Genomic DNA, 72,089 nt, shown 5'->3' on the forward strand with positions numbered 1-72,089 from the left:
TACTAACCCCTTTGTTAATCTAAAGGAAGCTGTTAACCAAAATGTCATCACCCACCTCAACGAGGATTAGTCAAGAGCTAAGAGCACCAAACCAAACATGCCTACTGCTGACCTCAGATGTGAACTTGTTCATCCCAAAAATAACCCCATTTCCTATGCTCTCAGCTCATATGCCTACATTTATTAAAGAGCACCATTCCACCCATACATTTGGCTTTGAGCTTACTATTCAGCGAACGAAGTGACGAAAAAAGACCAAAAAAAAAAAAAGACAAAACAACTCCAGCTGAGATAGGAAAACATACTTCAGCTATACATCTTTTCCTTTCAAGGGTAAAAATTTTATTTTTGAGGAATTTCATACTGCACATTTTCAAAGAGTCACATAAGAAAGCAAAATGTTATCCTCCCCTCATCCTCAAAATAAATAAGAAGGGCATAAAATTTATTTTTAACTCATGACACTTGGAAGTTTAGCACCAGCATCCAAAATGAACAAAAAAGGAAAAAAAAGCATTTACTACATATTTTAGATTTCTTTGGTTGGGGGGGGTCTCCCCATGTGGTATTAATATTTCTTCTTTCAATTCATATTATCAAAACAGTAAAAACCAGGAAAAAATATAAACCTAGTGGCTGCTGAAACCGGGGAGGTTGCTCTCTTGTTCTGTGCAGGCATTCCCAGGATCTCAGCTGCTGGAAAAACTGGCTGACACTTGCCTTGTGTAGCTGTTTGCTTCGTAAAGAATAGTAGTGAGCATTCTAATGTCCACGTCTTGGTTATTAGTCTTCCACTTTATTGCTTGGACGTTTCTTTGGTGTTGGTTAAGGTTGCGGTCTGCTTTTTGCTTTATTTTTTGAATGGTCATTAATTCTTTAGGTCACCTGGAAAAAATTCAAATCAAACTTACGAAGAGTGACAAGATAACCAAGAGTTAAAGAATAAAAAGGCAAAAATTATGTTTTTTATGTAGTTCAAAAAATCAGTTTTCAAAAGCTCTCAACAAAATCTTACACCATCTATCTTTTATAGATTTGTAAACTGAAATATTAATTTAATGGAAAATTTTTAATAAAACATTTTTATAAACCAGAACAGTCAGTACGTAATAGTAAAAATTCTAGAAAATTCTAGAAAAGAAAATTATCATCATGAAGCCTTTTCAAATAAATGATACTATAGCATTGATAATTCTTCATAATCATTTTAGTGGCCGTACAATATCTCCCAATATGGATATGCCACAGTATTTAACCACTTCTCCAACATTAGATTGTAAATAGTAGAAATTTTTTCCCCCTATATTTTGGATTATTTCCCTAGGAACAATACCTAAAAATAATGTCACCAAGTAAAAGTTTATGGCAAAATGATTAATATATAATTCCGTCAGTTAATGCAAGCAAGTGTGAAGACGGAATTTATTCCTATAATAAACTGTCCATGCTACCCAGAGATAAAACAGAATATTCTCAGCATAGTAATTGTCTACCTAGTGAAAGGATAATTGAAATCCCAAACCTCTGCATATAAAAGCAGATGGCATTTAAAAAGTAGAAACTTAAAATGATCTCAAAATTTTACAAAATCTGAACAATTTCTGGAAAAATAACACTGCTGCTATGACCTTTATAACCTATCTTTCAACTAAAAGCAAAGTCCTTATTTATGTAATGAAAGGAGCAACAACCAAGAAATACTAAAAACTTAAACTTTCAGGACTTATTAGATGAAAAACCCAGAATGAAACCAACTATGGCTTATAAATTCTTGTAAGACTCGCTGAGCCAGTCTTTCTAGTGCATTTCCACCTGTATAAATACAATTTCCAGGATCTTTAACAAGAAGACAGAAAAAGAGCAGGAAGCAACAATGAAGAAAAACAAGCTAACTTTTTTTTTTCTTTTGGCCGCGTTGGGTCTTTGTTGCTGCACGTGGACTTTCTCTAGTTGCGGCGAGGGGGGGCTACTCTTCGTTGCGGTGCGCGGGCTCTAGGCACACGGGCTCAGTTGTTGTGGCTCGCGGGCTCTAGAGCGCAGGCTCAGTAGTTGTGGCGCACGGGCTTAGTTGCTCCGCGGCATGTGGGATCTTCCAGGACCAGGGCTCGAACACGTGTCCCCTGCATTGGCAGGCGGATTCTTAACCACGGCGCCACCAGGGAAGCCCAAAACAAGCTAACTTTTGTGGAGAGGTTATTCTTTGCCGCGTCCTGCTTAAGCACTCATATGTGTTATCTCACTAAGTCTTTGCAGCAACCCTAGTGGGGAATCTAGTCAGTATCCTCATTTTACCAGCAGCCGACAGTACCGCTGCAGAGGATAAATAAACTGCTCAAGATCATTCAAGCAAATGACTACTGGCTCCTGCACTGGATATATAAACCCACTGGCTCTCACGTACTACACATACTGCCTCAAAATAAATAATGTTGGTTATCAAAGGGAAAAGGGAAGAAAAAAAACCACATTCTTGTTTATTCTACAGATCACAGTCCTGTTATTAAAATGAGGCCTTGTCAGGCACTTTAAAATTATCAAATTGGCCACGAGGTGTCACAAAAGTCAAACTTTCTGAAGTTTTCTGAGGTGGTGATAATAGTTAACAACTGTCTATCTAGAAAAATGAATTTGACTCTCATTTACTCTGTCTGCATATTTGCGTCCCCAATGCCTAGCAAAATAAGATCAGCCTCAGAGATATTTTACCACCAAAGCTGCTCTTTCTCCAGAATCCTGATGGAGATCAGAAGGTTAGCCCAGATGAATTACAGAACTAGTTGAGACTGATCTGTGCTACTGTTGAGAAATCAGTGCTATTTAAAGAGAATATCAGCTCCTGTGCCGGCCACCCGAGCTCCTACCTGCTGATGGTGAAGGTGCCTGGGGAGCCGGATGTTACTCGACACTGCTCTGCTCGGGGGCTGGAGCAGGGTTCTCAGATGGTGCTTCACCTGCCTTGGTCTGAAACACACAACAAAACCACAAACCAGAAATTAATTGATTCATACGGCAGTGGAAGGTTCAAGACTGAAAGGTCTCACAAGCCGGGATCTGTGAAGGTAAATCACTGTGCAAAATCGTTAACTACGCTTACAGTCTGAGGAAAAAATGAGAACCACAGAAGAATGGCCTGCAAATGGCAACTAAACACCACCACTCTCCATAGCCAAAAGCCATTAAAAATATACAGTTGCTTCCAACATGTGCTGAGAAACAGGTTCCTCTCTCTAAACGCTGTCTTTTGTTTGGAAAGCTCTAAACGTTTTAGCTAGAATGTTAACTGGTTGAATTCAAATATTTGGTTTGTGATATGTGCAGGGCATTCTCTCTCTCTCTCTCTCTCTCTCTCTCTCTCTCCATATATATATTTATACACACACACACACACACACATATATAAAATGTTCTCCACAAAAATATATGATACACATTATACCTATTTTCAGTCTCAGTTTTCAGATTATAAAACCACTCTTAGAAGGGAATACTAAAGCTTGACACGATTAAGGAAGACCTGGCAGCATCCCCTCTGGCTGGTTGGACTCACCTCTGTGCCATCCTGTGCAGGAGCATTAGCAGGACGGGGGCGACGCCGATAGTTATAGGGGCGCCGGTATCCACGGCGAGCAGGTGACTGGCTTGGACCATTGGCCGCTTGTTGATTCTCTTTATCTTCAGCCTCTCCAACCGCTGGGGCAGGTCGTGGGCGAGGAGGGCCCCTAGAGCAGAGAACACAGGAGAAAAGAGAACAGATGCCCTCAAGAACATCAGGTTTTATTTATTTATTTATTTATTTATTTTTATTATTTTTGGCTGCACTGCGCAGCTTGTGGGATCTTAGTTCCCCAACCAGGGACTGAACCCGGGCCCTCAGCAGTGAGAGGGCGGAGTCCTAACCACTGGACCACCAGGGAATTCCCAGGTTTTATTTTTAAAGATTAAAAAGTCAAGGGATCAAGACTTACTGCTAGAATTATGCACAGGCAAGTGGAACAAAAGGTGTGGTAAAAAAAAACCCTATCTTTCTGTCATCTTCCCCCTTCACCTGAACACTGTGAACAAACGTATACAGAACATACACTATGATCCTACCAGGCACTTTGACAGGTGCTGAGGATGGAAAAATTAAAAAAGCAAAGCGCTCCAGTATCTGCCTCCATGGACAGCGTGCAGTGGAGTCCAAGGGGATTCGACGTGGGAAGCCAACGAACATCGCTTACTGTGCGCCAAAGCCCGTGCTGGTGTGTTTTCAGTTGATTATCTAATTTAATTTCAGGGCTAATTCTGTGAGTTTAAGATTTACAGTAAGAAAACCAAGAGGTTTAAAGAGGGTAAGTATTTGGTTGAACCATAAAGGATTGCTGCTTTCATAGGTCAAAAGAGGTCACATGCAACTTTGATCACACAGCTAGAGATGGGCAGAGCTGGGGTTCACAGACACTCCTGTCTTTTTTTCTGTTTTCCTGAAGACATTTCCATGAAGCCTCTTTTATTTCCAAAGTCCTTTGTAATGAATCATTAGAATGACTATGTCTAACTCTGAAATGAATCTTGGGAGACAAGAAGACATAGAGTGGTACAAATCCTTCCCCAAATAATATACTTACTCGCCTCTCAATAAACCCACATTGCCACGCTTCAGGGTGGTATGCACGTCATTCAGGAATGAAGCTCCTCAAGGACAGGGTAAAGGAATAGGAAGGCTTAAAAAGCTTAAAAAGAATCTTAGGGAGTCTAGCCCAATCCAGTCTTCACAAGGGATAAAGCAGAAATAAAATAACACTCCTGCACTAATCCGGTCTTCACAAGGGATAAAGCAGAAATAAAATAACACTCCTGCACTAATCTTTTTTTTTAATAAATTTATTTATTTTATGTATTTATTTTTGGCTGCATTGGGTCTTTGTTGCTGCACGGGGGTTTTCTCTAGTTGCTGAGAGCGGGGGCTACTCTTCGTTGTGTGCACAGGCTTCTCATTGCAGTGGCTTCTCCTGCTGCAGAGCACAGGCTCTAGGCACACAGGCTTCAGTAGTTGTGGCTCATGGGCTCCAGTGGCTGTGGCTCGCAGGCTTTAGAGAGTGGGCTCAGTAGTTGTGGTGCACAGGTTTAGTTGCTCCGCAGCATGTGGGATCTTCCCAGACCAGGGCTTGAACCCGTATCCCCTGCATTGGCAGGCGGATTCTTAACCACTGCGCCACTGGGGAAGTCCCTCCTTCACTAACCTTAACAATGTTGGTAGTAGTACTAATCGATTAATTTATTGAGGGCTTACTATACCAGGCATCATACTGATTACCTGAAACGCCTCAGTACATCTAACCCTATTGACAGCGGTAGAATATCCCTTACTGTCCACAGCATAAGCTGGCAACTAAGTCTAAGAGGAGTCCTGAAACTTGCTGGAGGAGATACAGATACACAGGGGCTGCTAATCGTAGGGTGGGGATTTAAACACAGACGATATGATCTGTAGGCTGATTTAACCCCCGCATTAGACCGCCCTGGTTATCAGAATATTCAGGGCTCGCTGGCAGCCAACTCTCCCTCCATTCACAGCACCACCACCGAATGAATGACCAATCAATTCATTTCCGCTTATCTCGTTAAATATAATAAAAATCCAGTATGACTTTACATCATGGGAAAATTCTCAGCAGCAAATGCTGCTCTGGTACAGGGATAACTAGAAATCCTAATCATTAAGCAGGGGGAATGCCACACAGCCGTGTGAAAACATGGATCGCAGAGCCCCTCCCACAACTTGGACACACGGTCCAAACAGCCACATCTTCTCATTACAGAATAAATCCACAAAACAGACCCGCAACGTGCTCTTCCTTCCTACTGTGGCTCACAAGTTCTGCAATCGGTCATTAGCTCTTAGAAAACGTTACCTACCTACGGTACCTTGCGCGGTAAGTCGGATTTCGATGAACTGGTCCCTGAAGTTGTGCTCCCTCTGGGACTCCATCCTTCATCTCTCCAATCTCACCCGCCTGGGAGGAGGCAAGGAGAGCCAAAGATGAGTGTCAGGCTACAGGATATGAGACACGGCACACAGTTGCCTTCAGAAATTTTTTTAAAAGGAGAAAATAAAAGGCTTCATTATGGAGCTGGGAACTCTCAATTCTAACAGTGAACTATGTACTGATTAGATCTGTGTGAATGACAGGAAAGAAAGAAAGACTCGTTCCTACTAGACAGTCTTTTGCCTTATCCCAGTACACCTAAATTTATTTTACAATATTAAAAATTTTGAAGTGTTCCATTCATCTCTTGAAAGAAAACCTCTATTACAAAAGGAATGGAATGATGTACTACACTGGCGCAAAGAGAATCTTTCCCAACTCAGACCCACTCATTCTACAAACTGGGTATCCCTTCAATACGGTAATGGTTTCTACATTCAAAGGTTCCACCACACCTTCACCTCTGATTTCTTCCTTTCACAATTTTTTCCTTTCATCTGTTTGCATTATTTATTGAAGTATAGCATTAAAAAAATAAAATATCCTTCCTTGAGAAATTTATTTTAAGCTGGGGAAATAATATATTGCAGAACTTCCAGGGGAAGAAAGAGCTAAAAACTAACACACAAAAAAGCCCACCAACAATCTCTGAAATTCTTTATAATACAGCCACATCTCAATCTTTTTTTTTTCCCCTCAAAAGTAATATCCCTTCCTTCTCCGCATTTCACTAAGAAAAGAGAAGCGATTAGAGAAGAATCTCCACATTCTTTCACCATCAAATCTACCAACCTACTGCATTTGCTTTTTCTTCTCTCATTAGACTGATTAAGTGGTCCATGCTCATAGCCAAAGCCAGCCCCTCTTTCTGGCCTGCTAGGACACTTGAACTCTCAATCCCCCACCCCCTTCTCTCCATCATTTCCTTCCAGGCATATAAACATGCTGAAATAGCACCCATCTTCCCCAACTTTTTTCTTTAAATAATCACAAACTTACAGGACAGCTGGAAGTATAGACTCTAATCCTCAGACTCCATTTGAGTTTCACCAGTTGTCCCAGTAATGTTCTTTACAGCAAAGGGACTCATTTGGAACCATGCCTTGAATCTAGTTGTTTCTTTAACTGAACAGTTCTTCAATCTTTACTTGGTTTTCACAACCTTGACACTTTTAAAGATTACAGGAGCAGTTACTTTGTAAAATATCCCTCAGTTGGGGCTGTTTGGTGTCTTCTCATGATTTAGCTTATGCACCTTTGGAAGGGAAGCCACAAAAGTGGCACTGGATTCTTCTCACTGCACCGTCAGACGGCACATGGCTTCAGTCCGTACCGTTACTGACAGTGCTCCCTCTGAGAAGCGGTATGGCTCCTCCATGGCCAGTTTACTCTATCCCCCTTTGTAACTTATGAGGATTTTGTGAAGAAGTACTTTCAAAGTCTGTAAATATTTCACTCCTTATCGAATTCAATATATTTATTTGTCTATATCTGTAAAGACTCATGGTTTTCTATGCTATTCAATGAGTTATAATCTGTTACTATCATTAGTGGCCAATGGGAACCCTTTCCAGCTGGCTCAAGGCCTACTGGACGTGTCTCCAGCATTCTTTGAGCACTTCCTTGCTTTCTGGCACAGCAAGATGTTCCAGGCTCATATTGTACTCTCTCTGGCCTGGCTCTGAAATCAGCCGTTTCTCCAGAGGGGCTTCTTTTTATTGGAGAATGGTATTTATAAATGAAAAATTGGGGGCCAGGCATGCTCAATGCTATTAACGTGTCATTGACTTCAGGCCATTTTAGTAGGCAGAAATAAGGAACACACACACACACACAAATACACAGGCACATACACACACTGTAAGTTACACATGCGTAAATGTGTGTATATCTGTGTGTGTGCGCTGTGTGTGTGGCATATTTGATCTGCCCAAGGGAAGATCTCCAAATGACTTGTGTGTTTCCACCCAAACCTGGCCTTTCTTCACAAAGGTACCCTTTACTCCTCACAGCACACGTTCACTCCATCATCAAATGTGGCCCCTTCCATGCTGAAAACATTTCCTAAACCTGACCACTCCTCACACCTCCACTGCTAGCACTCTAATCCATGCCCCCCTGATCCCCTGTCCACGGGGGAAGTATGTTAGCTGGTCTCCCTACTTCTGCTGCTGCCCCCCGTGGTGTAGCCTCCTTAAACTGTCCAGTGATTCCTCAAATACGTTTCTTCCCTATTTAGATCCCTTAACTGGCTTTTCATCACATTTGGGGTAGGTCAATAGTTCTCATCTTGGTCTACCCAGAATGCTTGATCTGCCCTAAGATAGCACCTTAATCTCACCTCACCCCTCTCTTCACTCACACCATCCCAAACACATGAGCCTCCCTTACTTCTCTGAACAAGCAAAGCTGCTGCTTCCTCAGGAACTCTGATACACACACACACGCGCACACACACACAGAAACAGCAACGAACATGTATAAAGGATAAGCCTTTACTGGAATGATAGAATGGGAAGAGACTGGACAGACAGACTGAGTTTAAACCAAGCTCTACCACTTCCTGCCCATGTAACCTTAGGTAAAAGTTGCTAATTCTTTAAACTACTCAAATCCCTTCATTTGTAACAACAACAAAAATCTGGATACCACTGCCAACTCCATAAAGCTGTAGGGAAAACTAAGAACTGATTTCAAACATCTGTCCCTTGGTGGATGCCAAACAATGTTGCTCCTTTTCCTCTGTCATATAATTCTTTTCTCACAGACTACCAACAGCTGATTTAGCTCAGTAACCAATTCGACTTATTTTTCAAATATCTAGAATTATTATCTTAAAAAAAAATGGAAGTCCTCTGGACACTGATATATCATGCTATATTATGTCCACCATACAGAAGGGAAATACTATTGGCCTGCATATTTTCATTTTTTTCTGTTGTGTCCAATAAATTTCACAGTTTTGTATATACTATAGTAGAAAATGTTGGCAAAGACTTTTCCATGTGACCTCAACAGTCTTTACCATCTCAGAGATCTCTCTATAGTTTTAAGCCATTACACGGACAACCTGGAAGTAGCCTAAACTATACAGAAGACAGTTCTACAAATTTTTGTTTGGTGCTGTTGGTTGGCTTAAGCCGACTTCTATCACTGAACATTAAACGTGGTATGTATTAGAAGGGTTCTAAGGAAAAACTGTTGAAGACTTCATGTTAGCTATTAAATGGGTAAGAATTTCAACCCAAATTAAGAGAACTAAATGTGGTTACCAGAATATGCGCATTTTCAAAATTAGTTTTCAACTTGCTCTTCTGCATCGCACCAAAGAACCCCTTTGCTCTGAACCTCCCATTCCTAAGGTGAAATATACTTTATTTCAAACGATCTAGAAAATAATCACCATATTCTCAAAAAAGTATGATACACATGTATATGCTAATACTAAGAAGGATTATTTCAGGAAGGTACTACTAATGCCCTAAAAATAAATGTGTATTACAATCTCCCTGACTCTTCCTGCCCTCATTTCCTAGAGGCCCAGGGTGCTGCCCTCTAAAGAAACCTACTATGCCTCATGTACCCAATCTCTCCATATATGTAAGGCTACTTGTTATTTTTAGCACATTTGTCAGGGACAGCTGTTAAAGAGTAGAAGGGGAAAAAAAACAAGAAGCCATGTAGAAAGAACACAGTCATGCATGATAGGAAGCGAAAAGGGCAGCAAAGAACAGACCAAACATAATGTTCAGTCAAAACACTTAGTAAAAAAACAAAAACCAAGGATACTAAGAGGAAGAAGTTGTAGCTGGTAGTAACAAAAACGATGTCCTATCCCGAGATTACCAAGTTTCCTGGGAACTGCAAAGCTGTTAAAAGGCTTATTATTAATTTCAGGCCAAGTTCATGATAGCTGTATCAATATTCTGCAGTAAAAAGGAGAACCAATCGAGAATCAACAGTCTCCACTCTGTTAGGTTTTCTTAATAATCAACACTATTTCATCTAAATTAAGGACTTTATATAGACATTCTCCATCCTGAGGCATCACACTAAGGTCTTTACCTTTGATTTAATCATCACAACCCCACGGTGAGGCAATTATCTCCATTCAGTGGATGGCCAAGTTAACCTCAAAAGCTCACAGACGGAGGCAAGATTCAAATCCAGGCCCGCCTGGCTTCAGAGTTCAGCGCTTACACGTACCAGCTGTCTCTACTTTACGTCTCTCATTCTTCCATAAACTAGAACTGTGCCCTGTCCATCCAGCGTCCCCGGTTATAGGCACGGCCCAGGTGGTCGTGCTTGTAGAGGTGTGACTAGAATGACTGCTCTGAGAAGGCCGCCTAGTCTGCTTTGGAAGCATCGGGAAGCCAAAAGCAAGGTTTGATTTCCGGCCACTGGTGCTGGAGGAGGAGGCGGAGGCGGAGGCAGGACGGAGGGGTGAGGACTGCTGAAGAGGAGCCCCCGGTGCAAGTTTACCTGCGTTCCGTTGGGTTGGGGAAAGGCCCGGGAACGGCGGTCAGAGGTCTGTCCCACGTGGTAAGGCGGGAAGCGCCGCGGGTACTGGGGGCGGTACTGGGGGCGGTACTGGGGGCGGCGCCGCTGACTCAGGGCCCCAGCGAGCTGCCCGTCAGCGGCGGAGGCGCCAAATCCTTCGCTGCCGCTCCCTTCCTCCTCCTCCCCAGCGCACTAGCGAGGCAAGGAAACAGAGATTCAGAAGACGCTTCGGCAAGATGAGAACCCAAGAGTACCATGTAGGGTGAATGTCCACGGAAGAAAACAACCTCTCCCCCAAAGGAACAATCCCCTCTATTAGACGGACAAAAATGCAATTAACCCAGATTATCAGGTGATTACCTGGGATAAACCACATTTAGATTCAAGGAGATCTGCGCACATAAAATACCAAGAAGCAGAAAGGCAAGTGCAATCAATCTCTACCGAATTTAGTTCGCATCTAGTTAGAATTGGTGAATATCAGTTGACCAGCCACCCAAAAAACATACACAAGTTTAGAATATTTAGCTCCACCAAATGTGTCTCCCCCAACATTGGCCATCCACTGGGGCAAAGGCGAGAAAAATATGTTTTGTGGTGTTATCAACAGGTTGGTCCTAAGTGGTTTGCTTTCTGGAGCAGTTCTCAAAGTAGGGATGGGGGGGGGTCTCTGAAACCCTTCCCAGAGGGTTATTGAGATCAAACTATTCTCATAATGCTGATAAGATGCTGTCTATCTTTTCCCCCCTCATTCTCTCATGAGTTTGGGGGGGGAGGGGAATCACCCAGAAACTACAGTGACACGTGGCCTCTTGGCAGCCCCAATGCAGGAGCTGTGAGAAGCCAGCTGTCTTCTATTAAACCGGAGATCAGTGATTTACAAAAAAATCACATAAAGCAACACCACTCTTCTCAGTTAAAAAATAGTTTTCATGAAAAAAATGTTATTTATGTTTACAAGTAATTAGCTTATTTTAAATAAACTAAATCTTTTAAATTTCTGCTTTACTTTCTAATACAATAAATATTAATAGGTATAAACACACGTAAACAAAAACTCTGGGATCCCATATTTAAGCATATAAATGGGTCCAAAAAACAAAAGAGAACCACTGACTTATGGCATGATTTTCTTTATATGTTTAGGAATAAAGTTTTAATTGCACTTTAATAGACAGTAGTAAGTAATAAATACAGTTTCTGAATATAATAAACCTTATTAACAAAGGGAAATACTCATTTTATATTTTTTCCTGTATTTAAACTACCATATCACATACTAATATTTTATATCAAAAAGAAAAATAGGGCTTCCGTGGTGGCGCAGTGGTTGAGAGTCCACCTGCCGATGCAGGGGACGCGGGTTCGTGCCCCGGTCCGGGAGGACCCCACATGCCGCGGAGCGGCTGGGCCTGTGAGCCATGGCCGCTGAGCCTGCGCGTCCGGAGCCTGGGCTCCGCAACGGGAGAGGCCACAGCAGTGAGAGGCCCGCGTACCGCAAAAAAAAAAAAATAATAAATAAAGAAAGAAAAATAATAAGCAAACAGCTAAACATCCCTCAAAGAATTTCTTATTTCAAATCCTACTTTACAGGGAGGTTGCTATGCCAAAGGTAGTCTTAAGGGAAGCAACTATAATTTTTAAAAATGAACAAATTTAAAATGAACAAAATAAAATGACTGACATTGGGGTTGAGGACAGTTAAGATTTAGAGCCCTCCAGAACAAAGCTCACGTGGGCAACTCAATTCCCAAAGAGGAAAAGCTTCAACTACAGCCTCAACTAGTGTAATTTCAGAAAAACCAAGCCATTCTACACTTTTTAAAGCCTGTATCAGGTACAATCCCCAATTATATAAAGACATATTAGCATAGAAAATGTTCACCAAAATAGTAAGGTTTTCTCTTTAGGTTTTCTGTATCTCTTGAGTCTCCTATAGCCAGATCTTTCGTTAAGAGTTTTACAAAGTAAGAAAAAAGGCACCACTATTGCCAAACATACTCAATAAGCTGTTAAGACTTAAAGACGTCACAACAGAAAACCCTCATTTAGGTTTACTTTCAGAATTTTGATAATTTTATTTCTAAATATCTTTCACATGCATGACTTCAGAATTTCCAGCTGAGGAGAAAAGCCTTCAAAGGAAAAGTTTTCACTAAACGTTTTCGCCCACTTTTACTTCTGAATTAACCTAGAAATCAAAATAATTACAACTAGAACTCCGTGAATCTGGTGAACTTCAAAGAGTAAATGCTATGGTAGCTCATTTCTACCACCCCCTACACAGCTTATTTTTAAAAATCACATAGGATAAGCAAAACATGGGTAAGAGGAATATAGAAACAGAAAAACAAGATGTCATAAGGAATCTGATAAAAATCAGTTTGGGCTGCGTGTGAAGATGACAGAATGAAGAGAGGAAGCATTTAGGTAAGCAGAAAGATATTAATCTATCAAAATGTAGAGATAAATCATTCTCAATCTGCAAATACTTTCTTCTGGTGAGATTTTTCAAAAGTTTTCCTTGGATGTTATACATAGCCACAATCCTGTGCTCACAAAGCATCTTGTGATGCTAAACCTTCTTCTTATCCTTGAAACAGACTTAGTGTTCGGATTTTATTCCATAGTACCAATCCCAGGTACTAACTCTAGAAACATCAAAAAATGACTCACATCTAATAGGATCCTCATGACCACAAACTGGACGGGAGTCTTTTTGGGTGCCTTGAGAATACTTTAAACTGAACCTCCTAAGAAAACTCCAGCTGGACTTGGTTGTAAGCCCTTCCACCTGGATTGGTACCAGTCTAAAGAACTAAAAATCCAGAGAATTACTTATTGCTTCTTTACTTTGAAATGATGGGAAATGCTATGCTAAATAAAATAGCTACGTAACAGAGGCAAATTACTTGATATTTCTGTGGCCAGCACTGTTCATCACTTACTCCTGAGCCGTTCCCCATTCCTCCCTTGCCAGCCAAAGGCTGACTTTCTTAGACGTTAACAAGGGAGGAACAACAGATTCAAGCCAGTCACAGGAATCCCGGTCCCCTTTCCCAGTGAATGCCGCATGACGTGGTTCTGGCTGGGTAAAAGAGCCAAAGCAAGAGAAAACCTTTTTGACAACCTTGGCACAGCGACCTTCATTAAGCCTTCTTGTTACAAGATAATTAAATGACTGTTCCTTGCAGCCAAATACATACAAATTGATACAACTGCTGAATGGCAAGTTTCCCATAAGACCAGTAGCTACAGATAAATTCTGGACATGAAAAATTTCCCATCTCCCCCCGCGCCAAAAAAAAAAAACAGTGTGTCCCCAGGAGAAGATACAGCATTTATGTGCTCGAAGTATACACACTTGAGTTTAGATGCGTGCATTTCTTCGATCACTGATTAGACAGAGAGACAACGTACGTTACGGGGCGGTCCACGGCGTCTGCCGTAGTAGCCGCGTCTGTAGCGGCGCCGATCTGCAGCATATCGGCTCCCTTCCACAGGAACGCCGTCCGGGCCAGTCACGTTGGCTGCTTCTGCACCCTGAGAAAGGGAAGAAGCAAAGACGGGCTCGGAGTTAAAAAGAAGCCAAAAGCACGGCCTTAGATAGCCAGAGGGTTGAACGCTGGCAGAACATACTAGAGATTCCTTCGGTGACCTACAAAACACACCCATGTTTTAATAAGGTGAGCAAGGTGCTTGACGTCCTGATTTACATGTATACAGCTTGACACATGAAACTAACACAACACTGCTAATCAACTATACTCTAATATAAAATAAAAAGTTAAAGAAATAATAATAATAAATGTATACAGCTTGTCTGCCTCCACAACCTTTGCCTTCTTGTTTGATTCAAGAGCAGTATATATCTGTTTAAGGAACACAAAGTGGTAAATATGATGCAACTGTAACAAAGGAATGCTAGACCAGGAGGAATATTCCTCACCGGAAAATAACTGAGATAATGTTCTCTTCCTAGAAAATGTTGAAACCTATGTTACTCTGCGAGGTACTAAGAGAATGCACTTGTGGGCTCACATGGCTCTGTCCAGCACTGAGCTACTGAGAGGGCAACTTCTCCCAGCTTGGCGGCAGCAGGAAGGAAGGGTCCTTGGCTTAGCGTCCGCATACATACACAGTGTCCACAAATGTAGTCCCTCTCTACACCTTCTTCTTATCCTTGAAACAGACTTAGCGTTCGGGTTCTCATATGGACAAATGGATAAAGTAATGCTTCTAAAGTATAAAAAGTTCGGACAAAGGAGATGCAAAAGAGCACATTTCCCACTCTACATCAATTTGTATAACTTCAAATTCTGAAAATATACAGAGGTAAAATTAACCTGGCAAAACAAAATTTTAAGAGTTGGGTGAGACATTAGAGGTCATGACAGGCCAGCATTTGCAGGTAGGTAATTTGAAACTCCGAGAGGTTTGCAAGATACCCTGGGGATCACATTGGTGAAGAAATCATTTAAATTTCTACATTAGGTGGAATAAAGTTGTTTTTCTTTCAAAACAGAAGACAGTTTGAGGGCTGCGAAGAATATGGACTATGGAATGAATGGTGTGTATGTGAAAAGAGCCCTCATTTGGGAGTGAACTAGTCACTCACTCAGCTTGTCATTCAGCTGCCACGATCAGCCTCCATGGCAGCAGAACCATATATGGCTTTAAAATGTTTTTATTCTTATCCTATATTGTTTTACTGATACCTAGCATATGCTGTGGATTAAAAACAAAGCATAAAGGACATTACGAATATTGGAATTAAGTATATAACAGCATTAAAAAAAAAATCTGTAGATGCACGTCAAGATGATCCATTAGCTTCTTGGGCTGTTCTTCATCTGAAGAGGGTTGTTATACAGTGTCTCAGGATGCCTCTGGCTTTTCAAAATCCAAGCCAAAGAGAAAACACAATGATTATATTTGATTTGAATCTTCTTTTATTGAGATTAAAACATTCTTTACTGTGTATTATTTGTGCAGAAGTGCTTACAAATCACAGCCTAAAAACTTTACTCTTAGAAAAAGATATCCTTGTTTTTTGCTTCTTGTGTTTTTTGGTTTCCTATTATGCACATGTTAACTTTTAAGAAATAAATGTTATTTTAAAAACCTTAAAAAGAGGTATCTTTTGCCCCAAAGCAGCTTTTATCTATTTTTAATACTATAAAACAGTTTAATTTTAAACTACACTTGAATATACATTTGGTACCAAAATAAAATATGTCATTTTATACCTTGAGAAATTAGCTTTTCCTTCCATGATTAAATAGGGTTAATCGTTTATTAAAATAGAAATTAAAATGTTCTTTTGTACTACATCAAACAATGTACATAATGACAAACTCATAAAGGGCTGAGAGACCATTTACTATGCAAGAGAGTTGTGCCAGCACCCTGGATACCCAGCCGCAATTCCTCTCACCTTCTCTCCTTCAACCACATCAAACTCCACAGTTTCTCCATCTCCTACACTGCGCAGATATTTCCGTGGGTTATTCTTCTTGATGGCAGTCTGTCAAGAGAACAGAAAATTTTAAATGAAGTATGTGCCAAAACTGGCCACAGATTTCATTGCTCTCAAGTTTACTGGCTATACTGAAGAAATTGTTGATCTAACATTACTTTTAAAAATTACTCTCCCAACTAACCTAGATCTCCAAAACAACAACAAAACCAAAACAAAAAACACTATAAAACTATGTCCCACATTACTGTCTTGATTCATGTTAGCCTTCAAAGTTCATCTTGGTAGGTGGGTTAAACAGAATGTGCAGTTGCAGCCTGATGACCTAGTCGTGATACTGGATAGATGAGTTCCCTCACTCTGTTAAGTGTCTTAGATTCAGACTACATCCCCATCAGTGCAGGGGGCTGGGGGGGATGCCTTCATGAAATCATATATACACACATAAACATAAAAATACGGGGACACAGATTTCTGTACACAAGAGAAACTGCTAACCTCGAAGAAAGTTTAAAAATGCCAAGGGGATAAATATTTCTGACAGAATATACGAAATTACCTCAAGAACAAAACATTGCTGATCACCTTCTCCCCTCCCATTTTACGGATGAGGAAACCAACTGGAGGCTGATAAGGGATTTATCTGAGGTTATAAAAATACAGCCCGGGGGAAGAAGGCGGGGGAAGAGGAGGGGAGATGGGGGACATTTATACCCCTTGTATTGTAACTCTATGATATTTATTCAAATTTTTCTCATCACACCATTAGTGTGTCAACTTATCCCTACACACTCCCTGCTAATACATTAAAAGTTAATGAAGATGTTATCCTGCATTGAACATTTGCACCTAAATATCTGCTTATGACTAGGCCTCTCTCCTTCAGTCAGTGGCGGGAAGAGAATAATTCCTGCAACGAATTCCCCATTTCTTTAGCTGGTATCTCTAAATAGTTAAAGGGGCTCTGAGTTTCTATGGAACTAGGTCAACCTTATTTTATAAAGCGATTAGGCATGTGTAATCCAGCCCTTCCCTTACTCTGAGTAGGAGGGAGGAAAAAAAAAAAAAAAAAAGAGCCAATAGGGCAGAGACCTCACCCAGAGAGGAAAAAGGCAGTTCAGGACAGGATATACTCGCAGGCCTTGAACCCTCAGACCGTCCAAAAACAGCCCCTCCCTGCCAGCTCGTTCCCTTTTTCCTGTTAAACTGGGCAAGCCTCAACACACCGAGGTGATTCACTGCCCAACTTCACAGGGGGCTGGAATCAGGTCAGTGAAGCTGGCCGGGGGCACAGAAACTTGTGAGGTCCTTTTACTCCAGCAGTCACCAAAGGCAGCGTTCTTACCCCAAAAGGTCTATTAACCTCTAGGTGTTATAAGCAACACTCCCCTCCGGTCTGTTATGATTTTAAAAGTCATTGTGTCTGAACCAAATAATCTACTCCAGTTACCCAGGAGCAACTGAAATATAACTGATAGAAACCACAACCAGAGAGCTTTTTCTTAGCTATCACTCTCGCCAGTCACCAAATTCCACCCCATTACGCACACGATCCTGAACAGAAGGAAACAAAAACACAGAAAACCAGATGCTTGACAAAGCCCTGGAGGTGAACGTGCTGGTATTGGTACCTGCCTCTGTACTTCTTTGTTGTTATACACTGAGAACTGCACACATACGCGAGACAATTCACTGAACACTAAATATACAAAAAGAACAGTAAGCGCACATAATGCTTCTTTTAACCTATTTTGCTAAGCAAGTCCAGGATACAGAACAACAGAGTAACATCCTAGGCTAAGAATGTAAAGAAGACTGAGCTTCCTGAACAGAGAGGCCCATGTTTTCCGTGTTTTACCCATCTTCTACATTTCCTTTGAATCTAGGGGGCTGCAGGCGTTTCTGACCTGGGCGTGAGCCAAGCGCGTCTCGTTCTCAAAGGAGAGACGACTATCCTGGGAGTTGGGCGTTTCCTAATGTCTTAGATACACACACCCTAACCATCTGCTTCACTGTGCTATTTACTTCAAGTTCAAGCTGCTCTGATGGAGAAGCTTGAACCAATATACAGCCAGGCGAAAGGAAGGTGGGGTCCAGCCCAACACAAGGAGGAACACAGTCAGGGAGCATAGGATGCTAACATGGAAACAGAAGGGCTTCAGCTAAAGACTCAAAGGCATTAAAAATTAGAAAGTGGTCTGATTATTACTTCATTAGACTGCAAAAATAAAAACTGTCTGAAAACAGTTACTATGATAGGACAGAAGAGCTTATGTGCAAATCTTAAAATGTAGAACTGGGCTCTCGTGCCAAAATAAAGTCCCAGAAAGAGTTTCGAGGAGAACAATAATGTGCAGGACTTCACTTTGGGAAAGGGATAATAGCACATTACAGACGCCCCTCTCCTCACAGAGCAAATGTCACATGTATCATCACTCTTACCTGATGTACGAATACATCTTCTTTGGTATCATTTCTGTTGGAAGACAAAAAGCTCACAATTAAAGGGACTAGGTATGTGGAAAAACTTAAAAGAACGGTTTAGATCCTAAGACCTCAAAACACAGCATAAATGTTTGTTTCTCCTCTAAACTCAATTCAGATGCCTCAAATCAATCCTCCTTAAAAACTTCTAAACCCAAAAGCTATCCACCTCACCCCTCCATACGACAACAGTGCTTGGACCCAAGCATACAGATTCAACCTACAGAAACATCCCTTTCCTCTCATCTCGCTCTAAATCACATGGTGTGTAACCAGAGCCCTAGATTTTCCTCCCAGCAAAAGCAAAGCAAGACAGCTAAAAGGACAGGGCACAGCTGTGAACTAGGCTCTCCTTACACTGAAACCTAAAACACCCCCCCCCAAACTGCCACCACCCACCAAAACATACAAGGAAGAAACTGGAGGAAATTTTTTAAAAAGGGGGGCCTGGGAGGGGGAACAGAGAAAATGATGGTATCGTATAAAAACATCAGAATACCCCCATAGCTTACAGCTGTGTTCTCATTCCTATATGGTTAGAAGCTACCATGGTTTAAAGAAAACACTACGGTTTCTACAGGACTTGGACCAGACCTGGGTTGCAGATCCAGCTCAATTACTCACTAGTTGTGCGACCTTAGGAAAGTTGCATAACCAGTCTAAGACTCCACTTCTCCATCTGTGAAGTTGTGGATACCAACTCAATTATCCTGAGGCCCTTCCCATTTCTCATTTATCCTCCCCACTGCCACCTTTATTTTCTTTTAATGACTAGATTGTATAAGTACTTATCAATGTTTTAGAAAGGTATTTTAATTAATGTTTAATGATCAGTAGCTTAGAAATGAGATTTATGGTGCTCAGAAATCTGAAAACTTACACAAGCCATTCATAAAGTATGGGAAAAGACACCAACAGCAGGTGCCACAGCACGAGGAGGTATTTAAAACATGTAGAGGTACACACACATACCGGTTTATAAATCCATATCCATTTCTGACGTTGAACCATTTGACAGTGCCAAGGACTTTGGTGGCTAAAATAGGATCAAACAGATAAATTAGTATCTGACCTACAAAAAGATAAAGCTCATACCACTAAGGTCTTGATAGCATTATTTAAAGCCTAAAACATACCCGAGGAAACCATTAAAAGCTTAACTCCAAAGTATACTGGGAGAAGAAAATGGAGCAAGTGAAGCTATCACAGGGAAATACTTTTCAGAAAGACTAAACCTTTCTTCCTCATGAAACTTTTCAATAAAGTCCTAAGATAAGGAGTGGTCGTAAGTCTATACAATTCTGCCATAATTAAAACTGAGAAACACTGCTTAAAGAAAAACGAAACAATACATGCTCTTTAAAGCTTTACAACAGAAAAATCTTCTAAGTGTAAAAGAAGGGTCACAACGAAAACAACTGTAGACACATGAACAAGGTAAGTACTGACCACCTAACACATCACTTTCATCACACTTTGAAACAGTCGGCAAACTACATAGTGAAATAGTAGCTCCTTGTTAATAGCTCATCTACAGGGACCTGAAGAAACTTGTCTGGGTGCCAGACGGGGGCCTAGCAAAGAAGCCAAGAGTAATAATAGAACTGAGGCCGGCTCAGCCCAGTTCTGTACTTACCACCCTGAGACATGATGTAACAGGCCTCTTCAAACCAGTGATGAATTTGGGATTCTGTTTCATTGTTTACCCTACTCTCTCCATTTGGTGGGAATCAAACCCTCAGCATTTTCTTATCACCTCCTCCCCTTTAACTTGATTATTGTCTCTACTTTCCCTCATGAGTAGGACCATTTCTGTAGAATGCCAGATCTTAATAGAACTCAAGAGAAGGAATCTAAACAAATAGTATGGTCATAGAATTTATACTTCGTAGATTCATATTTGTTTCAGCCATTTATTATTTTAGATGACTCCCCTGAATCAACTGTGAATACGAAATCCAGTACCTCTAGAAATGCCTATGCCTAAATTCAGGAAAGGCATAAAGCAATTATCAAGACTCAGTGAAATAGGAAATGTGACGATAGAGTACCCTTAAAAAAGAAAAAAGCTTAGTAGAAAATAAAAGTAACAATTAACATTAATCCATGCTACCTTTCTATGCAATATAGAGTGTTTCATTTCCAAGGATAAACAATAAAGATTTGGCTTTTAAATTCAAGACTAAAACAGTAATTAGGACTTACTTTGCTGTGGGCAGGGTTAGTTCTCAGTTTTGCTAGATTGACATGCTTGGGGAAGTATTTTAGCTCTCTTTGTAAAAAAAAAAAAAAAAAGAAAAACAAAAAACTCTTTATGCCTTCAAAGTCATTCAGCCCACCATTTGCTGCGGAATCTCCGGTTCTTAGGCTAAGTAAGGAAGAACTCTCTAATGAAGAGATTAAACTATTAAAATCTTCAGTTTTAGGCCATTTAAATTAGAGCAGCAGGGCAAAGAGGAAAAAAAACATTCTATGCTTTGGATCCAAATGTACACAGAAGACTGGTTTTGATAAATCATGTGCTTTTAAATCGCACATTATTTCAAATGATACGCTTTTTGTGTCTCCCTTCATTTGCCCCAAAATTAATGACCTAGAAAAATATAAGGAAAATATAAAGTTAGGAACTCTTTTTGATTCATTTTCATATAGTTAATGTCTATAGGTACTGTCAAAGGCATTATCTTGATTAGAAAAGCAACACTAAAAGCGAGAAAGATGAAAGTGATTTTCAAGTATAACTTCAATCCAGGCTGAAGGTTATTTTTACTCCCACTGTAGTTTTTAAAAATTTCCTAATTCCACAAATATTTCTAATGATTTCATAAGGCCAAACACACCCATGCACTCTTCTTGCTTTAAAACCATAAACTCACTTTATATACACAGAACGGGAAGTGGGGACGGAGGAAGACCATCAGGCTTCATTAGGAGGGAAGTTTTCCTTCAGTCCTGTCAACTACTTTCCCTGGCCTGTGGCTACGCACTGAAGTTTAGAACCATTTGTAAAAACTAGAATGTGAGAATCCCAAACCAGAATTCCATTTCAGTCAGCACTGCGTCTGGCACATTTTAGGCACCATGTGCTTGCTTGGCTAAGGAAAGGAGATGGCAGAACACACTGGACAGAGACAGTATTGAAATGTCATGCAGAAGGCTGTCCTTGCTTTTGAGAGTTGGAATGACAGTGGAAAGATCCAGGACCTCCAGACTCATCATCACCAGGGATGTGCCTTAAGAGCAGTTGGTGGCTGAGGAAACTGATTGATCTGTTTCCTTCATCTTTAAAGATATCTGCTTCAGTTTAAAATTCAGGAGTTTAGTTAGATCCAGAAAGGTATAAAGGATCAAGCGAAAAACTGAAAAATTTCCTTTATGTGAAAATCAATCAAATTAAGAATATATACTAACACTGCTTTGGATAAGCCAAGGTTGTCTCTCTGACATTTTGCATGGAAGTGTTCCAAGACACACTTGTTGCAAACAATATCACAATATGACACGGACTGGACTGAAGCAACTTTTAGCCCAGGGAAATGAGCGCTATTTTGTTTCTCAACCTGCACATGTTATATTTAGCACGTTGTTTGACAGTAACTGAGTAAAATTCTGCCCTGTGCGGAGGAGGAAAAACAAAAAAAACATGAAAACAGGCCTCTCAAGGAATCGTATTAAACTCTCTTCACGTTATTCCCCCAATTTTCTTCCTAGAAAACTGGGCAGGCAAGGCTCAGAGAGATCAAACACGTCCCATCCAAAATACTGAAAATTTCTCGGAAGCATCCTACACCATCTCTCACCTTCCCCGTTAAAAAAAAAAAGAGGGAGTGATAGAGCACACACCCTCTGTGAGGCCGTTTTAAGGCCTCACACAGGGCGTTACTCAAGGAGAGAAGGCTGAAATACGCGACAAAACCAACAACGCCCACAGCCATCCTTTGTGATGCTCTGCGCCCCCCACCCGACCTGAACACCTCATCTTCCGAGCTCCCTTCCTAAGTTACGAGTCCCAAGATAACGTTGCTGTGAACTAACGTCATACCCGCACTTCCGACGAAGTTTTTTCAGCTGCTGCACCAAAGGCTTTCCCACAATCCAGGAAGAGAGAGTGATTGGTAAACACTTCAGTGGTTCACGGCAGCAGCGGGCACAGAGAGGGAGGAGGACGCAGGACTCAGACCCAAGTTTCCCGGAGAGGATTGCAACACCTCTCCGCCGGCAAGTGGCCGCCAGAAGCATGGCCTCATTCCCGCGCCCCCGTGGGAAGGGCGTCAGGGACAGACACCTGAGCCTTCCCAGCAAGAAGCCTTTCCACTTTTCCCTCCCCCGTCTCCTCTGAGCGCCTTCCTCTCCCCGAAGGAAATGCTCTCCTCACCCAGATCCTACGCGAGGACTCCAAAGTCCCCGTCCCACGTGGGTGCCTGTCCCATCCCTACATCCACATCCATCCCAATCCCGTGTCCTCTCCCGACTGCTGCTCCTTTCTCCTTCGCACCGACGGATGCTTCGCCACGGGATGCGACAGGGCCCGCCTAGGGGACCCGAGTTAAGACCCCGATCTCCGGGCCCAGGACCAGGAGGAACGCGCTCGGGCGGCCGGCAGAGCAGGGCGCCGCGCGCTCGCTCGGCAGCGCCTGCGGGACCCGCGGCCACCGGCGCCGGGGCCCCGACGTCCCCGGGGACCTCGTGCTGTCACCGATCCCGCCCCCGCCCCGGGCAGCCCCCACCCTCCCGGGCCTGACTCACCGAGAACTTTCTTCTCCGCGTCTTCACTGCCCGCGGAGGCCGAAGAGGCGGGGGCCGCGGTGCCCGGGGCCGCGGGGGCCGCGTCCCCGCCGGAGTTGCCTGCGACCAGGGCGGCGGGCGCCGGGGCCGGGGCCTGGGGCGCGCCGCCGCCGCCCGCCGGGCTCTTGGGCGCGGGGTCCTGGGGGGCCGCGGCGGCCGCCTCCGCCGGAGCCTGCGGGAGGGTGGTAGTGGTGGTGGTGGCCTCGCCCGCCTCGCTCATGCCGCCTCCTCCGCTCTCCCTCGGGCGCCTCGGTGGCGGTTGGGCGGTTAGCGCGGCTGGAGGTCGCGGCGGCCGGGGCTCGCTCTCCGGGAGGCCGGTGCGGATCTCGAGGCGCTGGCGGCGGAGGCGGCTCGAGCTCTCGGGCTGCGCGCTCGCTCTTGGGCTCCTCGTTGGATCTTACTGCCCCAAAAATGGCCCCGCACAAGTTTTTCTAGGCGGCGCACGGGCCGGGGAGGGAAGAGGGTGGGGAGAGTTGGCTCCGGAGTTGGGCATCGACTTCATTAGCATTTAAAGGCGCCCGCTGCCCTTTCCGCCCGCCTAGCGGCGCGGGAGGAAGCGCCGGGGCCGAGGGGCCGGGGAAAGGAAGGCAAGGGTGGATCTGAGCTTTGGCAGGCTGCTCTGGAGTCTTCTGCGGAGCACGCGCTGCCGTCCCTTTGTTGGAGCAGGGCAGCGGGGCTCTCCCTCCTCGCCACATCTTCCAGGAGGGGCAAACTAGGGCACCCAAATGACGGGACGCTTCTCCCTCCCAAACGCTCGTTCTTAAATCCTTTCTAGTTACCCATTCAACATTTATGAAGCACCGGAAACCGTTTCTGATACAGCAATGAGGAGCTGGAATACTACAATCTTAAGGCTACTTGGCTACTTCCTCCTGAAAGATAAGTTACGGATGATTTCGTCTATGAGCCACAGGTGGGGAAACTGAAGTCCAAACCTCTGAGAATTAATGTCAATATCAGTTTACGGCAATGTAACCGGCAGCAAGTAACGAGATGTAAATATGCATATACGAATACTAGGGGAAAAAATGAATAAATCCACACCTCACCTTCTGCTCTAATTACCACTGCCAGCTGGTGAAAACTTAAGCAATTGAGCTCTCTAAGCCTCAGGGAGGAGAGCTACCGAGAAACAGATCACCCAATAAACGGTATCCTGAGTTTGAAGAGCCCACTGGCCTTTAGAGAATGGACGGGATTATGCTAAACACCGGCCAGAGGGACTGTGCCCTGTACTCAAGAACTATTGGGATACAGGGCTGTTAAGTGTTCTTCACCGTCAGGGTCCAGACAGACCTAGGCATCCACTCTAGCGCCGCTCTTAGTTAACGGAGTCAACTTGGACTAGGTGTTCAACGTCCCAGCGTCAGTTTCCTCCTTTATGAGAGTTTCTCCAAGGTACCACGGAAAGTAGAAGGGATTATCATATGTAACTCCAATGTCTGATCCAACAAAAGCTCCTTGTTTTCATTCCCTATTCGCCTAAACCATTTACCCTTTTTTTTTCCCCCCTGGAATTATGTGTTCTGTGGCTACGTCAGGAGGGTATCTACCAGGTGTATTTCCTCACTGTATCTACACTGGTTACCACTGTATCCATCACAGAGCTAGAACAAAGTAAATGTTTCCAACACTTTCCAAACTCACTTACTTGTCAACAATTCATTATCAATAATTATAAAACTATCCTGCCTTATTACTTTCTTACTCCATCCATGAAAAATAAAACCTAAAAAAATTCTTAGGAAAAAAATAGCAAAATATAGAATATCTGATTTTTCCATGTAACTCATCTATATTTTTAAAATTACAACGAGGTAAATATTAGATTCATATTTTAGTTTGACTTCAATATGGACCATACAGTGAAAATTATGTAGGTGTGTAAAAATAATTTTTTTAATTTAAAAATGCTGGTCCAGTTCTAAGTGTGATTAAATCATTTCTTAATTTTAAAGTGTAGTCTTAATTATGATTAAATAATATGCATGATTTATTCTGGTGAGGACTGGCCATTGACTTTCTTATCTAACAAAATGGTTATCATTGCTATGCAGAACTGGATTGCAGGGGAAAAAATGAGAGGGCTTGAACTCTTCAAACTCCAATCTAATAGCCGAGCCCTTAAAAAATATATGTATAAATCCCACTACTGGGCATATACTGTGAGAAAACCATAATTCAAAGAGAGTCATGTACCACAATGTTCATTGCAGCTCTATTTACAATAGCCAGAACATGGAAGCAACCTAAGTGTCCATCGACAGATGACTGGATAAAGAAGATGTGGCACATATATACAATGGAATATTCCTCAGCCATAACAAGAAATGAAATTGAGTTATTTGTAGTGAGGTGGATGGACCTAGAGTCTGTCATACAAAGTGAAATAAGTCAGAAAGAGAAAAACAAATACCGTATGCTAACACATATATATGGAATCTAAAAAAAAAAAATTTAAATGGTACTGAAGAACCTAGGGGCAGGACAGGAATAAAGACGCAGAGGTAGAGAATGGACTTGAGGACACGGGGAGGGGGAAGGGTAAGCTGGGACAAAGTGAGAGAGTGACATGGACATATATACACTACCAAACGTAAAATAGATAGCTAGTGGGAAGCAGCCACATAGCACAGGGAGATCAGCTCAGTGCTTTGTGACCACCTAGAGGGGTGGGATAGGGAGCATGGGAGGTAGACGCAAGAAGGAGGAGATATGGGGATATATGTATATGTATAGCTGATTCACTTTGTTATAAAGCAGAAACTAACACACCATTGTAAAGCAATTATACTCCAATAAAGATGTTAATATATATATATATATACATATATATATATATATATATATATCCACCCTTGGAAAATAATTCATAAGTAACAGGTGTGGTCTCCAACTTCTGGAAGACCCTAAAATAATTACAGGTGCATCCTGGGATTTCCCAGAATTTTGTGCTGGAATGGCTCCCAAAACTAGTCATCATTTTCATCCAAAAAAAAAAGCAGTGAGCCGCTGGGGGTTCTTGGTACTGTGCTAAATAAATCTAGAGAGAATTAACTAGACCAAACATGATCTATGTTGTTTTAATAATCATAATCAAAAAGCAACTTTGAGGGCTTCCCTGGTGGCACAGTGGTTGAGGGTCCGCCTGCCGATGCAGGGGACACGGGTTCATGCCCCGGTCCGGGAGGATCCCACATGCCGCGGAGCGGCTGGGCCCGTGAGCCATGGCTGCTGGGCCTGCGCGCCCGGAGCCTGTGCTCCGCAACGGGAGAGGCCACAACAGTGAGAGGCCCGCATACCACAGAAAAAAAAAAAAAAAAAAAGCAACTTTGATACAGATGCACACGAAGTCTTCCATCCCTTCACTCACCCATTAACTCATGCGCTCACTCATTAGCACATAGTTACTAAACTACACACTATGTGTGTCAAAGTGCTACATTATGAGTATCCGATGTTGATGAAAATGAAGCTTCCGCTAAGGATTTTTCCCTGTGAAATCATTTTTTTCACGTCATTTACACCGAAGGAAAGCATCATGTCTTAAATTTGAGATTAAGTGGAACAACAATGAAAGAGAATCATAATCTAATTGTTGACCGCTATCATTTTTAAGCTATGACTGGTTTGGTCATGAAAACAAAAGGCACTCTGTTCCTAGTATGAAAGAAGTTAGAGCTTCCGCAACTGTTGGAAGGGCTGTGGGAGAGCAACTCATAGAGAGCACCACTGAGGATCTGAGTCCAGCCCCACCGGCGCGGTACTTCTCAAGGGCTTTCCCGAAACCACCAGAGTCACAGGGTCCCTGGGAGTCTCCCAACTATTCAGGGCTAGAGCCAGGTTTCGTGAGACTTAAAGTTTACACGATTTAGAGAGCTGACTTTGAGAATAAATAAAAGTGTGAAAACAAAATTGCTAGCCACTTCCAGACTCTTAGAAAGAGCCCATGCAAGAAAGGAGCCCCAAAGTTTACACTGCATTAGCTTCACCTTGAGTCCACCCGCACCAGCTATCCAAGTCGGCAATGAAGATGCTGGAGTTCCTCAAGAAGTTTGGAAGCAGCTTTGAACCTCCATCTGCCCATGCATCTTCCTGTAACTGACTGGAAAAAAAATGCTGTCCTCTTCGGCCTTCTAAATCTTCAACTGTTGACTCCCATTGATAGTTTCCAACCTGGAACCATACAGGAAAGGAGATTCCGGGAAATGTAGTGCCTGCCTTTGAGGGGGCTTAAGGATGAAATGCTGAGTTGACAAGAGACCACCCAGCATATCACCCTAAGGAAGACAGTGCAATTAATTGACTAAAGAGATTAAGGAGAGTTTAAACCATTCAAGGGACTAAAGCTTAAGTATGGAAGCATTGCTATATGAGCATACCTAAAACTGGAAAACAGCGAAATATTAATCTACATCTGGTTGATTCTAAAACAACACAGAATTTGGAATAAAAAAAGTAGAGGAATAAGAGATCAAAGGTGTGTCATGGTCTCAAGCAATGTTCATGGGAGAAGGTACCCTGACAAGTCTCTGTCATTCACTAATAATGCATTCAGTGCATTTATTGATTAGTCACATTAGGTGCCAAGGATATCATACAAATCAAGACCAGACTGGCCCTGTATTCAAGGAGCTTATGGTCTAGATCAGCACTGTCCAAATGAAATATAATTTGAGCCCCAAATATGATCCACATGTGTAATTTTAAAATTTCTGGCAGCCACAACACATAAAAATAAACAGATGAAATTAATTTTAATACATTTTACTTAACCCAATATATCCAAAATACATATTATCATTTCAACTTTTAATCAATATAAAAATTATTAGCAATATATTTTACATTCTTTTTTTTTCTTTTGGTACCACCTTTAAACTCTGGCGTGTATTTTAAACTTATAGCATGTCTCAATTTGGACTTGCCACATTTAAAGTGCTCAATGTGGCTAGTAGCTACCATATTGCCACTAGAAGAGTTATACAAGTCTTCTAGACAACTAGAAGTTTAGCCTGAATAATTCTCCAGAAGCCCATCATGGAAAACGTCCTGGCCCTTCAGTCTGGACCATGCATCAGTCTGTGGTAACCCATCAGGGTAATGCTACCTATAACACGCTTGAGCTTCCTCATGTTGTATAATACCCAAAGAATTTACACGAACTATAATTCTGAAGAGCTGTAGAGTATGGATTGAAAAAGTTAATTTACAGTATCCATTCCATGTCATCACTGCCTTTGCAAACATACACTCTCCTTCTTTAACTTTAATATATATTGGTACCAAAGTGAAGATATATTGTGGGCTTTCTTCATTTTCATTAACAGAACTAAGAGTAGGTGTAAGATTGTGACTTAACTCTCTCCTATGGGAAACTGGATTTAGGATTTGGAAAATGTTGCACTTCTAGATCTGAGATTATTGAGAGAGGAGAAGCAATTACTGAGAACTTTAAAAAGCAAGTTTAAAAAAATCTGATTATTTCAGCATATGCTGATTTTATATAAAAATTCCAGCTTCTAAAAGACTTTGTTAATAAATTTTAAAAGTTCTCATCACAAGAAAAGAATTGTAACTTTGTATGGTGACAGATGTAACTAGACTTATTGTGGTGATTCTTTTACAATGTATACAAATATTGAATCATTATATCATACACGTGGAGCTAACAATGTTGTATGTCAATTATACTTTAATTAAAAAAGAAGCTAGTCAAAAAAGAAATAAAAGACTTTGTTGCATTGGTTTTGCTTTCATTGGTTTTTCCTGAACTACTTAGCTAATGTTTCTCTAAAGACTAGCAAATTGGTGTACTTTTGGTTGAAGAACTTGAAAAGATTTTCTGATAGATAAATAAGAACTGGAAAGAAATCTTAGAAATTACCCATTTCAACCCCACTCATTTTACAAATGAGACTCAGAGAGATTAACCAACTTTCTCAAACTCATTCATCTATTTAATGGCAAAGCTAGAACCCGAACCTGAGTCTCCTTACACTCAATCCAGTGCTCTTTCTACTGTATATATAACTGGTTGAAAAAATCCTCCTGGTGTGGCACTAAGTCTAGTGGTGTTTCAACTCTCTTTGATTAAGTACATAATAACTGGAATCTGGTAAAATGTAAGAAACATGCAGAGAAATCTGTAAACACTCTGAACTCACTTCAGAAATAGACTGAACTGAGCAGGCTCTCTGGATACTGGAAGATGTTCATATCTTCCCAATTAGGAGCCCTGGATAGGAAAACAAGCAGCTGTGTGCAATTTTATTTTATAGCATTTTGGAGCTAACTCTCTGAAACAATGAATAAAATATATTCTCCTCTTCCTGAAAAAGCTTCCTTCTGTCTCTTTCTGCAAGTTACTTCTCTTTTTTCTTTCCTGTTTTAATCTGCTTTCTCTATTTGTTTTCATCTTCTTCATTACTTCCCTATATGTCCTTACTTAAGAATTAAATCTCATGGGATATCTAGTCTAAATTCTTGTCTAGAAAATCTAATGTCTTATGTTTCTTGGTGGATATGATAATTCTGGGAAATAAGTCTTCAACCAGCAAAGGAAAAAAGGAAAAGGTGCCAAAAGATCTCTTTTTCAACTTTTCCTCTTCAATATTCTTTCCCCTCTCCTTTTTAATCTGAAATCTTCCTCTTCGTCAGACTTCCATTTTACCTCTATTAGCATCCTTAACTGCTCACTATAATGATCCATTTAGTACTCATTTTTTGGAGACATCTGTTTAGTTTGATTTTGATACTCCCCCCAACATGGGAACTTTAGGGTAGAAATTGAGAATGAGAAAATTTGGAAGGGTAAGGAAGAAACTAGCTCCTAATAAGACTGCAAAAGAGAAGGATAAGTCAAGTCCCATCAGAGTTTTGACTTCTGTATGACAAGGGCATAATATTGAAGGGAAAAAAATGTGTATATGTATATATATATATATATGCAAAAAATTACCATAAACTAGCAATATTTGCTAGTGTAGTTCTGAGTGTGTACTTATTTTGATATTATGAACTAAATATAAACAATGAGAGTAATATCTACCTCTTCCAAGTACTTAGATCTCTAGAAATCTTACTGCACTCTGAGCAAATTTTTCTAGTCCTCTTTCTTTTATTCTGCCTTTGCTGAATCCCTTGCATCCATCATTATTGGCCTTGATCTTCTAATACATATAGGATGCTGGAGAGCAGAGTGTGAGCAAAAAGAAGTATAATAGTAGGACACCTGTGTCCTTACTAAGTTGTATTGTACTGCAATTTGTAATTACAGATAAGCCTGTTGCAAATTTCCAGAAACACATCCACCTAATACTGTTTTGGATTAAGCCATGAAATACATTTTCAAAAATGGTTTTAGTAAAAGAATCTTTATTTGTATTCCTGCTTAGGAAATTTAGAGTAATTTTCAACATCTTGACTCTCAAGCCAGTTTTTTTTTCTCTTTGGCTTATTATGCCATTTCAGGTGAAAAGGAGTAATAAATAAAATGGTTTCATTGATAAAGATGGAGCAATTTTAGAGTTTTTAAAGATGAAAGCAGAACTTTTAGAGTTTAAGCTATTACCACAGTAGGAGTCCCTACAGCGAGAGCTTACATGGATGGAAAATGAAAAAAATCTAAGAGTTGTAAAATATCAACAGGGAAATTTAAATTTGGATAGGCTAATTTTTTAAAACAAGATTGCAAGAATCAAGTGGAGTGGTTTGGTTGTTTTTTGAGAAGGTTATTTTGGTGGTGGTTAGGGGTGATGATTTTTTGTGTATATGTATTATTATTTTGCCACTGTATAAAAAAAACTAAGCTAAAATCCTGTCTTCAGGATGATGGACCATACGAAGAAGTATTTTACAGTAAAGACATATTTTACACTGTTTTACTGTGGCTACTCCTATTCTCCTGTATCTCAATTTCATGAGTTTCTATACAGATTCAAGGTCCATAATCTAGAACTATAATAAAATGAAATATTGTCCTAAAGCTAAAGTATGGAGCCTGACATTTAGAAAGACCTGAAAGGTGTGTCAGGGCCTAAGAAAATAGAAGAATGTCATTTTCTTTGAATTTCACTAATGTATAATAATGCTAACCAGCTATTTCTTTATCTTTAACAAGAGTAAACTAAAAGAACCCACATTAAGTTGTACCAAGAAGGATGTCAGTTTAATAACATGTGACAGTGAGGTGGTGAGAAATTCAGTCATGTGAAAAATGACTTTGAAGCAGCCCTGACTGGAAAGGTTCTAAAGTCAATCTTTGCAGGCAGGAGGTTGTTTGGTGTCTGGATGTAGTCTTGACTTACTGTGAAAAGCCCAGAGGGATGGCTTTTTATTTTTTTAATAATTTTTATTGGAGTATAGTTGAGTTACAATGTTGTGTTAGTTTCAGGTGTGGAGAAAAGTGAATCAGTTATACATGTACATATATACACTCTTTTTAAGATTCTTTTCCCATTATAGGTCATTATAGAGTATTGAGTAGAGTCCCCTGTGCTATACAGTAGGTCCTTATTAGTTATCTATTTTATATATAGTAGTGTGTATGTGTCAATCCCAATTTATCCCTCCCCCGCTTTCCACCTGGTAACCATAAATTTGTTTTCTGTATCTGTGACTCCATTCCTGTTTTGTAAATAAGTTCATTTGTACCATTTTTTTTAGATTCCACGTATAAACGACATCATATGATATTTGTCTTTCTCTGTCTGACTTACTTCACTCAGTATGACAATCTCTACGTCCATCCATGTTACTGCAAATGGCATTATTTCGTTCTTTTTTATGGATGAGTAATATTCCATGGTATATATGCACCACATCTTCTTTATCCACTCCTCTGTCGTCGATGGACATTTAGGTTGCTTCCAAGTCTTGGCTATTGTAAATAGTGCTGCAATGAACATTGAGGTGCATGTATCTTTTCAAATTATGGTTTTCTCCAGATATATGCCCAGAGTGGGATTGCTGGATCATATGGTAGTTCTAAATTTAGTTTTTTAAGGAACTTCCATACTATTCTCCATAATGGTTGTACAATTTTACATTCCCACCAACAGTGTAGGACAGTTCCCTTTTCTCCACACCAGAGAGATGGTCTTAATCGGTTTTTTTTTTTTTTTTTTTTTTGCGGTACGTGGGCCTCTCACTGCTGTGGCCTCTCCCGTTGGGAGCACAGGCTCCGGATGCGCAGGCTCAGCGGCCATGGCTCACGGGCACAGCCGCTCCGCGGCATATGGGATCCTCCCGGACCGGGGCACGAACCCATATCCCCTGCATCAGCAGGCGGACTCTCAACCACTGCGCCACCAGGGAGGCCCTTAATTGGTATTTTAGTACCTGGATTTGACAGGAGCAGGAGTCTGCTCTGGAGGGTGATACTCACTTCAGTTCATCACTCAACTCTTCTTTATAGCTTAGGAAGATTTACTATGGCTGTTCAACAGGTATAACTGGGCACACTTTAGCCTTAGTTTCTGATCTCAATGTATTCTGGTCCCTCAAGACTAGTTGATACTTTCCTGACCTCTTTTATGGCTGAAACTCTTAATCAAGCTGTACGTACCTACAGAAATAGGCCATAGTGGTGTTTGAAATAGAAGTCTGTCAAGAAAGTGCTGGATTGGGATTACTGATGCCTTTTCCTCCAGATGGGGACCAAACTCATACTGAGAGCAAGTTCTGTAATCAGAGGATTCCCTGATTCCTCAAACAAAACAGGAAAAAAGAGACAAAAATATCTCCTACGTAAAGACTTCTTAATCTCTTCACTTGACCCTTTCCAGTTGCCATTGTTATAATTTCATTTGTCCTTAACTCTAGTCCAGTTCACGTTTGAATCCATTAGATTCTAAGATCTTTCTCTCATTTGTTGTTTTCTATAGTACTGAGGGTGGCACAGCTACCTGAATACTAATAGGAGGCATCATTTATCTGGTATCTCTCATGGTCTAGGTACTAAACAGGGGCCTCACTGTTATTATTTCTAACCCTTACCCCAGTTCTGCAAGATTAGTATCATGACCCTAATTTTACAGATGAAGAAACCAAAACTGAGAGTGGTTATGTGACTTGTCTAAGGTCATAGAGCCGGTAGATCACAGAACAGAGATTCAAACTCAGGTCTTTCAAGGTCCAAAGTCAGGACCATCTCCTCAACTCTACCTTGATGCTTCCTCCCACCCTCATCCATACACAGTATGTAAGGCTACCAGCTCTATAAAGTTACCTACCGTTCATTCAGAGAGTTAAGTTTGCTTGAAAATTATAGAGGAAGTCTTATCACTATTTGCTTACCTTTATCCTCCCAAGTCCCTCCATTTCTATCAAACTCAAAGGCTTAGACGCATGGAAGCAAAGTGAGGAAGAGGAAAGGAGACATGAGTAAAATAAATGGTGAGGCTATGGCTGTTTTCTGTCTTTTTATACACTAGTTTTCTTTTTTTAGTGTATTTTTTCTTGTTTCCATCTTACATGCTAGAATTTATCTCAATTTCCCCTTTTCTATAGTACCCCAACACCATTTAAATTTCCAGTTTGATTTATGCAAATTAAGTTGCATTTATTTACGTTGCAATAAAAGAATTAGGAAGAATTCTGAACAACTGGGTTTGTTTCTGGGATTTTCTTTTGCCTTATTCCAAAAAGAAAGCCAAGATTTTGGCTGTTAGGTCTATAGGACCGAAGGCAGAAGCTGACCCAAGACCTCTCTTTCTATCATGAACATCCAAACTGACTAAAGATAATGTTCTAGAGTGTTCCGAATGGTAAGGGCAGAAGAGCTAGTGTCCTTGTCAGGAGATATGCAAAAGCAGAAGCCAAGACAAGAAGATTCTGAAGCCTGGGAGAGGGACGTTAGGTTACTGTGGGTGACTGAGACCGTGACCTGCTCCCTCTGGAGCCCCCGTAGGGACTTCATCATGTGGGGATGTCTGCATGGTAGGCACATTGGGGTTGCATCACGTTCCCTGGCATTTTTGACTCTGCTAAAGATTCCCATGGACACTGTGGCATAGAGCCAAGGGATCACCAGACCTGGATGTTCTCACAAGCTTGGACAATGCCCATCTCAGCAGCAAGCATGAATATGCTTTGCTCTATGTAATATGTACGTATGCTGAATATTTTTGCTTGTCTCTTACAGCTAGTCTCCACCTTTCTCCTCCCTGCTCTGTGCCTAGGGGGGTTAACTTTCTGGATGGTTTCTACAGACTTCTTTGACCTCTGGATTCCAATTGTGTCCAGCCATTGAGAGGCACTGGCAGGAGATCAGAGAAAGGGAGGAGAATAAATTGGGATATTTATTTCCATAGATCCTTCCCTATGGGTTGACTGGGTCCCTTTACTGAAGACAGCAGATCCTTTCTCGCTGTATCTGGAGGTTGTGGGCAGGTCCCTCAGATACGTGAGCTCTGCAACTTTTGCATTATGAGCTCTCAGACTTAGAGTATTTCTTTTACCAGACTGGGTCCAGAGTTGGACTGCATCCCTCCTAAATCAGACTGGGTCTGGGGTTGAACTGGATCTAGTTAAACCAGACTGGGTCCAGTTTTAGGTCTCAGGTTAATAAGAAAAATTTAAAGGGGATAAAAAGAGAAAAAGCGTTCCTTCAAGTCCAGAGAATCTGGGACTCCTCCATCTGGGACTCTGGCTAACTATTTGTATGAAAATTATGGGCCCAGAAGTTGCATTTCTTTGAACAAGTAAGTAAAACTTATGAAAGATAATCTTGAATTACAGTGGCCAGAGTGGAAAACTTTTAACCTAGATAAGCTTACCCATTTATGAGGTGCCCTAGAGGAAAAGGAGTCTCAGCCAAGAACTCAAAAGGGCAGAGGGAAAATTATTTTTCTTCCCCTACAGTTTCTGATCCAGATGGGACCTGCTGGGACACCCTTCTCACTTTGGAGCCTGAAGATGGGATCCTGGGAAAACTGGTGGAAGCTGACAAAGGGCAAGAATTCTTACCAAAGTCAGCTTTCTGGATCTCTGTCTGTAGTGCTTGGTCGAGACAGAGACTTAAAATCTCATATTGTTTCTTCCTTTCCAAATACAGACTCTTGTGAATTTAGTTTTGGAGTACCTACTGATAATCAATTCTTTCCCTCCCAGGGACCGCGATTGCTTTTGTTTGTCTTGTTTTGTGTCCTGGCTTTCCTCCCATTAGGGCATGCAGGTGGTCAGTTTTTGTGTGTGCAGGCAGCTCAACCATCAGGTTTGGGACCCCAATATGGCTGGATGGGAATGTGGGTTGCACCCCATTTGCAGTAGCATCCTACTGACTGTTGCCAGGTCTCATGGGAATTGTCTAAACCTTTCTTCCTCTTGGTTATCTTTGGGAGTGGTTCTGGATCTTGGGAGGGGTATCTTTCGAACCCTCTTTGGGGACACATCTTGTGCCCATGGTTAAGCCATAAAAGGCTTATTGCTTTTGGTTTTGAGTCACTTTATGGGTATGCCTTTGGTTTAAAAGGAAAAAGGAAAAAAAATTTTAAGGTGTTCAATACAGCCAGAAATATTTACTGTTTGTCCTAGTTAAACCAGATAATAAGATATTTGAAAGCATTTTTTATTTTTTATATTTTTTACAGTACTGTACTGTATTTATTGATACCATAAGTTTACATCATCTGTTTACAAGATGAACCATCTGTCAGCACCTATATCAGTATTGTCTTATCTGATACAAAACATGGTAGATGTTATATGTATTACTAACACTGAACATCAAAAAGTGAAAAGATAGGGCTTCCCTGGTGGCGCAGTGGTTGAGAGTCCGCCTGACGATGCAGGGGACACGGGTTCATGCCCCGGTCTGGGAGGATCCCACATGCCGCAGAGCGGCTAGGCCCCGTGAGCCATGGTCGCTGAGCCTGCGCATCTGGAGCCTGTGCTCCGCAACGGGAGAGGCCACAGCAGTGAGAGGCCCGCGTGCTGCAAAAAAAAAAAAAAAAAAAAAAAAAAAAGTGAAAAGATAATGTGAAAAATAAATTGACAGACTTTTTAAAATGAGCTCTATGATCAGGTGATGGAAGCTGATATTCAGAGCTTGACAGAAACTTTTCTTAAGGCCTTCTTTTCTAAGCTAAAATGGAACAATGTACTCAGAAGGAAAGAAAACATCATGAAGCTATTGTGGAAGGATTTAGTAAAATAGTCCAAAGACACACAGCTCCACATCTAGAACATAGGATTCTTCTGATTTCCATCTTTATTGGAAATCTTCTCCCTGATATAAAGCAACAAGTTAAAAGGCTGCATCAGCCCCTTGATATCTTTCAGGTTGCAACCCAATTCTTTGAGGAATTAGAAACAACTGTATTTTGTTTTACAGTAATAGAAATGCAGCACTAGAAGCAATTCAAAGCCCACCAATCCTTTTTTACAATCCTCAAACCTTCATCTCAAAAGGCTTGTAGACATTGTAAAAGATCAGGACATTGGAAACAAAACTCCTTCTTGGAGAAAAACTTAACATCTATTCTCTGTGCCTTTGAGGTATAAATTTTTGACCCTCTCTTCTCTAAGAACCCAGAGCCATCTTTTTGAAATACAAACTTCAGGGAGATAATCCTTTTCAGAAGAAAAATAAAAGTATCTATCTCATGGCTGAAATTTTTTAATTTTAATTTTAATTTTTTTGAATTTTATTTTTTTATACAGCAGGTTCTCATTATTTATTTATTTTATACATATTAGTGTATACATGTCAATCCCAATCTCCCAATTCATCCCACCACCACCACCTCCACCGCCACTTTTCCCCCTTAGTGTCCATACATTTGTTCTCTACATCTGTATCTCTATTTCTGCCCTGCAAACCGGTGCATCTGTACAACTTTTCTAGATTCCACATATATGCATTAATATACGATATTTGTTTTTCTCTTTCTGACTTACTTCACTCTATATGACAGTCTCTAGATCCATCCATGTCTCTACAAATGACCCGATTTCGTTCCTTTTTATTGCTGAGTAATATTCCATTGTATATATGCACCACATCTTCTTTATCCATTCGTCTGTCGATTGGCATTTAGGCTGCTTCCATGACCTGGCTATTGTAAATAGTGCTGCAATGAACATTGGGCTGCATGTGTCTTTTTGAATTATGGCTTTCTCTGGGTATATGCCCAGTAGTAGGATTGCTGGGTCATATGGTAATTCTATTTTTTGTTTTTTAAGGAACCTCCGTACTGTTCTCCATAGTGGCTGTATCAATTTACATTCCCACCAACAGTGCAAGAGGCTTCCCTTTTCTCCACACCCTCTCCAGCATTTGTTGTTTGTAGATTTTCTGATGATGCCCATTCTAACTGGTGTCAGATGATATCCCATTGTAGTTTTGATTTGCATTTCTCTAATAATTAGTGATGTTGAGCAGCTTTTCACATGCCTCTTGGCTATCTGTATGTCTTCTTTGGAGAAATGTCTATTTAGGTCTTCTGCCCATTTTTTGATTGGGTTGTTTTTTAATATTGAGCAGCATGAGCTGTTTATATATTTTGGAGATTGATCCTTTGTCCACTGATTCGTTTGCAAATATTTTCTCCCAGTCTGAGGGTTGTCTTTTCGTCTTGTTTGTAGTTTGCTTTGCAAAAGCTCTGAAGTTTCATTAGATCCCATTTGTTTATTTTTGTTTTTATTTCCATTACTCTAGGAGGTGGATCAAAAAAGATCTTGCTGTGATTTATGTCAAAGAATGTTCTTCCTAAGTTTTCCTCTAAGAGTTTTATAGTGTCTGGTCTTACATTTAGTTCTCTAATCCATTTTGAGTTTATTTTTGTGTATGGTGTTAGGGAGTGTTCTAATTTCACTCTTTCACATGTAACTGTCCAGTTTTACCAGCAACATTTACTGAAGAGAATGTCTTTTCTCCATTGTATATCCTTGCCTCCTTTGTCATAGATTAGTTGACCATAGGTGCGTGGGTTTATCTCTGGGCTTTCTATCCTGTTCCACAGATCTATATTTCTGTTTTTGTGCCAGTATCATATTGTCTTGATTACTGAAGCTTTGTAGTATAGTCTGAAGTCAGGGAGTCTGATTCCTCCAGCTCCACTTTTTTTCCCTCAAGACTGCTTTGGCTATTTGGGGTCTTTTGTGTCTCCATACAAATTTTAAGATTTTTTGTTCTAGTTCTGTAAAAAATGTCATTGGTAATTTGATAGGGATTGCATTGAATCTGTAGATTGCTTTGGGGATATAGCCATTTTCACAATATTGATTCTTCCAATCCAAGAACATGGTATATCTCTACATCTGTTTGTGTCATCTTTGATTTCTTTCATCAGTGTCTTATAGTTTTCTGAGTACAGGTCTCTTACCTCCTTAGGTAGGTTTATTCCTAGGTATTTTATTCTTTTTGTTGCAATGGTGAATGGAAATGTTTCCTTAATTTCTCTTTCTGATCTTTGTTGTTAGTGTATAGGAATGCAAGAGATTTCTGTGCATTAATTTTGTACCCTGCAACTTTATCAAATTCATTGATTAGCTCTAGTAGTTTTCTGGTGGCATCCTTAAGATTCTCTATGTGTAGTATCATGTCATCTGCAGTGACAGTTTTACTTCTTCTTTTCCAATTTGTATTCCTTTTATTTCTTTTTCTTCTCTGATTGCCATGGCTAGGACTTCCAAAACTATGTTGAATAATAGTGGCAGGAGTGGACATCCTTGCCTTGTTCCTGATCTTAGTGGAAATGGTTTCAGTTTTTCACCATTGAGAATGATGTTTGCTGTGGGTTTGTCATATATGACCTTTATTATGTTGAGGTAGGTTCCCTCTATGCCCACTTTCTGGAGAGTTTCTTATCATAAATGGGTGTTGAATATTGTCAAAAGCTTTTTCTGCATCTATTGAGATAATCATTTGGTTTTTATTCCTCAATTTGTTAATATGGTGTATCACGTTGATTGATTTGCATATATTGAAGAATCCTTGCATCCCTAGGATAAATCCCACTTGATCATGGTGTATGATCCTTTTAATATGTTTTTGGATTCTGTTCGCTAGTATTTTGTTGAGGATTTTTGCATCTATATTCATCAGTGATATTGGTCTGTTATTTTCTGTTTTTTTTTTATAGTATCTCTGTCTGGTTTTGGTATCAGGGTGATGGTGCTCTCATAGAATGAGTTTGGGAGTGTTCCTTCCTCTGCAAATTTTGGAAGAGTTTGAGAAGGATGGGTATTAGCTCTTCTCTAAATGTTTGATAAAATTCACCTGTGAAGCTATCTGGTCCTGGACTTTTGTTTGTTCGAAGATTTTTAATCACAGTTTCAATTTCATTACTTGTGATTGGTCTGTTCATGTTTTCTATTTCTTCATTCAGTCTTGGAAGGTCATACCTTTCTAAGAATTTGTCCATTTCTTCCAGGTTGCCCATTTTATCGGCATAGAGTTGCTTGTAGTAGTCTCTTAGGATGCTTTGTATTTCTGCGATGTCCATTGTAACATCTCCTTTTCATTTCTAATTTTATTGATTTGAGTCCTCTCCCTCTTTTTCTTCATGAGTCTGGCTAAAGATTTATCAATTTTGTTTATCTTCTCAAAGAACCAGCTTTTAGTTTTATTGATCTTTGCTACTGTTTTCTTTGTTTCTATTTCATTTATTTCTGCTCTGATCTTTATGATTTCTTTCCTTCTGCTAACTTTGGGTTTTGTTTGTTCTCCTTTCTCTAGTTCCTTTAGGTGTAAGTTTAGATTCTTTGAGATTTTTGTTTCTTTTTTTTTCTTGTTTCTTGACGTAGGCTTGATTGCTATAAACTTCCCTCTTAGAACTGCTTTTGCTGCATCCCATAGGTTTTGGATTGTCCTTTTTTCATTGTCATTTGTCTCTAGGTATTTTTTTTAAATAAATTTATTTATTTATTTATTTATTTTTGGCTGCCTTGAGTCTTCGTTGCTGCGCACAGCCTTACTGTAGTTGCAGCGAGCGGGGACTACTCTTCATTGCAGTGCACAGGCTTCTCATTGCGGTGGCTTCTACTGCCGTGGAGCACAGGCTCTAGGCACGTGGGCTTCAGTAGTTGTGGCATGCGGCCTCAGTCGTTGTGGCGCATGGGCTTAGCTGCTCCGCGGCATGTGGGATCTTCCCAGACCAGGGCTCGAACCCGTGTCCCCTGCATTGGCAGGCGGATTCTTAACCACTGTGCCACCAGGGAAGTCCCTCTAGGTATTTTTTTATTGCCTCTTTGATTTCTTCAGTGATCTCTTCGTTACTTAGTAACATATTGTTTAGCATCCATGTGTTTGTGTTTTTTACATTTTTTTCCCTGTAATTGATTTCTAATCTCATAGCAATGTGGTCGGAAAAGATGCTTGACATGATTTCAATTTTCTTAAATTTACCAAGGTTTGATTTGTGATCCAAGATGTGATCAATCCTGGAGAATGTTCCATGAGCACTTGAGAAGAAAGTGTAATCTGCTGTTTTTGGATGGAATGTCCCATAAATATCAATTAAATCTATCTGGTCTATTGTGTCATTTAAAACTTCTGTTTCCTTATTACTTTTGTGTCTGGATGATCTGTCCATTGGTGTAAGTGAGGTGTTAAAGTCCCCCACTATTATTGTTTTACTGTCGATTTCCTCTTTTAGAGCTGTTAGCAGTTGCCTTATGTATTGAGGTATTCCTACGTTTGGGGCATATATATTTATAATTACTATATCTTCTTCTCAGATTGATACCTTGATTATTATGTAGTGTCCTTCCTTGTCTCTTGTAACATTCTTTATTTTAAATTCTTTTATCTGATATGAGTATTGCTACTCAGGCTTTCTTTTGATTTGCATGGACTATCTTTTTCCATCCCCTCACTTTCAGTCTGTACGTGTCCCTAGGTCTGAAGTGGGTCTCTTGTAGACAGCATATATATGGGTCTTGTTTTTATATCCATTCAGCGAGCCTGTGTCTTTTGGTTGGAGCATTTAATCCATTCACATTTTTTTTTTTGCGGTACACAGGCCTCTCACTGTTGTGGCCTCTCCCGTTGCAGAGCACAGCCTCCGGATGCGCAGGCTCAGTGGCCATGGCTCACGAGCCCAGCCATTTCGCGGCATGTGGGATCTTCCTGGACCAGGGCACGAACCCGTGTTCCCTTCATTGGCAGGCGGACTCTCAACCACTGCGCCACCGGGGAAGCCCCAATCCATTCACATTTAAGGTAATTATCGCTATGTGTGTTCCTATTACCATTTTCTTAATTGTTATGGGCTTGTTTTTTAGGTCCTTTTCTTCTCTTGTGTCTCCCACTTAGAGAAGTTCTTTAAGCATTTACTGTAGAGCTGGTTTGGTGGTGCTGAATTCTCTTAGCTTTTGCTTGTCTGTAAAACTTTTGATTTCTCCATCGAATCTGAAAGAGATCCTTGCAGGGTAGAGTAATGTTGGTTGTAGGTTCTTCCCTTTCATCAGTTTAAATATATCGTGCCACTCCCTTCTGGCTTGTAGAGTTTCTGCTGAGAATTCAGCTGTTAGCCTTATGGGAGTTTCCTTTTATGTTATTTGTCGTTTTTCCCTTATTGCTTTCAATAAATTTTCTTTGTCTTTAATTTTTGTCAATTTGATTACTATGTGTCTCAGCATGTTTCTCCTTGGGTTTATCCTGCCTGGAACTTTCTGTGCTTGCTGGACTTGGGTGGCTATTTTCCTTCCCATGTTAGGGAATTTTTCGACTATAATCTCTTCAAATATTTTCTCAGGTCCTTTCTCTCTCTCTTCTCCTTCTGGGACCCCTATAAGGCGAATGTTGGTGTATTTAACGTTGTCCCAGAGGTCTCTTAGGCTGTCTTCATTTCTTTGCATTCTTTTTTCTTTATTCTGTTCCGTGGCAGTGAGTTCCACCATTCTGTCTTCCAGGTCACTTACCCATTCTTCTGCCTCAGTTATTCTGCTATTGATTCCTTCTAGTGTATTTCTCATTTCAGTTATTTTATTGTTCATCTCTGTTTGTTTGTTCTTTAATTCTTCCAGGTCTTTGTTCTTTAATTCTTCTAGGTCTTTGTTAAACATTTCTTGCATCTTCTCGATCTTTGCCTCCATTCTTTTTCTGAGGTCCTGGATCATCTTCTGAATTATTATTCTGAATTCTTTTTCTGGAAGGTTGCCTATCTCCACTTCATTTAGTTGTTTTTCTGGGGTTTTATCTTGTTCTTTCATCTGGTACAAAGTCCTCTGCCTTTTCATTTTGTCTATCTTTCTGTGAATGTGGTTTTCCTTTTACAGGCTGCAGAACTGTAGTTCTTCTTGCTTCTGCTGTCTGCCCTCTGGTGGATGAGGCTATCTAAGAGGCTTGTGCAAGCTTCCTGATGGGAGGGACTGGTGGTAGGTAGAGTTGGGTGTTGGTCTGGTGGGCAGAGCTCAGTAAAACTTTAATCCACTTGTCTGCTGATGGGTGGGGCTGGGTTCCCTCCCTGTTGGTTTTTTGGTCTGAGGGGACCCAGCACTGGTGCCTCCCCAGCTCTTTGGTGGGGCTAATAACGGACTCTGGGAGGGCTCACGCCAAGGAGTACTTCCCAGAACTTCTGCTGCCATGGTCCTTGTCACCATGGTGAGCCACAGCCACCGCCCACCCCTGCAGGAGACCCTCCAACACTAGCAGGTAGGGACTGTTCAGTCTCCTATGGGGTCACTGCTCCCTCCTCTGGGTCCCGATGCACACACTACCTTGTGTGTGCCACCCAAGAGTGGAGTCCCTGTTTCCCCCAGTCCCGTCCAAGTCCTGCAGTCAAATCCCACTAGCCTTCTAAGTCTGATTCTCTAGGAATTCCTCCTCCCATTGCTGGACCCACAGGTTGGGAAGCCTGATGTGGGGCTCAGAACCTTCACTCCAGTGGATGGACTTCTGTGGTATAAGTGTTCTCTAGTTTGTGAGTCACCCACCCAACAGTTATGGGATTTGATTTTATTGTCATTGCACCTCTCCTACCATCCCACTGTGGCTTCTCCTTTGTCTTTGGATGTGGGGTATCTTTTCTGGTGAGGTCCAGAGTCTTACTGTTGATGATTGTTCAGCAGTTGTGATTCTGGTGCTCTCACAAAAAGAAGTAAGTGCACGTCCTTCTACTCTGCCATTTTGAACCAATCCTCTCTCATGGCTGCAATTTAAAAATTAAAACTATAAGATCTCTGGGACTTCCCTGGTGGCACAGTGGTTAAGAATTCACCTGCCAATGCAGAAGACATGGGTTTGAGCCCTGGTCCAGGAAGATCCCACATGCTGCAGAGCAACTAAGCCTGTGTGCCACAACTACTGAGCCTGCGCTCTAGAGCCCGCGAGCCACAACTACTGAGCCCCTGTGCCACAGCTACTGAAGCCGTGCGCCTAGGGCCCATGATCTGCAACGAGAGGTCACCGCAATGAGAAGCCTATGCACTGAAAGGAAGAGTAGCCCCCGCTCGCTGCAGTGATAGAAAGCCTGTGTGCAGCAATGAAGACCCAATACAGACAAAAATAAAAAATAAAATAAAATAAAATTTAAAAAAACTATAAGATCTCTGTATCTGTCTGTGTGTTTATGTATATTTATATACATATGGATAGATGTGTGATTTTTCTACCTGTAGAGGGTCTTGCCAAAATTAATTTGTAAAAGAGCTCTATTTAATTAGCTTGATGAAAAATAAGTGCTTATACAAACAAGTATTCTCTCAGAAATATAGAAACTAGGGCTTCCCTGGTGTCGCAGTGGTTGAGAGTCCACCTGCCAATGCAGGGGACATGGGTTCGTGCCCCGGTCCGGGAAGATCCCACATGCCGTGGAGTGGCTGGGTCCATGAGCCATGGCCGCTGAGCCTGTGCGTCCAGAGCCTGTGCTCTGCAACGGGAGAGGCCACAACAGTGAGAGGCCCGCGTACCACCAAAAAAAAAAAAAAAAAAAAAGGAAATATAGAATCCAACCCAAAAGTGTTTCAAGTTCAAGTGATATAGGATAATCTTCAATAAACAAAAGCTACTTGAAGTTTTGTTGGTTTAGTTAAAACGAACATGTCTTCAGAGCTATTCACATTAAATATAATGCAAACATACAAATTTTATTCTACCTAGGTTTACTAAAAGTCAAATAAGGTTATGTTATCACTGTCCCAGAATCTGTCAGCAAGAAAAATAACTTAAGAAGATGGTTAGCTGTTTAATGTCTTGTGAAATTTTCATGAGTAATCTAAGCATAATTGTTTAAAAATAGTTTCCAAAACTTTTTTTTTTTTTTTGGATGTTCGGGGTAGGAGTTTATTAATTAATTAATTTATTTTTCCTGGGTTGGGTCTTCGTTTCTCTGCGAGGGCTCTCTCTAGTTGTGGCAAGCGGGGGCCACTCTTCATCGCAGTGCGCAGGCCTCTCACTATCGCGGTCTCTCTTGTTGCAGAGCAGAGGCTCCAGATGCGCAGGCTCAGTAGTTGTGGCTCACGGGCCTAGTTGCTCCGCGGCATGTGGGATCCTCCCAGACCCGGGCTCGAACCCGTGTCCCCTGCATTAGCAGGCAGATTCTCAACCACTGCGCCACCAGGGAAGCCCCCCAAAACTTTTTGTTAGCTTGAAACCTTAAAGTTAAGTTAAATGATGGATAGTCATTGAATATCTAGATCATTTCCAAATAAAATATAACACTGAAGTGTTAATAACTGAATATAAGTTGATCTATTTATGGATTTTTTTTTTTTTTTTTTCAGTACGCAGGCCTCTCACTGTTGTGACCTCTCCCGTTGCAGAGCGTAGGCTCCGGACGCGCAGGCTCAGTGGCCATGGCTCACAGGCCCAGCCACTCTGCGGCATGAGGGATCTTCCCGGACCGGGGCACAAACCCGTGTCCCCTGAATCGGCAGGCGGACTCTCAACCACTGCGCCACCAGGGAAGCTCTACTTTTGGATTCTTATTACAGAGGAATTAAAGATGTTTGGGTCTAATAGTAAACATGTCTTCTGCCACATTAAAAAGTTGACTGAGAAAGACTGTACTTCTAGAAATTACTGAGCTTTCATAGATTTGCCAGTGCACAGAATGCTGGTGTAACAACCAGTCCATAATTGCTTACCTCTCAGTTTTCACTAGAAACTAAGGTTTCTAAGGGTTAAGAATTCTAATCAATACACTTAATTAAAAACTCCAGAAGTAATGAGAGTGAAAGAAAACAACTGTGTATAAAAAGCAGGTAAGGAAAGTAGAATTTTTTTTATAGATTCTTATTTTATTCAAGGAGTTATACTGCATTACTGTCATTAATTATTATTTATTTTTTAACATCTTTATTGGAATATAATTGCTTTACAATGGTGTGTTAGTTTCTGCTGTATAACAAATTGAGTGAGCTATACGTATACATATATCCCATAACTCCTCCCTCTTGTGTCTCCCTCCCGCCCTCCTATCCCACCCCTCTAGGTGGCCACAAAGCACTGAGCTGATCTCCCTGTGCTATGCGGCTGCTTCCCACTAGCTCTCTATTTTACATTTGGTAGTGTATATATGTCCATGCCACTCTCTCACTTCATCCCAGCTTACCCTTCCCCCTCCCCGTGCCCTCAAGTCCATTCTCTATGTCTGCATCTTTATTCCTGTCCTGCCCCTAGGTTCTTCAGAACCATTAAAATTCTTTTTTTAGATTCTATATTTATGTGTTAACATATGGTATTTGTTTTTCTCTTTCTGACTTACTTCACTCTGTATGACAGACTCTAACTCCATCCACCTCACTACAAATAACTCAATTTGGATTCTTTTTATGGCTTAGTAATATTCCATTGTATATATATGCCACATCTTCTTTATCCATTCATCTGTCGATGGACACATAGGTTGCTTCCATGTCCTGGCTATTGTAAATAGAGCTGCAATGAACATTGTGGTACATGACTCTCTTTGAATTATGGTTCTCTCAGGGTATATGCCCAGTAGTGGGATTGCTGAGTCGTATGGTAGTTCTAAGAATATGTTTTTAGAATAAGGTAAGGTATAAAGAACATACTTTTGTTAAGAGGAAAAGAAAGTAATTTTGTCCAGAAGTGGAATGACTGGCTGATGAAGAATGAGTAAGGACAAATATAAGACAAAACCTGAAGGGATACAAAAAAACCTTGTAGAAGTTTTGTGGAAAAGGAATCCTGGAAATGAATTTTATGTGTGATCAAGCTGGCTATGATTGGAATTATATTTTTAAAGAATGAGCCTTAATATCAAAAGTACACGGGTGCAGAATTAGAATATGTTTTTGTTTCTGTTAAAAAGACAGTTTTATTGGACTATTAGTCTGCTTTTGATAGGAGATGGCGAAAGCTTTTTGTTTTTGTTTTTGTTTTGTTGCCTTTTGGGTAATCTGCCAGGAAAGCAAAGATTTTGTGTCTTACCAAAATAATTTCCTGTGCTTCATGTTGTCTTTATTAGATCTTTGATTACCTTGGAGAACTGAGTCTTCTCAATACTAAAAGAGCTAAATTTTGTTCACAACAGTGTAACCTTCCATATTTGCCTTTAGTATCTTCTATTGTCACTCCTGTTAAATAAGCATTATTTCATAATGACTTGTGATCCTATTTAGTCAAATGTTCAAACCTTTTGACATTTTTTACAACTTCCCAGATCAAATCTAAATGGAGTCTTTATGACCTCAAACTAACTTTGAGATTTCCCAGAGGGCCCCTGGAAATTCCCAAAATATTTGTCTCTCGCCTTATAAAGGAGATGTTAAACTAACTAGGTTTATTTGGCATGTTAAATTACATGGGAAACATTGTCAAATAAGAAGTGGTAATAAACCTTCTTAGGTTTTATATATATATGGATGTAAGTTTACTGGTATAGGTATTCCAGAAATTGAAGTTCAGAGAAATTTATCAATACCCTCATTATCCAATTATTGTCTTAAATTGTTGTATGCCACAAAAATAACTGAATTTCCTTATCAAATGAACTCTTATCAGACCTTGAACCATAGCCATTTTAAAAGTCTTTTGGGGACTTCCCTGGTGGCGCAGTGGTTAAGAATCCACCTGCCAATGCAGGAGACATGGGTTCGAGCTCTGGTCTGGGAAGATCCCACGTGCTGTGGAGCAACTAAGCCCATGCACCACAACTACTGAGCCTGTGCTCTAGAGCCCGCGAGCCACAGCTACTGAGCCTGCATGCCACAACTACTGAAGACTGAGCTCCTAGAGCCTGTGTTCCACAACGAGAAGCCACCGCAATGAGAAGCCCGTGCACCACAACAAAGAGTAGCCCCTGCTTGCCGCAACTAGAGAAAGCCCGCGCACAGCAATGAAGACCCAAGACAGCCAAAAATAAATAAATAAATAAACTAATTAAAACAAACAAAAAAGGAGGCTAAAGAGCCATGACAATGAAATACAGCACTAGACTGGTTATGTGTGCTAGAGGGGGCAAAAAAATGCTGTAAAGCACACTGTTGGTTTAATTCACGACATTGGAATTCAGACAGTAGATTAGATAAGTACTGTGTCAGTGTTAGATGTCCTGAAGTTGATAACTGGGCTGTCGTTATGTAAGAGACTGTCGTGATTCTTAGGAAAGACACACTGAAAAGTTTAGGGGTAAAAGGCCATGATGGGTGTAACTTACCCTCAAATGGTTCAGGCAAAAAGAGAGAGAGTGACAAAGCAAATGGGGTAAAATGTTATTAAGCAAACCTGAGTAAAGGTACGTGGATTCTTTTTGCATTATTCTTATAGTTGCAGCCTTTCTGAATGTTTGAAATTGTCTACTTAAAAAAAGTTAAAATAATTTTTAAGACATGTTTTTTATCCTTTCTGGCTTTTTATATACATTTACAATGTTTGTATATGTATATGTATACCATACACTCAAATACACTTTTCTGTCATTACAAATCAAATATAGGTTTTAAAATTTATTCAACTATCAACTGCTATGGAAGAAAATCACAGAGATAGGCACCATTGAAGAGGGCTTGGAGCAGAAGGAGAAGGCCTAGAAGCAGACCCTGTGGCACCTTTGTAATTGATTATGATTATTACGGTCATGGGGCAGGGTGGGGAAGGGATCAAAATGACATTGATGAAGAGAAGAGCCTGATGTGAATATCTTACCACACCTAAGCACCCAAATTAAAATCTACAACACACTATAGCCAATATATATGGGCCATTATACATTTGACATATTGTGTCACTTATCCATCTTACTATGTGTTAGAGTTGTAATCTGTGTAACAACTCACATATTGTGGAGATTTAATAAAAGTCCAAGCAATTCCAAGATCACTAAGAAAATAACATTATTTTATTAATGCCTGCTGGCCGATTACAATGTTCATGACCAAAAGGCAAAAGAGATTCTAGATTCTGTTTATAAGAAAGACTTTGCATTGTCAGTCCTTCAGAAAATAACCTGTAAACTGAGACCTCTTCTTCCAATCTGTAAAATCCATGACAATGCTGACCCATTTCTCAGTATTGCTCCGAGAGCAGCTTGTAAACGAGTGTAAAAGACTTTAATAACTTAGGAGTACCTCATAAAACTAAGTTAATAATGACAGGGTGTCTCTGCTCCACAGGGCACAGTAGTCTCTGAATGTCAAGTGTGGAGTAAAGGGGTGTTCTGAAGATCCACCTACCAGAGACAATAAAGAGCTTTATGCAATATTGTATGTGAACATTGTGACAGTAAAGATGTAAGTTACTGTTATTATTTAGGGACATAATTGCTGGAGCAACTGTACAATGTATCTAAGCAGAATCAAAGGAATAATGCAAAAAAAAAATCAAAACAGCTATTCAAAGGCAGGTGATCTAATAGTCCAGTAAGGTTGTTATCATTTATATCATTGACAATACCATACAGACTAGGTTATGCCGTAAAACAGACTCCTTTGTACTGCATAGTCAGAGAGGATGAAGAGCAACTATGCTGTAGAAGTACAGGGTCAGATTTTTCCCCACTGGGAGCAGACTCTAATAGCAGATAGACTAAAGAGTTACTCAAGCAATGTCGGAAAAAGCTGGAGACTAGATTATGAAAAATAAAATTTCCTCACATCTTAGTTTTCCCTAATTAGGTCTGCCAACAAGGTCTTGATGAATTAAGACATAAAAGTAGTGAACATGACTTAGAGAGAGGAAAGTTAAGGGCAAGGTATGGGAAATCAACTAAATGAGGAAATTGTTCTTGCATAAGAACATGTGGTTCATAACTGCAGCCAGGGAACTTGGGAAGAGAATGATAAGGGGGATTAGACAACTCACCTTTGTAGAAAGGCAAGCATTTGGGACTTCCCTGGTGGTCCAATGGTTAAGACTCCACGCTTCCACTGCAGGGGGCCCAGGTTCAATCCCTGGTCAGGGAAGATCTCGCATGTCACGTAGCCAAAAAATAAAATAAAATTTAAAAAGTTTAAGACATCTTTGTGAAATAAAGGTGGAGATATTAAAAAAAAAACTTAAAAAAAAAGGTAAGCATTTGGTCTCAAGCTGTTGGGGGTTCGCTTTGACTTTTTGCCTAAGTGACTTGGGATTCTGTTTTCTTGTTTGCGAAGTGGGAACGATGATGGTGATGATGATGATGACAACTCAAGGAGCTCTTATGAGGATTAGACAAGCTAATGCACCTAGTTGAGTGCCTTGCACATAACAGGACTCTAATATATGGTGGTTATTATTTTTGAATGCTACTATGTGCTAGACATTTATTTATTTATTTATTTATTATTATTATTATTTTGTGGTACGCGGGCCTCTCACTGCTGCGGCCCCTCCCGTTGCGGAGCACAGGCTCCGGACGTGCAGGCTCAGCTGCCATGGCCCACGGGTCCAGCCGCTCTGTGGCGTGTGGGATCCTCCTGGACCGGGGCACGAAACCGTGTCCCCTGCATCGGCAGGCAGACTCTCAACCACTGCGCCACCAGGGAAGCCCTAGACATTTTAATATATGTTACCTGATAGTGTTCTCAACATCACTTTTAATAGGTATTATGAAAACTAGTATACCAGATTGCATACTTGGTAAATGGCAGCTCTAGGTCGTAAACTCTGGATAGCCTGACAACAAAATCTGTAATGATTCCATTATACCATGATCCTTCACAAACATGTGACAATCTGAGCATATATTTCTTTGTCTTTCATTTTGTCTAGTACTAGCCTTGACTACAGCTTTTGAGCTTTCATTCATCTTTGAGAGTTTATGAGATGTCATTTGTGAACGTGTCTATAGATTTAACTCTCCCAACCACCGTTATCTACATCTGCAATTGGGATAAACCGGGACCCTGAGAAGTAAGCCAGTAAAATATTTTGCTGTTTTTTTTGTTTGCTTACAGTTTCTGGTGCCTTTGGTTGTGTTTGGTATAACTCTGCATGAAACCAGAAAAATATTAGTTAGAGATGGGTCTTCTGTTCTGAGCTTAGAACAAGAGTTCTTAAAGTTCTCAAAGCTTCTTGACATCAGTCTTGGCAATAAATTTTTGGATTTGACACCAAAAGCAAAGGCAAAAATAAATCAGTGGGACTACACCGAACTAAAAAGCTTCTGCACAGCAAAGGAAACCATCAAAATGAAAAGGCAACCTATGGAAAAGAAAACAGAGTAGAAAAGTGGTTGACAGGGGCTGGGCATGGGGGGAATAGGAAGAGGCTGGTAAAAGGGTGCAAGCTTTCAGCTATAACTGAATAAGGTCTGAGGATCTAATGTATAACATGGTGACTATAATGACAACACCTGTATCGGATGGTTGAAATTTGCTAAGGGAGGAAAACCTACATGTTCTCACATACACCAAAAACTACGTGAGAAAGAAAGGAAGGAAGGGAGGGAGGGAGGAAGGAAGGAAAGGAGAAAGAAAGAAAAGAAGGAAAGAAAGAAACAGAAAGAAAGGAAGGGAGGAAGGAAGGAAGAAGAAATGGTTCTTCTGCCCTGAGTTTAGAGCAGGAGGTTTCAAAGCACAACACCTAAACCAGCAGCATCAATGCCATCTGGGAACTTTTAGAAATGCAAATTATAAATTATCAGACCCTAGACAGACCTAGAGAATCGGAAACTGGAGGAGGCGGGACAGGCAGCAATTCTTGTTTTAACAAGACCTCCAGGCAATTCTGAAGCGCACTACAGTTTGAAAATCACTGATGTAGAGTATAAACAGCATTTAATTTAGCTTTTGATAATAGCGCACATTTGTAACGTATTGGTAACTTTTACATTCTCTTTTGCTAAATAGACTAAATGTTGGTTGTTAAAACTTAAGGTTGTCACTTAAAAATTTTTTTTCACTGACTTGGTTCTAATCAGGATATTAAATATCCTTGCTAGATCCACTTTATTATTTGAGGATCATTCTCCAGAAAAGATGTGTTTGCTGTAAATGACAACCTATTTCAGTGACTCCACCCTTATTCAGAAGTCTTTCTGGATGTCAAATTTAAATTACTCTTTTGTCATTTTAAGTGTATGCTACTTGATCTATCATCAAAGTACATCTTAATTTTCACAACCCATTTTTAAATGGGCAGGCTGAGGTATAGATATTTTAAGTGAAAAATTTCAAATTTTGATCTAACTTTAAATACCCTGAAAAATTATCAAAATCTGTATCCCAAATAATCGTTTGATAGTTATCACCATTAGCATAGGGGGAAGTGTGGAAATGCCAAATGGTTTAGAATTTCATCCTGATATTCTTTCAAATTCCCCAGAAAGTTACTCAGCCACTGGTAACATACATTTTCTAGGGTGGCTGCTTGGCTCAGAACATCCTTCTTAGATAATCATCACCCTTGTTTGTGCTTACTTACGCCATAGTCATAGCCCAACCAAGTTGGATACTTTCTCTCAGAGGTTAGGAATCTGGATTGAAAGATGTGGGCCAGTCTCTGCTAGCCACTGGGGCTGAGGGTGTGTGAATCCAGGAACTGTGGTGTCTAGAGAAGAAAACAAAGCCAGTCATTAGAAAGAGGCAATAGCCCAGACATGCCAAGAAATCCACGGGCTAGAGAACCTGGAGAGAAAGAGTATGAGGGCAATTGCCATAATTCCTAATGGTTTTCTGGTTCTTGACTCTAAACCTTCTGTATCACCTAAAGAAACTTCTTGTCTTTGGATTCTTTGAAATGCACCTTTATTCCACTGAAAAATTATCCTTTTTTTCCCCTTTAGCCAAGTTTGAATGAAATTCTGTTATTTGTAACTCAAAGTGCCTTGATTAAATTTACGGCCAATGAAAAAAAATGTTCCTGCTCCATCTAAGTGGCAGGAAAGAAATATGAGTGATTCAAATAAACCCTAAAGTTGAAAATTGTTATAGCAATCACTACACTATTTAATAGTGTCTGGAAAATTTATATGTATTGTCCGGTGCTCAAACGGAATCAAATCTTTTAAGTGCCCCTTAGTTATAAAGAAAAGAGCAAACATCTCATTTCTATATCAGTGAAGCATGGTTAGGAAGGAAGGTCCCTTTGTCAATCAAATCGGTTTTCTTCAGCTCCCCCAGCAAGTGTGGCGAAGGGACCATGGACTTTGACCAGACACAAAATTGTGAATTCTGGCTGGATCACTTACTATCTCTGCTACCTTAGATAATATTTCTCTCTTCCTAGTTTCTTATGTAAAATGAGGATGAGGATGGTAAAAAGTCTTCTTCACAGGACTGGGACAGCCTTTGTTCTCCCAGCTTCTCTGGCCTTGGTGACATCATAGAGGCGGGGGAAGAGAAATGTGTCAACATTAGCCACTGAAGAAGCCTGTTAGAATTCAACTGTGAATTTACTTTTCACTCAGTGTTACTGCCACCCCGTGGATTTCTTGGGTAATGAAGCTCAGTCTGAGCCAGTGAAAGGGGGGGATTACAGTTACTTTAGTAAATTTGTTGTCAGTGTGAGTGCCCTCTTCTGGGCATTGAAGGAAATACCACACTCATCATTCCATTTGTAGAGTTGTGGAGTTTGTAGGTTTGCAGAGTTGAAGGTAGTGCTGCAGCATGAATGAGATCGTGCATTAACCTGCCCTCCTCCATGGACACACACCCCTCCCCCAATTTTCAAATACTAAAGCTGAATCCCAAATAATTTGAATTTCAAGGCTGGGCAGTGGTAAAGCTAGGAAGAGAATTTTGGGTCTTCACTTCCAACTGACCGTTCTTCCCACTTACACAGTTGGATAACAGAGCCTTGTTTTTACAATTAGCTGTTGGTCATTTTTTCATTATTTACTTATTTTATAGGCAGGCTTTAATTGATCAATTAATTAGTTTGCTTTATAGCACTGTATATACATGTGTTCTTCCTCTCTTCTAGTCTATTTCCTGGGTGCTGCCGATTTTCCTCCTTGAGAAGCATTTTCTTGTCATTTTTTTCTGTGAAAGTATCTGGTGATAGTTTAAGAGCCTATCTGTATTCGCTGTAGAATTTCCACCTTTGTGTTTCCTCCTACTTCCTGAGAAATCCCTCCTCTTCTCTGATACTATGCAAATCCTATTTCTTCTGGGCACAACTCAAGTCCCACCTGCTTCTTCTGAGTCTTGCAGGCCACAGTGGTCCATGCTACATCTTTTGGGGCTCATATCTCTGGCTTATATGTTATTTTAACATGTGCATTATTATTTCTTTAGCTCGACTATGATCTCTTTGAAAGCAAAGATGTCTTCATTGTATTACTCAGGGCACCTGAATTCCCAACGGATACGTAATTAATACATATTTCTTGATCCATCCTAGGTGTCCCTGCTTCCATTTCCCTTTTCTATCTTGTTTCCATATTTCCAAGCACAAGGAAAACAAAAACAAAAACAAGAAAACTACATAGTAGCAGATTATTGCCTTTTGTTTCCACTGGGTTTTACTTGTGGCAACCAGGTTCCTCATTTGTACGTGCATGGTGTGTGTGTGTGTGTGTGTATGTGATTTCTCCCATAACTTCCAGTGCCGAGCAATTCATCTATGGGTATTCTCTGGCATCTGTGTTCAAGTTACTTTCTTCCACAGAGGTTCTCTTTTTTGTTTATTAGAGGCAACTGATGTTATCACTTTAAAACATATTCTTGGTTTGAGGTTTTGAGGACTAAATGTAGCAAATGTGTTTGAAAGCTGGTTAATGGTTATGAATTCTCAGTGGAGAGTATTTTCCCTCTCTCCCCTCATTTCCAAGGTTGAAACCTATATTAAATAATTCCTTTTTCTGAGGAGGGGAGTTTTTTTGTTTTTGTTTTGTTTGCTTGTTTTTTAATTTGTTTTTTGCAGTTCACCCTCATAATGAGAGTGTAGGCTTCTTGTATTTCAGATGCATGTATGTGTGGAGGGGTTGGTTTCCATTAACTCATCTCCAACTTGACTCCTGATTTTTCACTAGTGAACTTAAGTGAGTACTTGCTTTTGTGTCGGTCCTTTTCTCTCATGGGCTATAAAATGGAAGCTCAAGTTTCTCCTGGTTGGACAGATCCCCTTAGGGCAGACACCAATTTCAGGCTTAGCTTCTCTCCATGGAGTACTTTCACTTTATTTGGTTAAACCTCTGAGCATATCCTTTGATTTTTTGCTAGCTCAGCAATGCACTGAAAAAGATTTTTTCATGTCCTGTCTAGAATTCTTAGTTCTTTGAACTGGGGTGGCTGTTCTTGATGGGCCCCATGACCACTCACTTAATCTCTTAGATACATTTTGGGATTAATTTGTAAATTTCAAGGAAAAATTCTGGTATGATTTTGGATTGAGATTTCACCGAATTTATAGAAGAATTCAGGAAGACAATATCTTTACAATACTTATCCTTCTCGTTCTTAAACATGGTTTATCAGTCCGTTTATTATATCTTCATTATGTCCTTCAGTAACATTTATGTTTTTCTTTTAAAGATCTTACACTGAGGTTTCGTAAACAGTTTTTTAAACTTGCATTTTCTATTGGTCACTGCTGTAGAAAAGGGTAAGATTTACATAGTACTTACCATGTGCAGGGCGTTATTTTAATCCTTTAGTAATCTTTTATCTGGTGAACTTGTTTATTAACTCGACTGGTCTGTCGCTTAACTGCTCTTGAATTTTCAATAAAAGCAATCATATCACCTATAGTTATTGATCCTTTCCTTGCTTTCTTTTCAATATCTGTGCTTTTTGTTTGTTTTTTCTTATCGCTGTCCTATTTGGACCCTCTCTGTAACAAAATTGTTCTTTCCCCGTGTGTTTTGTTAGTCTTGATTGCAGGCTTATCTTTGCATTTGCGAATTCCTCTTTCCCTGTCTGTGGACACTTTTTAGATTTATTCCTGAGTGCTTCCACTGTTGCAGTGGAGAGGGTTGGAATCTGCTAGCACAGAATCTTCCAGCTGTCTCTATTAGGATTTTTCCATTCCTTTTGGGTGTTGCCAGCCACCTGGAAGGCTTTATTGCCTCTGTGACCCAGTTATTCATACTGACTTCTTCAGTCTGAAAGCAGACGCCAAACTGTTTACTGCTTGGCTGTGTGTGTGTGTGTGGGGGGGGTGTATGTGGGTGTGTGAATGTTTGTGTTTGTGTAGGAGGGGTGGAAGCAGGACCAACCTGCTTGACTGTTCTACATTCCATCTCTAAGCAGTCACCCTAATCCTTGGCTCCATATTCCTTGTTATTTTCATTGATTATGAGTTAGAAGAGTCTTCAGAACTAATCTCACCATATCAGCCATTATATCTAGTGTCTACCTTTCAGCCAATTTTCCTTCCTCAATTCAATCCTGTCAGATTTCTATCTTTTAGACGTATCTAAACATTTCTGTTTTCCTAACGACATCATTTTTTCCAGTATGGCGAAGGATTTATTCCTTATTTTTAAATTCATTTTCAAAAATGTGTTGGGAGGTCAGGTTTGTTGCATTCGCCCATTCTGTTAGTAATGCCCACTAATTAATTGTTTTCTGTATTTCAAGCTACTTCTTATTGGCTCGACTGCTAGTAAAACATGTATTAACAATACCAGTAATGGAAGAATATTTGTATTCAGCAACTTCTGATCAATAGATCAGTGAAGCACTGAACTGAGTAAACATGAATAATTATCATAGGCTACCCTGTATAAACTGACATCATTTTGCATTTTCCAAAAAGTTTGTAAATTATATCACCAAATTCTCTCCACAAGTCTGAGATAATCATTATAATTTCAAGTTGAGAAAACTATGTCCAAGGATTAACTGAGATTCACACCATTAGTGTGAAGCAGAGAAAGATTCAATGCCCGGGGAGGGATAGCTGTTAAAGGTACAAAATCTACACTGGGTGCAAATTTCACCTCAATTACCAACTAGTTGTGTCACATTTGAAAAATTTTTACTTTTTCCATCTTTTAGTTTCTCATCTGCAAGTGTTATCAATTACAGTACTGCTCTCAAAGTATTATAGTGAGGATTACATTTAAAGAGCTTAGAACTGTTCCAGTCACATAATATGCACTCAATAAATAGTAATTGTTGTTGTTATTATTGCTACTATTTTGAACTCGTGTCCAGCATCTTTTACTACAGTATATCATTATATGTAAGACCAATTTTTAAAGTCCTACTGAATTTAGGGATAAGTTCAGAAAAAAAGAAGAGAACTCTCCAAAAATGCAAACACACACACACACACACACACACACACACACATGCTCACACATATATATAAGTATTGTCTAACCATTTGCAGTGGTAACTCCACATGACGCTTTCTAGGTTCTAGAGAATACAAAATGTGTCAGGAAATAGTGTTGAACAAAACAGATACAATCCTCTCTCGTGGAGCTTACAAACCAGAAGAGGAGACAGATGTTAAAGAAGTGATCATACTAAAACAAAGTCATTTCAACTGTACTAAGGGCTTTAAAGCAAGAAATCACTTGGCAACCTATAGCTCAAAAGACTTAGAAATACTCAAGTTCAACTACAGTGACTGGAATTTTATCTCCCTGAAGGCATGAATGAAAAATAACTGCTTTTTAAATTGTTGGGAAAATGTTGTGGCAGAAGATCCATGACTTTTATTAAAAGAATTGAAAACAAAACTTTAATCATTTTCATCTTTTACTGTTCAAGTGCAGGAAACAAAGAATCTGACAGGCAGAATAATTCAGTTCTTTGGAGACATGTACTCTATTATGAAGAGAAGGACAGATCTTCTGTTGTTACAAGGTTCTCTGGGGAGGTGGCTAAAACAGAAAAAAAAAGCATCAATGGGTTCATTGAATTGTAAGTAGTATGTTAGGAAATTGCTACGGTCTGAATGTTTGTGTCCCCCCAAATTTCATATGTTAAAATTCTAATCCCAAAGAGGATGGTATTAGGAGGTGGGTCCTTTGGGAGATGCTTGGGCCATGAGGGTAGAGCCTTAAGGAATGGGATTAATGTTATAAAAGAGACCCATCAGAGATCCCTCGACCCTTCCATCCCATGAGCACACAGTGAGATACTGACAGTCTGCAATCTGGAAGAGGGCCTTCGCCCAACCATGCTGGCACCACCCTCTGGAACTGTGAAAAACAAATTTCTGTTGCCTGTAAGTTACCCAGTCTGTGATTTTTTGTTAGAGCAGCCTGAACAAACTAAGACAAAATAAATAATCCAAAGTAAAAACTGCCTCTGTACTGATCAGAGATCACTGAATACAAAAATTCTTTCATTACTTTTGCCGTTAATCTATGTTTTATTCCCAGTCGAACCAGTAAGAAACAGCTTTCAGGTTCTAATGATTAACATTACATAAAACTATCAGATACATACCGACTGCTCACCATGTCCCAGGAACATTTCTAGTCATTTGGGGCATATTAGTGTGCAAAACAGGTAGAGATCTCTGACCTTGGGGTCCTTTAAATAATTCAATAGAAAGTATCCACCTACCCCGTCTTTGTGGGAGGAGACAAGGAGGACAGGACCCTTCTTCTGACAACAGAACCGAGGGCAAACTAAAACTAACTGAGCTCCAGTCAAGGAAAGAGACACCTGAGATGCTGCTCTTGCTTGTCTTCATGATGTTTGCTGACCCCAGGTCTCTTCACAGTTTACCCCTCACAAGCAACTACACCTGTGGGCTCATTTGCAGCTAGGTGTTTTGTTCAGGCAGTCAGTATCCATCCCAAGCATCACAGGCCATCTTTATTTCCAGGCGGAATATTCATGGCATGCGGAGAGGATGGATCCAGAGTAATGTTGTAGAGTAATGGGAGTCGAAGCCAGTACAATAGATTGAAAAGGGAAGATGGTTAAGGAAGTCTTCTTAAATAATGCCATTTGCAGCAACATGGATGGACCTAGAGATTGTCATACTCAGTGAAGTAAGTCAGACAGAGAAAGACAAATATCATATGATATTGTTTATATGTGGAATCTAAAACAAGGTACAAATGAACTTATTTACAAAACAGAAATAGAGTCAGATGTAGAAAATAAACATGGTTACCAAGGGGGGAAGGGGGAAGATAAATTGGAAGGTTGGGATTGACATATACACACTATTATATATAAAATAGATAACTAATAAGAACCTAGTGTACAACACAAGGAACTCTACTCAATACTCTGTAATGACCTATATAGGAAAAGAATGTAAAAAAGAGTAGATATATGTATATGTATAACTGATTCATTCTGCTGTGCAGTAGAAACACAACATTGTAAAACAACTATACTCCAATAAAAATTAAATTAAAAAAAACAAAACAAAAAGGAAGTCTTCTTAGAAGGTAGAGTGAGATTTGGTGGCTTTGGATGTCCTTCAACAGTTATCCTGGATCCTGCCACTCAGGTTTTTGCCTCAGGGTTCCTGACTAAGGAGTTTACATGAAAGGAACACTGCAGTGGAGCGGCATCTGACAGCAAGTTAAGAACCAAGGTCAGAACACAAGGTGAAAAATCATGTATTGCCAGAATTACCCATGGAAATCCCCTAATCAGCCCAAGTTAAAGTGCTTGGCCCCTGTTTTTGTTTCTACAACTAGATATCAGGTCCTATAACCCTTTGTTAGTCTATGCTTTTTTGTGCCCTTAGTTAATTCTTCCATCTCTCCCTCAAAAATGTTGACACATCCATCACTATTCACATGTCTGGCCATATGAACTGTGCATTTTTTTAAATTAATTAATTTATTTATTTTTGACTGCATTGGGTCTTCATTGCTTTGCACAGGCTTTCTCTAGTTGCAGCAAGCAGGGGCTACTCTTCAGTGCAGTGGGTGGGCTTCTCATTGCAGTGGCTTCTCTTGTTATGGAGCACAGGCTCTAGGCGCATGGGCTTCAGTAGTTGTGGCATACAGGCTCAGTAGTTGTGGCTCACGTACTGTGGCATGTGGGATCTTCCCGGACCAGGGCTCGAACCCATGTCCCCTGCATTGGCAGGCGGATTCTTAACTACTGTGCTACCAGGGAAGTCCCTGTGCATTTCTTTTCCTCTTTCTTTCTATCTCAAAAATCCTCTGAATCCGTTGTGTATTATTTCCTCAGGTTTGCTTACACACGTCAACTCTTTTCAGCTTAACCAAACTTAGTATAAGTGATGATCAATGTATACACAATATTTCAGTAAGGTAAATGGATGGAAAGCTTTCATTGTAATATTTGAAATTATCTGGGTAGGCACAGGGTTATGTAGCACTATTTGGTATAAACTGGATTGGAAGTACAGAAGTGGGGCCTCTGACTCTCTGTTTCTCTCTCAAGAAGGCTGAGCACAGAGGGGACCCTTACCTACTTACTGACTTAACCAAGTGACTTAGTGGCCTAGCCAAATGGTGGGGAGAGAAGAGGCAGTCAGCTGCCTCAAGAGAGTGAGCCCGGCTAGGGTTTACTCCAGGAGGTGGATGGACAAGAGCATCCTCTCCTGGATTCTGACAAAGCAAACCTGCCCTAAAATAGAGCACAGTTAATATCCTCATATCCTTGATTCTGAACAAGCAGATTAGCAAATTCTCCTCTCTTGAGAGGAAGCAGAAAGGAAGGTGGGAAGAAAGGAGAAAGGATGGGGGAAAGGACTGTTGAAGGATAACTGTTGAAGGACATCCAAAGCCACCAAATCTCACTCTGCCTTCTAAGAAGACTTCCTTTTTGTTTTGTTTTTTTAAATTAATTTTTATTGGAAACATGGGAAGGAGGTCGAAAGTGTATGGAGAAGGGTAAAGATGCCTCTCTCCCCATAAGTCCCCCATTGCAAATCCACTGTCCTATAGTTACAAAATGAACCCAAAAATTACAATGAAAAACACCACCAAAGGAAATGCCTCCTATTATTAATTTTTGGAAGAAATATTCCTATCCTTTACAAATTAAAATCCTAAAAAAACTAAATTCCAAAATACTCTGCTCTCCAATTTCATCTTCTGTTCACCTTACTTAAGCCATTCAGATACCTCATTAGATTCCATTTGCCTTTAGCTGTAACTGAGCTTAAGCCATTTTTCACTTGAGTAATTATAGGCCCTTGACTCTCCAAAGTCGAAAAATACCCCCTTGCTTTCCAACCACAGTGTCTTATATGTCCCATTTTCCAAAGAACGAAAAGGATAATTGCATATAAAAGAATATTACAAAAATATCTCTATACATAAGTTTAGAAAATTTGCCTGGAGCAATAACATTTAAAGAGCAAAAGCAATGTGCCTGCATTACTATTGCGAGCCACCAAGATAGGGAAATGGAAAAAGAAAAACAGAAACAAGGAGAAAATTATTGTTTTCAACTTAGACGATCAGTGAACTTCTACCAGATGTCTATAGTCCACAAATTGTGAGCTAAAAACTCAACTAGAAGAAATATCTCCTTTAAGAAGTTAATAGTGATTTTATGCCTTATGTATGTATTCTCTGTCAGAGGGTGGAATGTGAAACTCTCTGTCTAAAGTGTTATAAACATTGTCTAAAGTTTACTTAAGGAATCATTCCCATTAGTTTATGAGAAACATCTAAATTTTTTATTTTTTTGAACCCCATGTTCCTAGCATCACAAATAAATGGAGTCTTTCTTCTACAATACTTTTTAAGCAGGGTACCATTATTTGTAATAGGGAATTCTAGACACCTTGACCTTCATTCAAGTCTTCTGCTCTGGAAGATGTATGTGTTCATCCCCAGCAGAAGCCTCAGACCTTTTAGCCCTACCTTAAAGTCTGTCACTGTGACCTCCTGTAGTGACATTCTTGATGCCTATGAACCTTGTCTCCTAGAGGAGGTTTCTTTCTTGCTCCCAAGATAATTTCACCTGGAGAATTACTCTTACCTTATGCTTTTAACAAATTAAGGGTATTTTTTGAGCCTAACTATACATACTGTATCACTATACTATATAGATCTTAATTCTATAGCTTAATGAAATTTTACATACAAATATAATTTTATGTATGTACATACAAACCTACTTCCCAGATTGAGATAAAGAACATTTCAGTTAACTTGTTCTTCAATTGGGCTCTTGATGTTTTGGGGGCAACTGCCCTTAGGTCCTGGTAAGGAACAGTATATCCCTTTTCATCAACTCGCTCTTTTCCACAAGCATCCTTTTTTTTCAGCTTCTGAATTTTTCAGGCCATAAGTAAACCACACTATTTCAAGAGCAGCAAAAATCTCTATTCCAAATCCTATCCTGAAGAAGTGGACTAGGTGTCTCAATGAAAAACATGTTGCCTGTCATGTCAGTAAACAAAGGATGTTGCAGCCATCAAGCCTTCACGTTACAGCTGCCCTGTGAGCTCTGAGGGAACTCAGGATAGAAACAGGATGCCCGCCACCTAGCAGTCAACTGCGGCGCCCTCCCCCAACAGCGCACCCTGAGGAGACTCAGGATGAGAAAGCATCAGATACTGGCCTCAGATAACTGAGATCCATATCAAAGGAACAATTTCAGTGAGCCCAGACTTCTGCATCTTCCCATATATAAAAAAGCGCTAAGTTCCTTAACTTGAGATATCTGACTTTCTTTAATTAACAGTAAACTTTTGATGTTCCGACTACCTGGTCTTTGTTGCAAAAACTCCTATGTATCCTGGCTTCTCCCTTACCTCTCTCAGAGCTATCTGAGATGCTGTGTCCCAGGCTTAAGTCCTTGATTTTGTCTGCCAAGTAAAACATAATTCTCAGCTTTTAGGTTGTGCCCTTTTTTCAGTTGACAGGTGTCTAGTGTTTCTTTTCTTTTTTCACATGTGCCTCTATTTTTTCTCTAACGTAATAGTTTCCATTGCATTTTCATGATGACTAATGAAGTTGAGCATCCTTTCTTATGTTTTTGGCCATTTACTATTTCATACAGAGTCTGTTCAAATTCTACCTATTACTGTATGGGTTTTCTCATTTTTTTTTTTTATTGATTTGCAGGAGTTTCTTCTAACTTCTGGATACAAGCCCTTATCAAAGACTTGTGTTGCAAATATCTTTATTTTTTGTTTCTTGGTTAATACTTTTGGTGTCAATTGCTGGCTTTATGATTTCCTGTCATACTTTGAATAATTTCTGAAACCAGCTACTACTGGGAAAATGATTCCCCTTTGTTATGTAGGCTCCTGCTTTTCATTCTCTAAGTCTGTCTTGAGTCTCTCTCTCCTTTTTAGCCCAGGCTTTAAAAGCCATAGGTACAGGTATAAAGCTCCTTTTCTTTTGTATTTCTGTTTCACCTTGCTTCTAAGTTCTCGAATTTTTCTTTCAAGTTTTTCTTCGGTTTATTCTGAAGCAAGCCTCAAATCTTAAGAGAATAGGTTTTCTTCTTCTTTTTTTTTTTTTTTGGTTTGTTTTTTCCCTCCTCACATAAAGCCCATTGTGGGTCTGAAAGCTTCTCTGCTCTGCATGCAGCTGCTCAGTGATTCTGGCTGCTTTGGTCTTATGGTCCCACCAACTGACCCTGAGGCCTGCACATTTGCCTGGAGACTCATAAAAGGCTTTTCAGTGCCTCAAGCCAGAAATGACACGTCACTTGTTCTCATATTCATTGCCCAGGATTGGTCACATGGCTCCAGCCAACTACTTGGGGGACTGGGAAGTAGTTTTCCTTGTTCCAAGGGAGGACAAGCAATAGAAGGGATTTGGTGAACTCACAGCATTATCTCTGTCAAAGCAAGACTGCCTCCTTCTTCCCATTTCTTACTTTTTAAAGTTTGAGCAAACCTGATTCTTAGAGACAAGGTGTTCCAAATAAAAGTCTTTTAAATTTCTTTGCTGGCCTTCATTTTTTAATCATTCTATTAAATAGCCAGGACTTCACTCCAACACCAGGCTCTCCCTCTTTCTCAACATATGCAAATGGTCACCGCTACTATGTCAGATAAGCTGATTCGGCTCTCTCAGTGAAAAATAACAAGAAACAAAACCAAATAAAGCTGAGACAAGATCCCTCTGCTGTCAAAGTAAGCAAAGTTCTACTCAAAATGTAATATATGAACACTGCACATAATTTTTAAAATGAAATGTCATAGCGGCATTATGAAGAATTAATGATAAATAAAAGAATCTGACAATTGTGCCATAATGAAGGTTGTTCATTCTAGAATACAAAAGGGTGAAGAATCTATGTTTGTATGTCATAAATAAGAATAAATATATCTGAGTCAGCATGAAGGAGTATAATGATTTTAAGGCAAGGGAACAGACCACAAGAAGCTATTGCATTGTTCCTTTATATCTTTGATGCTAAGTGTCTTCATTCAAAGAGGAACTATAACTCCCTAGAAATAAGACTTGAGACCTTTAGATTAAGAAGTTGTTGAAACAACAACAGCAACAAAACTGGGAAGACATATATATCTAATTTAAATGAGTATTGGCCTCAATAAAATAATTACATTTGCTCTTAAACTTCTAATCCGTTTAAACAACAATTTTGTTAATCAGCAAAAATAATCAGTCTCTTTACTTTTTAAAAAAAATTTTATTGAAGTATAGTTGATTTACAATGTTGTGTTAATTTCTGCTGCACAGCAAAGTGATTCAGTTATACATATATATATTCTTTTTCATATTCTTTTCCATGATGGTTTATCACAGGATACTGAATATAGTTCCCTGTGCTATACAGTAGGACCTTGTTGTTTATCCATCCTATATATACTAGTTTGCATCTGCTAATCCCAAACTCCCAATCTTCCCCCTCCATCATAGTCCCTTTATTTTCTATTTGCTTGTTGGAGGAATATGACGGTTAGCTCTGAAGAAACTCACAGAAGCTCTGTGTGGTCTAAGCACAAAGTGATGAAAATACAAGATGAACTTGGATAGCTACCTCATGTATACAGGGACAGAAGCCTAACACAGATCATCAACTAAGTGAAGGTTGACAGATATTATGCTCTTTAGAACATTCTTCTCTCAACTAGGAATATCAGACTGCCTAGAGTGGCTGTTAGTGGCTGTCTTTCTGTTCCACCTGGTGTTATTGACTCTTGTACTTTATTCTTTCCTGACATATCTATCTTTCCTGCCAATCTCAACAACCATTCAGGAAATCTGAATGAGGAACCCTTTCTAAATCCTGAGTTGGAAAACTTTCATAATGAGGAGGCATCACACATCGAGAATGAGACCATCTAGCATAATTGATCCATGACAGCAAAAGTACAAGGATGATTACTCTTTGCCTTTATCTCAGCCTTCTCGTGTTTTGGGACACTTTGCTGGACTCAATTTAGTGTCCAGAAACAGGTAATAGTCCACGGATTATTTCTGTGTACCCACAAATTCCGTAAGGCCTGTGATAGAGACAACATTTTTAAATGAAAGACAGAGCAAAGTTTTTTTTTAATAAATTTATTTATTTTATTTATTTATTTTTGGCTGCTTGGGTCTTCATTGCTGTGTGTGGGCTTTCTCTAGTTGTGGCGAGCGGGGGCTACTCTTCAGTGTGGTGCGCGGGTTTCTCATTGTCGTGGCTTATCTTGTTGTGGAGCACAGGCTTTAGGCACGCGGGCTTCAGTAGTTACGGCACGTGGGCCCAGTAGTTGTGGCTCGCGGGCTCTAGAGTGCAGGCTCAGTAGTTGTGGCACACGGGCTTAGTTGCTCCGCGGCATGTGGGATCTTCCTGGACCAGGGATCGAACCTGTGTCCCCTGCATTGGCAGGTGGATTCCCAACCACTGTGCCACCATGGAAATCCCGGCAGGATAAGTATTTTATATTTGTAATTTTACTTAATTCCCACAAAAATGTTATGTTAGTTACTACTATTTCTCTTTTATAGATAAAGAGAAAGAGGCTTAGAGAGGTTAATTAGTTTGCCCAAATTACACAACCAGTAAGTGATAAAGACAGATTTTGAAACCACATCTGACTTCAGGACACAAACACTTAACTTCTATAGTTTATTGCTTAGAACCAAAGGAAAGTTTTCGTTCTTAGGTATATTCTTTCAAGCAAGCATTTTCCTACTGCCTATAAAATGGCCTTTCTTTTGGTAATTTTTCAGAGAATTGATAAAATAGCAGTTTCTATCCTTAAAACTCTGTTCAGACTACTTGCATGAAGACAAACATGGCTTTAGAGAACATCTAGTTCAGCTGTTTCTGTTTTTTTGTTTTGTTTTGTTTTGTTTTTTGCAGTACGCGGGCCTCTCACTGTTGTGGCCTCTCCCGTTGCGGAGCACAGGCTCTGGACGCGCAGGCTCAGCGGCCACGGCTCACAGGCCCAGCCGCTCTGCGGCACGTGGGATCCTCCCGGACGGGGGCACAAACCCGTGTCCCCTGCATCAGCAGGCGGACCCCCAACCACTGCGCCACCAGGGAAGCCTCAGCTGTTTCAGTTTTAATGTTCAAGGTCAAAGAGATAATAAGAGGAGGAGCCAAGTCCTGAGTTCCCAGAAATCATTTGACTTGACTTTTCATGTTTGTACAAGAAAACCAACTCTTTCTTAACTCCCTGATTCCCCTCCACTGAGGCCAGTTTGTCTTAAATTCCCTTCCAAGTTGCAGCGGCAAGTGCCGTTCCCACCAAATCACTCTCCAAATCCTTTCCACAGCTTCCAGCTCCTCACCTCCAGTATTTCTGCTAAGGGAATCTGATGTTGTAAAGTTTATCTTCACTTCTTGTCAATTTTCTGTGAACTAAATCAACCCTAAACCAGGTATTGTATATTAACGTGGGTCTCTTCTTTGTAGATTTTCCCCTGGCACTACCTAGCAATTCCTCCGGTTCTGCCAACAAATCAGAAAGTTCTTTGTAAACCCTCTCCCAAGGAGTTCCTGTGTCATCAAGCAATTACATTTGTGCTTTCTTAATCATTCCTTCTTCTATCTGTCATTCTCATAACAGTTGAGGAAGACAGCAGAAGCTGTACTATCATGTGACAACTTTAATAACATAGGACACAATGAGATCAGTGATAAATCGTGGAAGGAAATATTCTGGTTCAAGCAACCTCACAAGAGAAAAGACTGGAGGTCCTTCTTCTGTAGCAGCATAGCCTTTATTGTTCTTTGTAAACTACGCAAGTGAGAAACCCCAAATTCCTCTAGAAGAAAGGGAAGAATAACTGTGATTTAAAGATGCTTTCCTTCTTCCTTTAGCTACCCTGCTGCCTCTGAAAAAAGCCCAGCAAATAGTTAAAGACCCAGAGTGGTAAGTCCGATATGATGACAAGTGTGATAAGGTTTTGATGAGCAGACATGTGAGCATTAATACTGTCTGTCCTCGAAACACCCAGACCTGGCCCCTTCACTGGGTCTTTGTTTCCTTGGGGGCGCCCATGTCCATGGAACAATCTGTGTGGGTTTCTCCTGTTAATCTGTCTTAGATCGATTTAATTCTCACGTCCAGCTGGAGACCCTAAGAGGGCAGGGGAAAAGTTATGCTCCCCCTAAAATTTGATCTCTGTTCCACTGTCCCTTCTCTGAGGCCTTCCTGACCTCCCTGTTTAAAACTGAACCCCCAATGTTCCTTGTCAGCTTCATGTTCCCTAGCATTTAAAAGTCGCTGACATCTCCTCCAAAACTTGAAGGCTCATGGTGTGCTCACAACAAATGTCACTAAAATGCACACTCCCCCAGGGCCAAGGTCCGTGCTGTGATTTCTTCTCCTGTTTGTTTGTTCCTTCCCAGTACTAGATCGGGCCTGCCACGTGCGAGGCACTCGACAAATGTCTGTTGAATGAACGGACCTGAATGAATAGTTATGCAATCATTTTACACAGTAATCTTACTGGGTTCTGAGAGCCAAGTGTTCAAAATAAATGCATAGTGGGTTCCATTTACCTTAAAAAAAAAAAAAAGACTGTCTATTCTCAGTCATTTTTTTTTGCTTTCCTTTTCTTTAGAGCAAACAGAGAGCAAAGGGCTTAGGTACAGAGAGAAGAATAATATACGGTATTCCTCTCCCTGATCACAACTATTCAAATAATCTCCACATTCAAAATATACCCTCTTCCTCCCAAGACCATCACGGGGTTCATCTAATCAGAGTATTATGCTTGACATCTAAGATCTTATGATTAGTTTAATATTTCAACCCCAATTCCAAAAGAGCAACTCACCAGGAACAATTTACTCAGCAGATAATTTTTTTAAGTAATGATTGCATTTCATGTTTGTTCTTTAAGTCTATTGATCCTTCCATTAATTAGTTAGAATGTCAATTATTCTAATCATTAGTACAGATTAAGAACGAATACAGATGAACATTTCTTAATTTTCTCTTATTCCTTCCCCAGAGTCATGCCCTACTACTTCTGTTATATGATATTGACATTTTAGGGAGAGATTTGGTTTATTTTGAGTAGTATTTCCAATAGTTGGCTGAATCAATCAATCAAAGACAATTTCTTGTTGATTTACTTGTCACTTTGGCCAATAAAAATCAATTTTTCCAATCTTAAATAATTAATTTGATCGAATAGTTTTTTTTAAATATAATTTTAGAAATACAGCCTTCTTCAACCTATTAACTTTAAATTAAAGGTGTGTCTATATAGAGGATACAAAAGAAATATGTAATATGGTTTATTGTCCTCAAGGAACAAGCTTCATGGGAGAGCAAGGCTTGCATACCCTTAGGAAGGTAGTAAATAAATATGTAGTAAATTCAACATTTTACTGCTAGACTATGTGATACAAACAAGTGATGCACATTCCCACGGACCTGGAGTACAAAGACAATTAGTAAGTTGTTGGGAATCAAATAAAAAGAGATTAATAAGAGCTAGATGAAATGAACAATAATGGAGTATACTTGATTGGATGACTCTTCCACAGCTAGGTTTGCAGTTATTATAGTATGTGTGCTATCAGGATGAATATGAAAAAAGTAGTGCTTGAAATAAGATTGAAAATAACTATTGTAATACATTATTTGAACCTCTCGCTAACCTTATGAGTTCTATTATTCTAAAAAATCATATCTTTTTTTAACAAAGAAACAATGTAACATAATTTCCAAGTTAACCTACTGTACAAGTTAACCTCAGATATCATTATAAGGTTTTCAACGAAATTCTAAAATTGTTTATTTAGGTGTGGTAACACACTTTTTGATTTTTATAAATTTTTGTGTGCGGAATTGTTTGTTTGGCCTTATATTTTCTTTTCATGTTACGTATTACTCAAAAAGAAACTTAAGATAGGAAGCCATGCTAAGAAAAAAATAAAAGAGCCATGAAAATTGTTGTAATTGAAATCTAGAAATATAATGATGTATGATATTATAGAAGCTATACTTATAATGACCACAGGGTGGCATCCTAGCATCATGCATGACAATAATACTCGATCTCGACGTGTTATCAGAATACAACAAAAACTAGCTCAAATTATTGTAGGTTCTTCCCTCCAAGAAAGTTGTCAAGAGAAGCCAGACTTTAAACATCATGCTTTTTTGTGTATATCTTTGATTTTTCTTGACTCATAGCTAGTTTTACCCTTCCCTTGGCAACTGCCCTTTGCCCCTGGTCAAACCTTCCCTCTTCTTTTTTTTTTTTTTTTTTTTTTTTTTTTTTTTTTTTTTTTCTTTTTGCGGTATGCGGGCCTCTCACTGTTGTGGCCTCTCCCGTTGCGGAGCACAGGCTCCGGATGCGCAGGCCCAGCGGCCATGGCTCACGGGCCCAGCCACTCCGCGGCATATGGGATCCTCCCAGACCGGGGCACGAACCCGTATCCCCTGCATCGGCAGGCGGACTCTCAACCACTGCGCCACCAGGGAGGCCCAAACCTTCCCTCTTCTAAAAAGAAAATCGAATCCTGCCTATTCCTCAAACTAGCAATGCACGAAGAAAGTGAGAATTTCAACAAAAAGACCGAAAATATTTTAGAGTACCAAAGAGACATAATAGAGCTGAAGAGCACAATAAGAAAACTAAAAAATTCAATAAAGGGGCTCAGCAACAGAGTAAATCAAGCAGAAGAAATGATTAGCAAACTCAAAGACAGGGCAGTGGAATGCATCCAGTAAGAGGAACAAAAAGAAAAAAAAATGAAAAAGAATAAAAACAACTCAAGGGACATATGGGGTAACATCAAGCGAAGCCAATATTTGCATTACATGGGTCTCTGAAGGAGAAGAGACAGGCAGGGACAGAAAACTTATTCAAAGAAATAATGGTGGAAAACATCCTTAACCTGGGGAAACTAACAGAAATCCAGATCCAGGCAGCCCTAGAAAGTTCAAAACAAGATGAATCTATAAGAAACCCACACTGAGACACATTATAATTAAATTGTAAAAAGTCAAAGATAAGGAAAGAATCTTAAAAGCAGCAATAGACAAACAACTTATGAACAAGGGAGCCCCCATAAAACTATCAGCAGATTTATCAGCAGAATCCTTGCAGGTGGAAGGGAGTGGCATGATAACACTCAAAGTGCTGGGGAAAAAAAAACAAAACACTCTACTCAGGAAAAAAAACAAGTCTGTAACTATGTGTGGTGACGGATATTACCTAGACTTATTGTGGTGATTATTTCTTAATATATACATATATCAATCGAATCATTATGTTGTACACCTGAAACTAAATAAAGTTATATATCAATTATATCTCAATTTTTTAAAAAGAATACCTAGCAAAGTTGTCCTTGAAGGAGAGAGTTTTCGAGACAAGCAAAGGCTGAAGGACTTCATCACCACTAGATCAGCCTTACAAGAAATGTCAAAAGGACTTTAAGCTGAAACAAAAAGAAGCTAATCAGTAACAGGAAAATATATCAAAGTATAACTCTCAATGGTAAAGATCTCTTTCTCTCTCTCTCTCTCTCTCTATATATATATATATATATATACATACGGTTAAATTCAGAATACTCTAATGTTGTAATGGTGGTGGATAAATCACTTACAAATTTCATATTAATGTTAAATTACAAAAGTATTAAATATAACACATAACTATAACTACAATAATTTGTTAATGGATACACAAAGTAAAAAGATGTAAATTGTGATATCAAAAACATAAAACATGGGCCTCCCTGGTGGCGCAGTGGTTGAGAGTCCGCCTGCCGATGCAGGGGATACGGGTTCGTGCCCCGGTCTGGGAGGATCCCATATGCCGCGGAGCGGCTGGGCCCGTGAGCCATGGCCGCTGGGCCTGCGCGTCCGGAGCCTGTGCTCCGCAACGGGGGAGGCCACAATGGTGAGAGGCCCGCATACCGCAAAAAGAAAAAAAAAAAAAAAAAAAACATAAAACATGGTGGGGGGACAGGAGAGTAAAACTGTAGAGCTTCAGTATGATTTCAAAGTTAATTGTTGTCACCTTAAGATAGGCTGTGAAAAATATGTTTTACGTAAGCCTCATGACAACCACAAAGTAGAAATCCATATTATCTATAGATAATCTATATAATAGTAGGGGACTTCAATACCCAATTTCAACAATGGATAGATCAACTAGACAGAATATCAATAAGGAAACATCGGGCTTATACTACATGCTGGTCATATGGACTTAACATTTACAGAACATTCCACCCATTCTTCTCAAGTACACATGGAACATTCTCCATGAAGGATCCTGTTAGGCCACAAAACAATTCTTAACTACTTTAATATTGCAATCATATCAAGCATCTTTTCTAATCACAATGGTATGAAACTAGAAATCAATAATAAGAGGAAAACTGGAAAATTCACAAATACATGAAGAATAACAACATGCTTCTGAACAACCAATGGATCAAAAAAGAAATCAAAGGGGAAATAAAAAATATCTTGAGACAAATAAAAATAAAAACACAATATACCATAACCTGATGCAGTAAAAGCAGTTCTAAGAGGGAAGTTCATAGCAATAAATGCCTACATAGAGAAAAAAGGAAGTTATCAAATAAAAACCTAACTTATACCTCAAGGAACTAGAATAAGAAAAACAAACTAAATCCAAAGTAAGTAGATGAAGGGAAATATTAATAATAAAGATAAGGATAGAAATAAAAGTAGGGATTAGAGAGAAAATAGAAAAGGTCAATAAAACTAACACCTGTTTTTTGGAAAAGATAAACAAAATTGACAAATTCTTAGCCAGACTAAGAAAAAAAAAAAAAAGGACAAGACTCAAATAAATAAAATTATGAATGAAAGAGGAAACATTATACCTGAGACACAGAAATACTAAAGATCATAAAAAACTACTATGAACAATTGTATGCCAATGTTTCTAAGATAACCTAGAAGAAATTGATAAATTCATAGAAATATATAATCTACCAAGACTGAATCATGAAGAAATAGAACATCTAAACAGACCAATTACTAGTAAGATTGAATCTGTAATCAAAAACCTCCCAACAAACAAAAGTCCTGGTCCAGATGGCTTCACTGGTGAATTCTACTAAATATTCAAAGAAGAATTAATACCAATCCTTCCCAAGCTCTTCCAAGATACAGAAGAGGAGGAAACACTGCCCAACTCATTTTATGAGATGAGCATTACCTTAATAGCAAAGTTAGACAAGAACAATACTGGAAAAGAAAATTACAGGTCAATATCCCTGATGAACATAAATGAAAAAATCCTCAACAAAATATT

The 72,089-nt window shown here is 40.0% G+C and overlaps 1 protein-coding gene across 2 annotated transcripts; it reads right to left on the minus strand.

Annotated features, from left to right (window-relative positions):
- Positions 1-281: 281 nt before the first annotated feature.
- On the minus strand, positions 282-23,685 carry YBX3 (Y-box binding protein 3). Of its 2 annotated transcripts, XM_081248828.1 has the most exons (10): positions 23,179-23,683; positions 19,405-19,468; positions 18,391-18,424; positions 15,907-15,996; positions 13,890-14,012; positions 10,452-10,661; positions 5,899-5,996; positions 3,548-3,719; positions 2,862-2,961; positions 282-885 (listed from the first exon to the last, which is right to left on the minus strand). In XM_081248828.1, exons 1-9 carry the CDS (start codon positions 23,435-23,437, stop codon positions 2,896-2,898), a joined length of 1,116 nt encoding a protein of 371 aa, XP_081104954.1. In that variant the 5' UTR covers positions 23,438-23,683; the 3' UTR covers positions 282-885; positions 2,862-2,895. The 2 variants fall into 2 exon arrangements, with proteins under 2 accessions (XP_081104954.1, XP_081104955.1); XM_081248829.1 differs by lacking the exon at positions 10,452-10,661 and having other exon boundaries at positions 23,179-23,685.
- Between the last annotated feature and the right edge of the window lie 48,404 nt (positions 23,686-72,089).

The sequence above is a fragment of the Mesoplodon bidens genome (assembly GCF_964165515.1).
Source record: "Mesoplodon bidens genome assembly, chromosome: 11".
NCBI lineage: Eukaryota > Metazoa > Chordata > Mammalia > Artiodactyla > Ziphiidae > Mesoplodon > Mesoplodon bidens.

Excerpts from the sequence above, each read along its gene's own strand:
- YBX3 (XM_081248828.1), bottom strand. The coding sequence starts at position 23,437 with ATGAGCGAGGCGGGCGAGGCCACCACCACCACTACCACCCTCCCGCAG. Across the intron at positions 19,469-23,178 it reads CGCGGAGAAGAAAGTTCTCG|CCACCAAAGTCCTTGGCACT; the intron begins GTGAGTCAGGCC and ends ATCCTATTTTAG. Across the intron at positions 18,425-19,404 it reads GGATATGGATTTATAAACCG|AAATGATACCAAAGAAGATG; the intron begins GTATGTGTGTGT and ends GTCTTCCAACAG.